This window comes from Leopardus geoffroyi, chromosome B1, assembly GCF_018350155.1.
Source record: "Leopardus geoffroyi isolate Oge1 chromosome B1, O.geoffroyi_Oge1_pat1.0, whole genome shotgun sequence".
Taxonomy (NCBI): Eukaryota; Metazoa; Chordata; class Mammalia; order Carnivora; family Felidae; genus Leopardus; species Leopardus geoffroyi.
In genome coordinates this window covers 25,726,750-25,798,838 of record NC_059327.1, presented here as the reverse complement: position 1 = coordinate 25,798,838, position 72,089 = coordinate 25,726,750, and positions in this window count along the sequence as shown.

Below are 72,089 nucleotides of genomic sequence, written 5' to 3'. Positions count from 1 at the left end.
TGAGTTAGGGTCTATTATGTTTTCATTTTATATCTGAATAAATGAAGCTCGGAGAGGTTAACTGAATCACCCAAATATGTTCTACAAAGCCACAGGTAAAAGTAAATAAACCAGTTCCTTCTTTTCCAAGTATCTCGGTGGCCTTCGTTATGTTCCTGCGTGCCCTGGTTCTCCACTGATATTGCCAGCTTCTGAAGGCAATCAAGACTCGTTTCCCTTGTCTAAAGTAGGCAATTGGTACTTTTTTTAGTACCTCTACCTCTGCATAGCACTAGGTACTCTAAAGTCATGGTAATTAAAATTAATCCGGAAGTTCCAGTTTCAATAAGGATAATGAGTCTGGTTTCATAGTTAAACTTAGGATGCTATTTGGACAATTAACTCTTCTCAGGTATAAAATAGCTACTATTTTAAAACACTAACTTCTACACAGTTGGTCTCATTTTCCCCAGGATAGGGTACCTACCGCCTACGGTTGGAGGGGGTTGGATGGAGCCTAATTTCTAGGAAGATAAGATGCATTGCCTTAGATTTCTAGAGATTGATTTTTCCCCTCTCAACTCATAGGTCAGTTGACATGGAAACAGATCAATTATAGTTTAACACCAAATTACCCTCATTATATTAAGAGAATAAAGCTATGGGATGAGCTCGTGTAGATGAAACAGCAAATGTTTTGTGAGTAAATGCTTATGGGCATGGTCTGGCCCCAGTGCTGCGAGGAAGGAGTAGATCACGTCTCCACTTGCGACCCACACGAATGCGGAAAGGAGTCTGGTCTTCACAGGAATGTGATAAATCAGGACCAAACCACATGAGTGAGCGCTAAACTTGGCTTCTCGCCTGGGAATAACAGCGTTGTGGTGATGAAGGCTGAGGAAATAATTAAACAATAGGAGCATATGTTATCAGGTATTTTCATAAAGATCCCAGGATTTCTGCCTTTAAGGCAATACGACCACGTTAGAGTGATTTTCACCCATGATCATTTTTGTTTGCTGCTTATTTTACTTAAGTGAATAAATCAATTTTAGTAAACAACTTAAGGAAATTCTCAGTTTCCTTAGGAAATTACTAGAAGCCTCATTTCCCCTAAAAAGCAGATCCAGAGATTCAGATTTTATATAAAAATTTATTTTTAAATGTAAGGGATTGGCTTATTACCTACCTACATTTTGAGCTGAGTCTAATATTGTCAGAGGAATGAGATTATGTATGGCTACTAATGATAAAGTCACTCAGAACCATACCACACGTTTCATTCACAATAAGGCAGGACAAGAGGACACTCATTTTTTTCCCTTCTTTTTTTTTCTGATAATATTCAATTAGCTGAGCAGTCCTATAAGTAGAGGAATGTGGCACCAATTTAGGAAAAACAATAGGGATGAACGTAGGAATCATAAGGGACAGGTGCCTGTCAGGGACACACTGGCAGTCGTGTGTGTCTTCTATCAAACATTCATGAAAGTCTTGGGATCCCAAGTACACATCTAACAGTAATCATCATACAGTTCAGGGGCAACGAGGAGATGTCCGGGAGAAATACTTGTCTACAAGAAATTGCCAACACCTAAGTATAAATTAAGTATAATCCTGACTAAGCACTCCCTGTCATTAATCATTGCACAACGTTGCACCCATGACCTCCGGGCTGCATTAAACTTCAGGAAACATTCCTGGCTCTGTTCTAAAGGCCTTGTGTCTGGGCCAGGAGTCTGTGGGAAAGAATCCGCTTCTGCTCAGAGGACAGGGGCAGGTCTGGTAGTCACCCCCTCAGCCCTTTGAAGCCCCAACAAGGGAGATGTTTACATGCGCTCTGGGTCTGAAGATGCCAAAGTCATTGGACTAGTTTGACATGTTTTGTCCCTGCTATCACTTTACAAGGAACCCACAAACACTTGGGAGAGAATTCCCTATGAAAATGAGACCCAGGCATGCTGCTTGAAGGACTAGAATCTGAAGAATCCCAAAATAATATGTAGAAATCATCACGCTGGCCGCTTCTAGGATAGTATTCCAACCACAGCTGCAGCTTACAAAGAGTGTTTGCAGGCCACAGTCAGGGACCTTCAAGCATCCATAATTACACATTGTGGCAAGATCATAAAATTTGCATCGGCCAAAATGGCGCTCGCACCCCAGCCCAAGAGTTTCTGAACTTAAGTGCACTGAGTGATTTCGTGTTTTCTTTTGTCACCCGCTGAGGGAAATAGGTCCTTAAAAAACAAAAAACAAAAACAAAGCAAAACAAAACAAAACAAAACAAAAACAAAAACAAAAAACAAGGTTATTTCCCAGTCAGAGGTGCTGCCTTGGGTTCCTACTTGTCTATGCTTCTGGCTCTGGGTTTTTACATAATAACGTTGTCTGCCAATATGAAATTGAATCAGTCATGGACTTAAATTCAGGACCTAAATTTCGGTTCTCATCTACATCTCAGGCTCTGACTGTCACTGCACTTGGCACCTGGCTACCTTGCTCTGATGCAGGGTGCAAAACAGTACTTTTGTGTGCTCTGTTCTCTTGGGCTGGCTTTGATGTTTGGCTACTGCCCCCACCTGATAGTAAACGAGGGCCTGTTTTCCCTGGGTTCTACTCCATAGCTGGTTTAGGAGAAGCACAAGATCGTCAAATATAGTTCAGAATGCTTAGCCCAGGTTTTAAACATTCCCCCCATGGGCTCCTGCAGATGCTGGTGCAGACTGCCTTATCATTTCCTCACCCACCACCCATGAGGGCTGGAGACTGGCCAGGAAAGTAGGTGGTCAGGGTTCCCGGACCAAGGGCTGGATCGGATGGTCCTCAGTGAAGGGAATGGGTTTTCAGAAATTCAAGAGTGAGCAAAGCAGGGAAACTTTGCAAATGTGCTAAATCCTAAGTAGCTGAGCATTTGAACGGGCATCTACCAAAGGTGGGTCAGAGATAGCGCCCGAGCAATGTTACAGAGCCAGCGAGGTAAGACCAGACAATGGCAAGAGCCAGTTTGAGAAGTAAAAATAGAAACACGTGTAAAGTGTTTCAGGAAAATTCTTTGTCTATTTGCACTCAATAAATAGCAGCAGTGAGATAAATGGTTAAAGTAATAAGAGTTTTAGATAGTTCCTCGACCTGCATCCCTGTGATCATGCTCTGATGAAAGCTTATATATAATTTCTGCCTATCTGTTTTCCTTAGGACATGAGCATCACAATTACTAACAAACATTGTAGGGTCAGATTGCCTGGATTTGAATTTCAGCCAAATTTCATTTGCCAGCTGCCTAGCCTTGGGCAAGGTAACCTGAGTCTCACTTTCCTGGGGTAATAGAACACACCTCATCAAGTTGTTGTGAAGTTTCAATGAGACACTTTGTGACAAGTCTTTATCACAGTGAAAGCTATTATTTTGGATATTTCTTATTATCTCTATTCTTGGATTTCTTTCTTGGATTCACCTTGGCAATCTTTCCTCTTTTATATTAGTGAAATAATATATGTGGAATTCTTGGCATGCTTCTACATAAATGTCAGCAGTATTTTATTATTATTATTATATAAGGATCATTACCTAGAATTACCTAGGATCACACACTGAGTTATTGAGAAAGCAGATTAGAAACCAGGTCTCTGAAATCTCAGTCTAAAGAAGTTTCCATTTAAAGACGGTATCAAGGGGCACCTGGGTGGCTCAGTTGGTTGAGCGTCTGACTCTTGATTTCGGCTCAGGTCATGATCCTGGGTCGTGGGATTGACACAGGTGTTGGGCTCTGCACTCAGCGTGGAGCCTACTTGGGATTCTCTCTCACTCTCTCTCTCTCTCTCCTGGCCCCAGCCCTTTCTCCCTCTGCCCCTCTCCCTGGCTCATGCTCTCTCTCTCTCTCAAATAAAAATAAAATGAAATAAAGATGGTATCAAAATGCCATTTACCTTTACTCCATGAAGGTAATTTCTCTTATATTAATTTTAGGTAGTATTTAAAAGAAATTCTCAAGGAAACCCTTGTGCACTGCTGGTGCACAGCCAGTGTAGAAAACAGTACAGAGGGTCTTCAAAAAATTAAAAATAGAAATACCATGCGATCTAGCAATTCTACTTCTGGGAACTGTATCTGAAGGAAACAAAATCACTATGTCACAGAGCCATCTGCACCCTCCATGTTCATAGCGGCATTATTTACAATAGCCAAGACACGGAAACACCCTAAATGTCCACTAGCGGATAAACGGATAAAGAAGTTGTGAGAATGAATATATTTATATTTATATTGAGATATTATTAATATATAATACATATAATGGGATATTATTCAACCACGAGAAAGAAGGAAATCCTGCCATTTATAACAACACAGACGGACCTTGAGGGCATTATGCTAAGTGAAATAAGCCAGACAGTTGAAAAAGACAAACACTGTATGATCTCACTTATATGTGGAATCTAAAACAAACAAACCCTTAGAAAAAGAGATCAGACTGTGGCTACCAGAGGCGGGTGTGGCTGGTTGGGGAATTGGATCAAGGTAGTCAAAATGTACCAGTTATAAAACAAATAGGTATTGGGGTTATAAAGAACAACGTGATCACTATAGTTAAAATGCTTATATAGTGTACATAAAAGTTGTTGGGAGAGTAAATCCTAAGAGTTCTCATCAAAAGGAAAACAGTGTTTTTCTTTTTTCTTTTGGGGGGCGGTATCTATGTGAGATAATGGATGTTAACTAAACTTACTGCAATCTTTCCACTGTGTATGTAAGTCAAATGATTATGCAGTACCCCTGAAACTTACATGGTGTATATGTCAATTATAGCTCAATAAAACTAGGGGCTGGAGGAAAGAAGCAATTCTCAAAGGCTTTGGCTTCACCTGAAGCACCAGAAGACCACAGTGACTCCCCAAGAGACGCTTTTGAGTCCAGTTCTGGAGTAGTCCCTCCCATATATAATATAATATAATATAATATAATATAATATAATATAATATAATATAATATACATGGTATACCCTCAAGTGTATATACAATATTCATATATGTAACTATGATTATTATATTTGTCAATGTATAGGGTGAGGCGCAATGGAGCTACAGAAAAGGAAAAGTACTAACTCTCTCTCGTGGCCCACATTTTGGATTTTTTCTGTGGGCCTAAACAACACGCAGATGGTGGCACTTGAAGAGCTGGGTCAGGGTAGGATTTCAAACTCTATGTATTTTAATATCTCCTCAGGTAAGATATTATTTAAGTTCCCAAATTTCTAGCCTACTCACTAATGTCAGGGAGGCCTCTGAACCCTGAGGCTGTGTGATAAGCCCACATTTACCTGGAGAAGTAGATTTCTGAAGCTCCAAATCAACAAAAGCCCAGTAGTTAATGTAAAACCAACAGAGGAATCTAGAAAAAATAACCATATAATTTGTTGTAAAAAATGGGACACTCTGGAGAGCGACAAGAGAAATCTTAGTAAATATGCTTGTGATTTAGCGTTTGAAAATCATCAGCCTAATTCACAGAAATAAACCATATGGTCATCTCAATAAATACAGAAGCATTTGACAAAATTCAGCAGCTATGTATGATTAAAACTCCCACAAATCAGGAATAGAAAGGAACTTCCTCCATCTTATAAAGGGTACAGTAAAGCATGCTAATAACATCATACTTACTGATGAAATATTGAATATTTTCTTGTTTTCAGATCAAAAACAAGACAAAGATGTTGCTATGACCATTTCTATTCAGTATTGTATTAGAGGTCCTAACTAATGCAATGAAGGAAGAAAAGAAATAAAATGCATAAAACTGGAAAGCAAATTGCAGATAATATAATTATGTGTGTATAAAATTCTCAGGAATCAATAAAACAACTACTTAGTGGATTTAGTCAGTGTGATGGTTAATATTAAATGTCAACTTGACTGAACCATGGGGAGCCCAGATATTTGGTTAAATGTTATTCCGGGTGTGTCTGTGAGGATGTTTCTAGATGAAATTATCATTTGAATTGGTAGACTGCATAAAGTAGATTGCCCTCCATAACCTGGGTGACCTCAAGGCCTGAGCAGAACAAAAAGGTGTAGTGAGACTGTCTCTGAGAAAGGACATCATTCTTTTTTTGCCTTTGGACTTGGACTCTGAAACTTATACCATTGGCTCTCTTGGTTTTTAGACTTTCAGACTCATACTGAAACTGTACTAGGTTTCCTGGTCTCCAGTTTTCTTATTGCAAATCCTGGGATTTCTCAGCCTCCATAACCACACGAAACAATTCCTTATAATAAATCTCTCTATATATACCATTTCTTCTGTTTCTTTGGAAAGCCCAGACTAATACAGTTAAGATTGAGGAATATAAGATGAATATACAAAGAATTGTTTGTATTTCTCAGTACTAATAGCAACAACTGGAAAATAACATAAAAACAATTCCATTTACAATAGTACCAAAACAAACAAAAATACTTAGGAATAAATTTAACAAAAGATATATTGCTACATTGAAAATTACAAGATACTGCTTAAAAGAATTAAACAAGGCCTAATAAATGAAGAAATATGTCACGTGATGGTCTGGAACATTGTTAGGATGCCAGTTCTTCCCAAACTGATCTAAGACGGATCTCAAGTTCAACCTAAATCCAACAAGATTTTTTTTGTGTAGAAATTGACAAGTTAATTTCAAAATGCATATGGAAATGAAAGGCACCTAAAAAGCCAAAGGTATCATGAAAATAAAGGACCAGTTAGAAGATTCATACTACCTTACTTCAATTCTTACTATAATAATACTTGTTTTATACAGATGCTGGTTTTATACAGTAATCAAGAGAATGCTATATTGGCATAAGGATAGATAAATAAATGAATGGAACAGAATAGATCCAGAAATATACCCACACTTTCAGGATGAAATGATTTTTTTAAACTTTTGTTAAATATATGTAACATAAAATTTCCCATTTTAACTGTTTTTAAGGGCACAGCTCTATAGCATTAAGTACATTCACATTAGGCACCCATCTCCACCATTCACCTCCAGAACTTTCTTAACTTCCAGACTGAAACCCTGTATCCATTAAATACCAACTCCCCACTACCCCCATTACATAACTCTTACATATTATATAAAAATCAACACAATACTGATCATAGATTTAAATGTAGAGCATGAAACTATAAGACTTTTAAAACAGAAGAGAATCATCAGGACCTAGAGCTACTCAAGAGTTCTTAGATGTGACACCAATAGCAAGATCCGTAAAAGAAAAAAAAATGATAAATTGACATTCATTGAGATTAAAAATGTGTGCATGGTGAAAGACACTGTTAAAGAGAACAAAAATACAAGCTCCAAGCTCCAAGAAAGATGCCTGCAAATCATGAAGGATATACAAATGGCAAATTAACAGATAAAAAGATGTTTAAGATCATTAGCCACCAGGTATATCTGGTCACCCTCCATCTATTAGAATAGCTAAAATAAAAAATAGTGACAATACCAAATGGTGAGGAAGTGAAGAGACTGGATCTCACACATTGCTAGTGGGAATGTAACACTGGTGCAATCACTCTGGATATCAATTTGGCTGTTTCTTTGAAAACTTAGCATACCACTTACTATTCAACCTAGCAATCACACTCTGGGCATTTATCCAGGAGCCATGAACACTTATGTCCACCCAAAAAGCTGTAGATGGGTGTTGATAGCAGCTCTATCTATCTGGCCAAAACCTGGAAACAACCCAAGTATCCTTCGATAGGTTAAACTGTGGTACATCCGTAGCATGGAATATTACAGAGGGTGACCTGTTGACACACGTAACAGCCTGGATAGATTTCAAGGATGTTATGCTGAGTGAAAAAATCCAATTTCAGAATGTCCTATACTGTATGATTTGATTGATACAGAGTTTCAACATGAGAAATTGATCAAATTGGAGAACAAATTGCTAAGGGTTAGGAATGGGGGCAGCGATGGACTGTAAAAGGGTAGCATGAGGGGGATCTTTGCAGTGATGCGATAGTTCTGCAGTGGCTACAGCAACTTGCACTTGTGCTAAAGTGACATAAAACACTACGTGCACACTGTGGCAATGTCAGTTTCCTGTTTTGACATCGCCCTATGGTTATGTAAGAAGCAACCATTGGGAGAAGCCGGCTGAAGAGAACAGGGGATCTCTCTGTACTGTGTTTGCACCTTCCTGTGAGTTTCTATTAAAAACAACAACAACAACAACAACAACAACAACAACAACAACAACAAAATCCTCTGCCTCTGGAAAGACAGTAAGAAAATAAAAACTCAAGTCACAGATTGGAAGACAGTATTTCCAATACATTAATATCTCACGAGGAAGTGGAATCAAGAATATGTAACAGACTTCTACATTACCATAATAAAGACAAACAATTCAATTACAAAAAGGGGCCAGAGCTTAAATACATATATTTTAAAGACGATGAGTGAAGGCTCAACAAGCGTATCATTGGTCGTTAGGAAAATGTAAGTTAAAGATGTAATGAGATGCTACCTCTCATTCACTAGGATGGTTAAAATTTAAAAACCGATAATGCTAAACATTGGCTGAGATGTGGGGCAACTATACCCCATATATTGCTGGTTAAGGGTATAAAATTAGACACTCCCTTTGGAAAACTGTCTGCCAACTTCCAAAAAAAAGTTAAACCTACACGTGCCCTGTGATCTAGTAATTCCAGTCTTAGGTGGATATCCAGGAGAAATAAAAGATACGCCTTCAGGAAGACTGTATAAGAATGTTTATGGCAGCTTTGTACATAATTTTCTCAAACTGGAAACAACACACATGTCCATCCACAAGAAAATACACTCGACGATAAAAAAGAATGAACACCAACAATATGGCTAAATCTCAGAAACATTATGTTGGGCAAAATAAGCCAAACACAAAAGAGTACAAGCTGCGTGATTCCATTTATATGAAGCTCATTTCTATTCCAAGATATGGAAAACGTGATCCGTGGTGACAGAGACCAGAACAGTCATTGCCTACGTGGTGACAGAGACCAGAACAGTCATTGCCTATGTATGTGTGTGGGGGAAGGTTTGGCTGGGCCAGGGTATGAGGGAACTTTCTGGGATCATAGAAATTTTCTGTATCTTGCCTCGGTTGCTCCTTCTACAGACGGATACATTTGTCAAAACCTACTGTTGTGGAACTTATGAGCTGCGTTCTTACGGTACGCAACTTTTAACTTACAAAAGATGTGGGATCAAATAAACCCCAAAAGATGTGGGATCAATGCCTAAACCTGGGTGGTCCTGGGGAAACTGAGACGTAAGGTCGGTCACTAAGTCCAGAGGCTTCCAGAAGAGATTGGCAAAGTGACAAGGAGTCCCCACCTTGTAGGAGAAGCAAGGAAAAAGTCAGCTCATCATTGAACAGAAACTAGCCTCCTTCCCAGATCCCCAGGGACCAAAGAGGGACAGTAATCAAAGGGCCACTCTGAAGCAGGAGATTCTCATGATACAGACTTGCACTGACTTTTGGGTCTGCCCTGGTTATTTTTTCTGGTGTTATCGCAAAAATGAGAGGTCTGTGAACGTCTGCCCATCTGGTACCCTGCTCATCACTGAGAGTGGGAAAGAGTGCTCGAAGGACAGTTGTTCTTTGTAATGCTGGCATTAGGGCTGATTTTCTGGATCAGAGACTTCAGAGAGGCAGATTGTCTCTAATCTGAAGCATCCTGTACGCTACCCTTTTCTCTGCTGGGACTCTTCCTTTGAAGATTCTATTTGCAAAGTTAGATCTTTGCCCAGAAAATTTGTTCTTGCAGGAGATTCTGAATCAATGACTTCTTTTAACACGCTTTGATTACCTAATCTCTAGGCTGCATCTCACTTGTCATCAATTAGGTGATCCTTGGAGCTGAGCTGAGAGAACTGAATCTCCTGAGAGTCTCAAACTTGGTTCATAAATGGAAAGAATGGGAACTACCGATGGCAAGTCCCCATTCCAGCTTCCCTCCCTATAAAAAAGGGACTAAAACCGGGAAGTCATGGTGTTTGAACACTGCACTGAGGGAAAAGACAAAGGCAGTAAAATCCACTGCCTCAGAACTCAGTTCCTTGTAAGAAGTCCTCCTCAGCTTGCTTCGCAGGGTTGTTTTTTTATACTTTCAATTTTTTTTTAAAGTTTATTTATTTTGAGAGAAAGAGAGAGAGAGAGAGAGAGAGAGAGAGCGCAAGCAGGGGAGGGACAGAGAGAGAGATGAGAGAGAATCCCAAGCAGGCTCCAAGCTGTCAGCACAGACAGAGCCTGATGTGGGGCTCAAATTCACGAACCATGAGATCATGACCTGAGCCGAAACCGAATTGGATGCTTAGCCGACTGAGCCACCCAGGCGCCCCTGTTTTTTTATACTTTCAGTAATCCAAAGAGGCGCTCCCTCCTGATTTCCATGTCAAGGCCACAGTACCCTCCCCGCCTCTCAGGCTGGGCAGCTCAGAATCATTTTGCCCCCTCACTCCACCTTGCCCTCCACGCAGGGTGATGGTTTCTAGGTCCTGCAGATGCCAGCTCTCCTGGGCTCTCACCCCCCGCCCCCCTCCATGGCCAAAAGCACCTCCCTTGTTCAGACCTTGATTTCTTCTCACCGGGACCACTGCAGTTCACCTGGCTTCCCTGCCTCTTGTCCCCGCCTCCGTGCAGTCTGGCCTACGTATTTATGTGTGGTTACTTTACCTAGTGTCCAGCTCGGATCACTCTGTCCCCATGCTCAAAAGTTTTTAGCAGTTTACGTTCGCTTACAGAGGGAAGTATAAACTCTTTACTCGGAATCTGCTTTCCAGCCTCTTGCCTGATTAATCACCCACATACCCAGTGGCCAGGCTACTGGCCCGCTTTTCAACTCTGGGCCTTGCTTCATAGTTTTCCTCCTTTTGGGAGAATCTTTCACTTCTGTTCACTTCATCCTTCCATACTCCTTCTTCCAAAAAGTCGCCTCCAACTGGACATGTCGTCTTTATCCCTTAAACTGCCCCAGCCCATAACAAAACAAAACAAAACAAAACAAAACAAAACAAAACAAAACAACCAAACTCTTGCAGTACTGACCCTCTGCTCTATGTTCCAGTGAAGCCAATATGTGTCTCATTCCCATGATTAGATTGTCAACTCCTTAATGGACAAATCCACATTTTACTTCTCTTTGTAGGCCTTTCTAGATTTAATCCATTACTGAGTACGCAGTGGTTATTAACATAAATGTTTGTTGACTTGAATTCAATGCCCACTATTTAAAACTATTTATACTATTTGAGGTTAGTATTTGCTACTACAGTTTGACCTGAACCAAGATTTTAAAAAGTGTCAACTGTCATCTTTCAAGAAGTTGAGTTCTGTCTTCAGCCTGTATAACATTTAAAATGAGGAGAAAGGCCAGGAGGCAAGACTGCTCTCCTTTAATGCTCCCCGAACTATTATGACTTGTCATGGCCTCAGTTAAAGAGACGCTGTACTTCCCTAGAGAACAGCATAGGGACACAAAAAGAACCACAGGCCTTAGGAATCATCAGAGAAGCGGAATGAGGAATGCCCAGCGAAGGCCGAAGGCTGCTGTGGGGGGCAAGCAGGAGCGAAGAAAGTTCTGTAAAATGGCCCCAAAGTCGGGCCTGCTATCTGTGGCTAGGACAGCTATCGTGGCCTCAGACCCACTCTGAAGTCATGACCTTTTTCTTTGTTTGTTTTCTGATGAACTTTTTGTAAAATGTTATTCTTGTTCTGCATTAACATTCGGTTAAGTTGTTCTTGCCAATGTCAAGCTGTCTAGGCTTTACTGAGGGAACCAAAGAATGGGCATTTTAATCCAAGTCTGCACCAGGCGTTTAAAGGAAGAATATGTGGGTTTTATAATAGTAGGAGTAACTGAAATCCTTTTTTTAATGTTTATTTATTTATTTTGAGAGAGAGAGAGAGAGCTTGAGCAGGGGAGGGGCAGAGAGAGAATCCTAAGCAGGCACCGTGCTGTGCTGTCAGCACAGAGCTCAATGCAGGGCCCTGATCTCACGATCTCATGAACTGAGCTAAAATCAAGAGTCTTTGGACGCTTAACTGACTGAGCCACCCAGGTGCCCCATAATTCTTAAGGGGAAGATAAACTTCTATAGGCTGGAAGATAGGGCAGAATGAGGCTGGTTTTACATCTCCCTCTGTTTACTTGGAGATTTCTTTCTGGAACTGTTCTCTGATGCAACTGTGGACCATTTCATTACTGTTTCAAACAAGAGAGCCAGTTCCTGTCCAAGATGCTCAGTAAATATTCACTGACTGATTGCTGATAAATGCCCTTGACTATTCCAAATGAATTAGCTCTGCTTGAAGTGAGGGCCATATGGAACTTCCATCCAAGATGACTACTGGCCCTTCTGCAACCCAGAAATGACCTGAAATCACATCAGTTCTTTTTGTTTTGATAAATCATGGACTTCCAACACCTTTGAAGCCTAAACCCTGGCCTCCGTGACTACACATCAGACACTCTGACATGAGAGGTCTCTAAATCTGAGGAGAAAGCCTGCGTTACTTTTCATGTTTCCATAGGTCTCCAAGGGACACATCCTTATCCTAGCCATAATCTTCAGGCAGTTTTCCTTCTCTGCTGGCTTCCTCTCCTTTCGTTGTGGAGAACAGCTTCTGAGGCAGGAGAGCCCTTAAACCAAGATGTTCACTGAAGATGCCGAGGAACCTGGAACTTTATTTAGCTCTCAGTGGGGAACTCAGTCCTAAGGAGAGAGGAGGAAGAGAAGAACTCAGGCTGGAGAGGTCACCTCTCCTCACTCTTTTTGGGCAGTGCTGGAAGCTGTAGGCTTTTGGCTTCAGGAATCAGGTCTGGGTTCTCTGGGCACAGTGGTGCTGGGGTAACTTGTTTATTTTTTTAATGTTTGTTTTATTTGGGGGTGGGGGAGGAGCAGATAGGGAGCTAGAGGATCCGAAGTGGGCCCTGTGCTGACAGCAGAGAGCCAGATGTGGGGCTTGAACCCATGAACCGTGAGATCATGACCAGAGCCGAAGTCAGACACTTAACCAACTGAGCCAGCCAGGTGGCCCTGGGTGCCCTTGTGTTTTTAACACAAGGTTATCCCTGCCCCCTTGGGGAAAAGCCAGCGAGGAGGCATCACCTTCAACTGGGTTTCTCTAGTCTCTGATTTCAGGTTGTAATGAACTATTTGAACTAAACAGAAACATGGTGAAAAGGTCAGAATATATGGATAAACATTAAAAAAAAAAAAACTTGAAATCCTGTCATGTAGAGATAGATGCTACTATATGGATATCATGTAAACCTGTCTTGATATTTTCCCCAAGCAAATACATACACAGATGTATTTGAAAAATAGATTTACATGAATTGCTCTGCCATTTGGGTTTTGTTTTGGTTTTCTCTTTTTTAACACTACCTTATGTCATTCTTCTCTGTCAATAAATACAGATACGTACAAACATCTGTAATGACTTCATGTATTTGATTTTAGGAATTTTTTTTAAATGTTTTTTTAAATTTATTCATTTTGGGAGAGAGACAGGGAGCCTGAGTGGAGGAGGAACAGAAGCGGGGTGGGGGGCGGGGAGAGAGAGAGACAGAATCTGAAGCAGGTCCCAGACTCTGAGATGTCAGCACAGAGTCTGACACGGGGCTCAAACCCATGAACAATGAGATCATGACCTGAGCCGAAGTCAGACACCCAATAGATTGAGCCACCCAGGCTTCCCTAGGGATGTTTTATACTACGTATGTGCCATTGTTTCAGTACTGGATTTGAACAAAGTTACAGTCATTAAGAATAATGATTTCATCTGATTTTATGCTTCAAGTAGGACTCAAATTTCCTTGGGTGTGCTATTTATTAATATTTATTGTTAATATTAACTATTGTTAATCATTCTATTAAATATAAATTTAAAAGAATAATGCATAATATGAACATACTAAATATTATAATTAACATTAATATTTGGGTCAAAGAGTTCTGGCTTTGGCCTAAAGTAGTTCTTCATTACATATCCCTTGGGGCCACCTTGCCACACATGAATTTAGGTAAAGTTGAACGTTAACTCTTCCTTTAGGGTCAGAGTAATTCACAGACCTCTGCACAACTTCTACATCTTGCTCTTACTTTCCTCTGCTTCTGTGTCTGAGCCCATGGAATATTCGGTGTGCCACCTTGAGATAAATGTGGACGTAAAGCCGAACGTAGTTTGCACTCTCTCTAGAATCCACAAGCATTATATTCCCTCTCCGTGTTTGGAGATGTTGAAGTGAAAATGTGAGGTGTTCCAGAGGATCCCCACCATGTACCACAGAGACTTCCCACAAGCCTCGCTGTCAACCCTTCCCAAGGCCCATATGCCAGAGGAACAACCCTCCCCACTTCATGTTGACCCTGCCATGGCTGCGGACATCTGCCTCCAACTCTCACACTTCTTCCAGCTGGGGAGCAGCTCCATGGGGTCAGTCTGGCCCAGGGAGCCCCAGGATTATGGTGGACAAAAATATCACAGACATAGAAATATATATACTGGGGCACCTGGGTGGCTCAGATGGTTAAGCATCCAACTCCAGCTCAGGTCACAATCTCACGGTTCATGAGTTTAAGCCCCGCATCGGGTTCTGTGCTGACAGCTCAGAGCCTGGAGCCTGCTTCAGATTCTGTTTCCCTCTCTCTCTGCCCTTCCCCCTCTCACGCTCTCTTTCTCTCTCTCAAAAATAAGTAAACATTAAAAAATAAAAAAAAATATATATATATCTATATATGCTCATTTTGGTTGATGTGAATGGAGTTGGCTACATTTTGACATGCCATTCAAATAGACTTATTCACCCAACACAGAGTTATAGACTTTGGGAGCAAGACAAGGAGCAAGACGCAGCTACAAAGGCAGTCAGCTTCCTCATTTTGAGTGTGAGAAACTGGGGCCTAAAAACGGCCAATAGTCCCAGCTATATTCAGCTCCTTAGGACCAGAACCCTTGCCAGAATTTCAGGTTTTTGGCTACTGATCTCATTGCTTCACACTGCTAGGAAAAAAAACAAAACAAAACAAAACAAAAAATAGGAGCCCCTTTTCCATTACAGAGAGAGCAGGAAGACACCTCCGTCCAATCTGTTTGGGCCAGAAGGGTCCAGGACCAGAAGACGCAGGTGGAAGAGAGACTTTAGGCTTTTTTTAAAGGCAGAGATGAAAGGAGATGCGTTTTAAATACCAGAGAGAAGGGCGAACTCTTAATGTTTTAAACCAAGAAGTCTAACATCATTGCTGTGACTTTTCTTCTGATGGCCTCATAACTCTGCCTGAGCCTTTGTGACCAGAAGGATGACCTCAGTTTGGGGAACGCTGGCCTGGGATCCAAGATTTTGAAGACTTGTTCCCGGAGTTGCCCTCTGACTTTGTTCAATTTTCGGGAATTCCCTTAACCTTCTTGTGGCCTGATCCCCTCTACAAAGGCAGATAATATTACTTGCCTTACAACAACATCTTTTTAAAAACCTATGAGATTCCCAGGTGGGAGTTGTGTCTTTGTCTAGAGGGTAAAATGACAGTTTGCCCCTTCAGCAACATCTAGATGATTATCTGGGATCAACCACATAATTAAGTTTATTTTTGTGTGTGTTTAGTACTTTTCAGTTGAGCAAAATGTAATTAGCCCAAGAATGTTTTACCTTTAACTTTGTTTTATCTTAGGACATTATAGATCAGGTCTCATAGGAAAGACTGCCCTTGGAGAAGGAGATTTGAAATTATAGACAAAGTTGGCCATCCCTTCGGCATACGGTTCTGACATGTACTTGGAACGTCTCTCTCCTCAGTGTGCATATAACAGAAGGTACAACGCGTCTTCCTGGCCCCTGCTGTGTAGTCCCTCGAGTGAGTCAGGATGACATTAGCTTATATACAAGTCAACATGCCGGTTCCGATGCTTCCAAATTCTACACCTCAGTTCTGGTCTCACCAGTGAGTGTTTTGCTTGTATTTTAACTACCTGATGGGTCTCCATTTGAGTATTCTGCAGCCAAGGGCATCTCAAAATGTCCTGAGCAGGACTCATTATGTTCCTCCCCTGCCCTCATACCAGGTGGCCCTCTGCCCCAGTTGTTCACCCAAGCTTAACATTCATTCTAGACCATTCCTTTTCTCTCACTTGGCATTTTCAATCAGTTGACAAGTCTGATCAATACATCTGAAGTCTTTCCCTTCTTCTTCCCACATCACTGTCTTTGCTCCTTCCCTAATCATCTCATATTTGAACTACTGCTAATTACTGGTTCAACAAATATTTGGTAAGGACATACTGTAGGCCATGCACTATTCTAGGAACTTGGGGTACAATTAGCAAACAAAATATACAAGGATCCCTGGCCCTGAAGAGTTTACACATTAGTGGGGGTGGGGGGAGGGAGAAGGCTGATAAATGGGTAAATTACATAGGAAATTTAAAAAACGGTAATTCCAATGGAAAAAGGGAGAAATGGAGTGTTGGGAAAGAGGGAGTGCGGGAGGCTGCACTTTGCCATTTTAAACAGGGGGAGTGGAGCAAGCCTCTTTGAGCAGAGACACAAAGGGGGCAAGCCACGTGGTGACCTGGGGGGAAGCATTCCAGGACAAGGGGAAGGAGCCTAACCTGGGAGAGTGGCTGGCGTGTTCAAGGGGCAGCCAGGAAGGTCAGCACAACTGGAGCTGAGGAAGACAGGGGATGCGGTCAGAAATTAGGTCAGCGTCTGTTACACCAACTTCAGGTTTTTCAGAGTGGGTGGGATCAGTAGTCCTTGCTAGGATTTGAGCAGAGGAACGATGGGATCGGATATATATTGTAAGAGGATCATTTTGGCTGCCACACTGGGAGCCAAACTTAGGGAACAGACTTGGGGATACATTGGGAACAGACTTAGGGATACCAGGAGAGGAAACAGAGACCAGGTGGGAGATGCTGGTGGCTGGGACAGGGCAGTAGCGGTGAAGGTGGTGAGAAAAGGCAGATGCTGGAAATATTTTGAAAGCAAAGCCAGTGGAATTTCTGGAAGGACTGGAAGGACTGCTTGGTTGTGAGGGAAGTAGTGGGGTCAGGGAGAGGGAGATAGGTGACCTAAGTGGTGGACCCACCCTGCTTCTCCCTGCCCAGCTCTCCTCCTGGAAATCCACCCTCTGGCCAGAGCAAAGCTTTCCAGACTGCAAACCTGATCCTGTCCCTCCTCCCTGGAAGCCTCTGGCAGCTCCCTTTACCTACAGCTCTCTTCATTTACTACAGGAGGACTTTTGTGACATGGCCCTGTCTTTATTCTCCAACTTCATTTCCTGTGGCCCTACCTTGTAACAATTGCAAACCGCCTGCAGGAGCCCGCACACCACACGCTACAGCGTGGCTCTGGGTCTTAGATAAGGTGTTTTATGTTTTCTTACTTTGCTCCTGAAACCCCCTTCTCCACTGATCTGCCTGATCGATTGGAACTCAATTTCCAGTCATACCTCAGACATCATCTCTTCTAGAAGGTGGGCTGAGTATACCCATGGTTTCCTGTGCCCGCCTTCCCATGACAATCATCATGTCATGCTGAACTGTCTCTTATAACTGGACATGAGCCCCTCTCTCCCCCTCCACAAATACTTAGCACATTACCAGGCACACGAAGCAAAACCGGTCCAGGGAGTGTTTGCTGCTCGGAGTGCAAAGCTCAGAGACCAGGTTAGCATAAATCTAAATAAAGTCAAATTTCTCCCCAGTCCCTCGGTCTCCACTGGAAACCAAGAGGTCAGATGAAGTATGTCACATAGCTCATGGCTCTGTGCCTCAGTTCAGATTCTCTCCACATCACCCTAGCCAACCTGGGCTCTAAGCAGTCCCGCCAGCACCCTGGATATTCTATAGTGAGTCCCTAACGTTTTACAGTATCCTCTCCTGAACATAAGAAAACAAAACCACCGAGGGCATTTTCTCTCAGCAGTACTGGAGACTGCCTTGTGCTGGGTATGCTGGGGACAGTCCCAGTCCAGGGGGTGGGGGGGTGGCAGCAAAGGGACACCTCATCATGGCTGACATAGGCCCAGGTTGCCTCTGCGGACAAAGCCTTGGCGAGGCAGATGGGGCCATTTTGTAAGCTTTCTATTCAAAGAAAATCGGGAACAGAATAAAAAGAGGTTTGGGACACAAATGCTAAACGGAACAGAGCAGATGTAGGAAGCATCAAGCTGGGCCTTTCGGGACGGGAGAAATGAAATGAGAACCCAAACAAGGCATTCCCCCCACGGTGAAATAAAGACGCCAACGCTGCACTACACTGTCTGTGCAGCTCTCACGACAGGGGTTCTGGGACTCCAGCCAGGTGCACAGGGCCACGGCCCGGGCAGCTGAACCGTGCCAAGCCCATTTGCCGAAAGACAATGGTGCCTCAGCCTGTTACCCAGACAGCCCGGCAAATGTGCCTGGGAGAGCTGAGCCTCCGAGTGGCTACATCAGTGGCAGCTTGGCAACCTCACGTTCTTCGGAAGGATAGAAGGGCCGGGGCGGGGGGCGGGGGGGCGCGAGGGGAGGTGTTGGCAAGGGCGGTGGGTTTGGGGCTTTAAAGAATCTCAAATGCCCCGTGACTCTCTAAGTCTTTGGTAAATTACCTTTTATTAGCTTTGTTAAGCCTCGGCGGCCTGGAATTGTCCCCTCAAAACTCAGCCATCTGTTCCCCTCCTGTCTGTAATTCTGACCACACACACAAAAAAAGAGTTTAATTTCAGCAAAAGATTATTCTTGCCTTTCAAAAAAAAAATGGGAAGGGAAATGGAGAGGGGGGAATGAATAAGGATTGGAAGCTTCAGATGGAGGGACATCAAAAGGTTGAGTATTTCTGAAACAGAACCCCACCACGTACACTATTAAGTTCTTGGTGACTGGAGTCCAGACTGTTAGCACCTTAGAGCACTGTTGAGGGCGCCTGGGTGGCTCAGCCGGCTAAAGGACTTCAGTTTAGATCATGATCTTGCAGTTTGTGAGTTTGAGCCCCACGTCGGGCTCTGTGCTAACAGCCTGGAGCCTTCTTCAGATTCTGTGTCCCCCTCTGTCTCTGTCCCTCCCCCACTCACACTCTCTCTCTCCAAAACAAATAAACAGTAACAAAAAAATGAAAAAAAAAAAAAAAAAACACCGTTGAATGATAAATGTGTATGAAGCTACATTTAAATGCAAGAGGCTGAGCTAGGTGCTGTGAAAGGGAAAAAAAGAGTCACAGCAGCCAAAAAAGAGGGCAAATTTAAATCACAACGAAAGGGAGAAATCAGCTCAGGGAATGTTGCAAGACATGGTATAGGCTAGAAGTTCCATACCTGCTGGGAAGAGGGTTCAGGCCCTGTGAGCTGGGAAGTTTCATCAAAGGGAAAGGAAACTGAGGGAGATGGAAAATTCCAACAGAAGCATCCAGTTTATCTTCCTTCCCAAACAGAAATCCTTTCCACAGCGTACAACTTCTTTTCAAATATTTTCCGAGACAAGTATCCATTACCTCACAGATCAACCCTTTGTATTGTCTTTATTTTTCTCAACAGTGAGTTGAGATCTGGCTTTCTTTAACTTCCTCTTTCTTTGTTTTCCTTTCTAGACAGAAGAAAGTTTTGTCCAGCTTTGAAGACAACCACCAGTAGCCCTGGGATCCTCTCCTCTGCAGACCAACCACCTTTCCCTCTTCCCCACACAGTCTGAGGGCTGCATGCTAGTCAGGGAATGTTCTCGCCCAAAGGCGGTGCCCAGTCCTCTGCCCAGCACTCCAGGTGCATTCCAGTCAAAGATCCTGTGACCTTACGTGATCATTTCCTGAACATGATTCACTATTCACACAGCCCAGTGTTGCCCCAGGTCTCAGCCACGACACTGCATCGTAAGAAAGTACCAAGGTGGGATCAACCAAAAAACCCTTGGTGTTTTCCTCTCACACATGCTGCTAGGCCAGCTGTCCCCTGTTGAATTGGATGTCAAGGACGGGTGACTTGGAGTGAAGGCGCGGGCATTCTGATGAAGGGAGGAGATCAGGCAATGAGGCTGTTCAGGGAACACTGAGTGAGTAGCTAGCTAACAGATAGCAAAATGCACTCTGATGCTATAGTAATTCAAACAGATTTATACCAGCACAAACAGAGCCAAGCAGAACTGAGAAACAGAGCCATGGAAATTAAGTATTTGTTAAAGATTTTCTTTCAATTTAGTGGGGCAGGTGTGAATTTTTCAATATGTGCTATTGGAAAACTGGGCTATCCATTTGTCTGAAATAATGATTCGATGCATTTCTGTCAATATACATCCACACTAATTTCAGATATATTAAATACCAAGATGTTATACTGTATAAATATAAATACCATATTATGTAAATATTACGTGCATACGAAAAAGACAGTTTTTAATGAAGGGAGAGAGCTTCCTTAAAAAAAGGCTTAAGACCCATAATATTATTTAAAATGTTCTATACTGGGGCGCCTGGGTGGCTTGGTCGGTTAAGCGTCCGACTTTGGCTCAGGTCATGATCTCACGGTCCGTGAGTTCGAGCCCCGCGTCGGGCTCTGTGCTGACAGCTCAGAGCCTGGAGCCTGTTTCAGATTCTGTGTCTCCCTCTCTCTCTGCTCCTCCCCGTTCATGCTCTGTCTCTCTGTCTCAAAAATAAATAAACATTAAAAATAAATAAATAAAATAAAATAAAATGTTCTATACAGAAGAAGGCATTAGTTTATCTAGCTGTTCAATGATCCAGCCTCCCTGGTACTCACCAAGGAGGATAATGGGGTCTAGGGATTGTGATGAGGTTGGGCTGCAAAAAGTCAGGATGACTTTCTTAGGAGATAAAACTAGGGAGCATGTTTCTAAATGTGCTAAGAATTATCTATACATGTATGTAAATATAAAGATATGATCTGCATATATGCATATATTAAATAATATATACATATGCTATATATATGACAGAAAAGTGTCAGAAACCTCCGAGGACCCTGTGCCGTATGACATTTACAAATAACACTTCCTCCAAACCCTATCCAAATGTTTCTTTTTCTTTTATTTTTTTATTGTTTATTTATTTTTGAGAGAGAGACAGAGCACGAGTGGGGGAGGGGTAGAAAGAGAGAGGGAGACACAGAATCCGAAGCAGGCTCCAGTCTCAGAGCTGTCAGCACAGAGCCCGAAGTGGGGCTCAAACTCGTGAAGTGTGAGATCATGACCTGAGCCAAAGTCAGATGCTTAACTGACTGAGCCACCCAGGAACCCCCAAATTCTTACAGGAAACCTTCCACCTGGCTCAGAGCAGCTGATTGACTTGGAGAAGTCTTGGAGACAGGTACACGAACTGGATGCAAAAGATGGGAAGCCCGTGCTCCTGAGGACTGGAAAGGAGGATTGTAGCGTGTGGTAGGAGTTCTGAGAAAGGTAACTGAATGAATAAATGATTGGATAAACTAATGAATGGACCTCGAATCAGGTAAGGACCCACCATCAGGCCTTGAGAAAACACGGACATCAGGGCCTCAATCCCACAGGCATGTGACAAGCAGACACTGAGCTCCATTTATTGTCTAGTTCACTTTTCTGTCAAGCTATCACCTATGGCAATACAGTCTATGCTAGCTGCAACTCACCTAGAGAGAAGTCAAAACCCTCGTACTTAAAATGATCCTAATTTCAAACACAGAGGCAATTGCTAGTGAAACCTGTAAACTGAACAAGAAAGACATCGTGGGATATAATTACATAAATAACTTTATGTTGGCTCTACTGTCCCATGATGACCCTGCCTCCGGAACAAAAACTTGACTACCCCACTGACTTGTTCTGTCAGAGAAAGACACTGGAAGACACACAGCGTAACAATAATTTAACATGTCTAGTCCTAGGTAATAAACATCAAATTTGAGTCAACATTGAACCTCGCCTCCCCAGCTAGGACCTACTGGGAGCTGGCTACCTGCTGGAGCACAACATGAACAGGTCTCCTCTTGTTTTCCTGTCTGGGGACGGTCTCCCCTGTGGCCCCATGCCCCAGCTTGCCAACCACGATCTGGGCAGGGAGAGGGCAAGGGACTCTGGAATGTTCTTGCTCAATTGATACTGGTCTTAGAGAGCTCACCCTCTCTGCACTTACAGATATCTGAAACTGACTCTGATCAGCCATTTTGCTCTCTAGCCATGGAGAACACATTTCACGCTCAAAACAACCCTATCGAAGCGACCATCGCTCATCTCCTTTAGATAGGATTCAGCAATAAATTACTCTCTCCAACACACCCGCCTTACATGTTCTTTCTAATGTCCCTCTTGACCTTTTCATACCCCTGACTGGAGGGAATAGCCCTTGGGTGAGAAGCTCAAGACTTGTATGACCAGTTGCCAGATACTTCCTTTATAAAACAGATGCTTCTCTGTCTCACAACTAATTTTGGTATTGGATACTTTTCTTGAGAGCCTTGACTAAATATTTCAATTGAACATATTTCTATATTAGTTGATCTAATGTAGCTTTTTGTCTCAAATTGATGGCTCTGATTCTATGGCTAACTGGAGACCCCCCCACTGGGAAAACTGGTTTATTAATCTTAATATAAACATATAAAAAAATCACAGGTCAAGAACTGGGAAAGAACCATCCGTTTAACTTGCTTTGTGTGGCAGCCATCCTCCAAGATGGCCCCCAGTGATCCCTGCTTCCTGGTTATCACACCTTTTGGCTAGTGCCACTGTATCCATGCTGTGTCAGGGTTGGTTGAATATAGAGAAGTAATGGAATGTCATATCTGAGGTTAGGTTATAAAATATTTTGGCTTCTGTCTTTCTTGTTTTCTTCCTCATGTAAATATCCCTCTGAGGGAAGCCATGTTGTGAATAGCCCCATAGGGTCTCACATAGGAAGGGAACTGAAGCCTCTTGCCAACAACTGTGGGAGTGAACTTGGAAGTGGATCTTCTAGGCCCCGTTAAGCCTCCAACAACTGCAGCTCTAGCATGTAGCTTGAGGGAAACTTAATGAGAGATCCCAACCAGCACCATCCAGCTAAGAATCTTGGCCCTCAGAATCTATGAATTACAATGTTTGTTGCTAAATATATATATATATATATATATATATATATCTTCTCCTTTCACCTCTCCTGAGTTGTTAAGCTGCTAGGTTTTAGGGTAATTTGTTAGCAAAAGATAACTAAATACTGCCTAAATAGTTGGACTGACTAGTTTTTTACATTTGCAAAATATTCTCACACAAATAATTTACCAACATAACTAGATTCCTCTTTATAGTGTAAGTCAATCATAAAAATAAAATGCAAAGTAGAGAATTCTTCATTTTGTCAAAATATTTACTTCAGGTCTTTTTTAAACATGTACGCTAATTAGGTATAACTAAAATATTTAATCTATAAAGTTCAATTTCTAATTTTTCAGAAACACTTGTATAAAAAAATCCATCGGTTAAATCAGAGCTGAAGGATTCAGATAGGACTCTGAAATGTTGTCTGAATTATCATTGTTCTGGATAGCTCTGCGCCATGAGAGTCCCATTATTGTTTAACAATCTCTAGAAAAGGAAATGGGGATGGGGTGAGGAGCTATGAGGAAAAGAAGCAACATTTTGCCATCTTTGCAGTAGTGAAGTCCTTCATAAGTAACTAAACTGTTCCACGTTCAAAATGCTCTTTGCTCTTCTCATTTTCACTATGTTCTCCTGTGGATAAGTGAAATGAACAGCATTTAACATTAGGAGAACTGAGACAGGGACCATAGAAAGGGGCTTTCCAGAGATGGTGTTACTAATATGGAAAGGAAGAAAGATGGCTGACTTAGGCCTCACCCAAAGGACTATGGTTGGTTTTGTTCGGAGCACAGGGGCCTGAGAACTGGATAATGTATTTGACTCTCCATAGTTGTAAACAAGTTTCATATTTTATCAATACTAAAGCAGCTGGAAATATTAGTCCTAAAAAATGTGTGATGGGGGAGCACCTGGGTCGCTCAGTTGGTTAGGCATCCCACTATGGCATAACCTCGTGTTCTGTGGGTTTGAGTCCCAATCTGGAGCCTGCTTCAGATTCTCTCTCTCTCTCTCTCTCTCTCTCTGTCTCTCTCCCCCCCTCCCCCGCTCTCTCCTGCTCTCTCTCTCAAAAATAGATATTTTTAAACATAAAAAAAAAAAATGTGTGAGGGGGTGGGGGCTGAATTTACAATATACTACTACTTCAGTAGCAAAGAGACAAATACTAGGTGCTATGTAGGAAATCTAACAGGGCTCATTAGACCAAAAGTATGTTCCAGAAGCAATTCTTGGAGTAGATAGAAGGAAATACACTAGAGTTCCCCTTCCACTTTCTACCTATGGGCCTCTGCTCATTCTGTTCCTTCTGCCTAGAACACTCTTCCATACCCCCTACTGCTTATCTGCTCTTCCGGTCTCAGTAAGAACACCCTTCCTCCAGGAAGTGTTCCACCCCTGCTCTAGACTGGGGTATATGCTTCTCCCATGTGCTCTGTTGTGCTGGGCACTTCCACTGTCAGGGAAATTATCACACTAAATTAGATGCTGATTATCTTTCTTTTTGCGGAACTCCAATTAACTAGGTCAGAGGCCAAGTCTGCTTTGCTCATGACTGCATAGCAGGGGCCTAAGCTAGTGCCTGGTACCTAGTGGGTCTTTAATAAATATTTGCTCAAAAGTAACTAGTTTCCAGTAAATACCATCAGGGAAATGATCCCTCTGATGTGGTATGGGTAATTATCTTGTTGCCTCTATAAATACTATCGGGCAAGCCGTTCCAGAATTCAATGGAACCGAAAGGCTCATGACCAAATTACAGTGCTAAATACACGGTTTATGGAATCAATTTAAAGTGCACAGTGAGATGCAAGGAGAAACAGAAGAGTTGCTTAACAGACAGGATAAAGCACAAGGCTGGACCATACTACCTGAACCCTGGGTCCCACAATATTTGAAGGTTCTCTCTCTCTCCCCCACCTCCCTCCTCCCTTCCTCTTCCCCTCTCCATTCCCCACCTCCTCTTTCTCAGCCATTGGAGTTCTCCCTGTTGACCAGAGGTGAGGTTTGAGCCAAAGGGACACAGAGGTAGAAGGTCCCTGGGGTCAACCCACCATTATTATATCAGACAGTGGCAGGACAATTACTCCTGGGCACAGCTGGAGCTCACCATTATCTGCTGAGCCGTCATGGCTTTTGCCTGCATGTGTTGGCTGGTAAATAAGTAGGTGGAAGCAGAAAGGGTGTCACCAATGACTGGATACATTAAGACTTCATGAGTACTGACTGCCTACTGTGCCTCATGTATCTGTAGAAGCTCTCGAATATTCTACGTGCATCGTCCGCACATGCTCAACTCTACGTATCTGACCTGTCTCACAGAAATCTATTCTCTCACATTTCTGAAGTCTGAAGTCAAGGTCTCAGCGGGGATGGTTCCTTCTGTGGGCTCTGAGGGAGAACCTGGTCCATGCCTATCTCCTAGCTTCTGGTGGTTGCTGGCAATCCCGGATGTCCCTTGGCTTATAGGCACATTAATCCCCGTCTGTCTTCACATGGCCTTTTTTTCTGTCTCCTGTGTTTCACATGGCCCTCTTACTAGGATAGAAGCCATTGGATTTAGGGCCCACCCTAATGTAGCAGGACCTTATCTTGACTCATTGTATCTGCAAATACCCTATTTCCAAAAAAGGTCACATTTACAAGGACCTGGTGAACATACATTTTGGGGGTGGGCACTATTCAACCCAGTAGAATACTTAACAGATCTTGTGAGTTTCATCTGTCTTCTGTGTGGGCTTACTTTCCATAGCAGAATTGAATGCCCTCGAATAATAAACAAATACACCCTGTACCTGGAAACGAAACAAATCTATTCTACCTGGTGGTTCTGCTTCATCACTTGAAGGCATCTCCTGGCTACAACAAACAGCTGCTGATTCCCAACAGCCGAGACATAAGCTCAGGGTTTTCTCGGCTTCCTCCTCGAGGGCCAGCTCTCAGGGACCGATGCTGATGGGAGGTGCAGGGCTCACTTCCACACGCGTAAGGGTGCTCTGTCCCCTGGAGCCACCCCTTGGCTGGGCCTGTGCCTGGAGGTGAGGGGCGGTGAGGGGCGCCAGCCTGCTGTGGGGAAGCCCCACTGTATCTCAGCTTCCCAGAGCTCACGGCATCTCAGGGACACCCCAGGGCTTGAGTTGCTCCTGGTCAAGACCTGAGCAGGGCTTCAGACCTCTCAAGGGGGGGCAGACAAAATTTTCTCAGTGTAGTATTCTGCCTGTGGAAAATAAATACTGCCCAACATTTGTCAAGAGTCTACTCTAATTAGAATAAAGAGCTTATTTCTGGATGTCTGAAAATAGGGCTATTTATAGAGAGAGGGGTAGATGAGAAATTACATAAGATAATCATAATTTTTAGAAGCTTCTCACAGGACATCACTCCTTCCTATGAGCAGGCCATACTGGGTGTATACCTCCAGGGTAGCATCTATTATGTTAAGTGCGTAGACTATGAACCCCTGGGGGTTGGGTGTACTTTTTACCTCTCTTTACTTGGCACACTGCCTGGTATTTGCAGGCTGTCGGTAGATGTTCGTTGAGTAACTGACCAACTGAATTAAGTAGTGAATTTTTCATACTTATAAATGAAACTATCTGATCATCCACATAATTTACCCAAATGAGGGACTTCTGTGCTCATTTACATTCAGTAATGTCAAGTGTTCGTTTTTGTATTCTCCCATCTAGTGATGGATGGAGTAGTAGTCTCGCTTCACTTACTTTCGACATAACCTCTGGGCGACCCTAAATGAGACCTTACCTATCTGGTACTTTATCTGCTCAAAATTCCTTGCATGGTTACCATTCCTATCTCTCTTGACTCACACTTGGGTCAACTGACAGAGTAGGTATTTAATCCCTGAAATCGATCTCTCCAGATTCTTTATCATTTGACCCTGCTGGGTCTGACTTCCTTCTAGTTCCAGGGACAAGGCTTTGTAACTGTACCTTGACCTCGGCAGCCCAGGGGAGAGTTTCACAGACCCCACTGTGAAGTACAGGAGTCTTCAGCTTTGATGAGAACCTGTATATATATTATGGACATGCTGTCCGTTACGTGGAGCCCAGCAGAGGAGAGCTGTAAGCTAACAGAGCCTCTGATTCTCCTCACTCTATGGTCACAGAGTCTTTTCATCAGTACACAGTGCCCATTCTTGCAGCCATGTCGAGAGATAATTATGGGAGGAAAGGCAAAGGCCATTAATTTCCATTTAACTGTCAGCATGTAATTTGAAGCCAGATCCAGCGTATCAGTGAGAGGGAAATACCTGAATGGCAGAAATGTCTCAGGAAAGGCAGGCCAACAATGGCATCATCCCCCGAGTGTGAAACGTAGGCCATCAGCTTAAAACACCCTGCACGCTGCCTGAGCACACGGGCAAATGGGGGCAGTTTCTTCCTCCGGTGAAATTTCTACCTGGCCAAAATTAGACCCTCTGGGAAGCAAATTTGCACTTTGGGATATTAAATACAACCTATACACCGCCCCCAAGGGTCAGTGGTGTCACTGCTGTCATTGGCACTGCCAGAGGTAAGGAAAGGAGGTGCGAAAGCCAGCAGTGCTCGGTTGTCTGGGTCAAGTTTATGACGAGTGTTCCCCAGGCATACATGCTTCGTGTGCCATTTCTCGCTCAGTACCTTCAATGATGCTATGATGCAGATTATTGTAATTTTTCCGATGAAGAAATTGAGACCTTAAGATCTTCTCAAGATCATACAGCTACTAAGCAGCAGAACGGAGATGTGAAGTCAGCCCTCCCTGGCAGCTCCTGAGAACCAGGAAGGTGACTGTAGGAGATGGTTCATCCCAGTTCCAGCCTACATGGCCTCAGGGACAGTGGCTTTATATGATCTAACTCTTCAACCTTACTCTTGGCTCTTCCAAGAGGGGAAATTGGGATCCTCATGTCCTTCTTTTGCTTCCTCACCGGTACTTATTATTGAACCTGTGAAAGTATGTTTTCAAAGAGTTAAAAGCACGACACGCTTAGAAATATAGAATGAACATATCAAAAATGTATTCAACAACTGAGAGAGCGAACAGGAACGTACAGTTAGTTCCAAGAGCATTTGGAGGAACTAGATATTTATAGGCATTTGGGGGGAAAAAAGGAATGAAGATTCCTAGATTAGATATAAAGCTGGTTAGTGTCCTATGGCACCATAAAATCATGACCCTGAGGTAATCTCCACCTGTCTGTAAAGTAGGTCTCTACCAGGATCTACTTTTCTGTGTATCATGGAACCTCACAGTAGCAGCTGATTCCAATCAAATAGTTAATGGCAAAGCCAAACACAGACCCATTTCATTAGATCAGTGGGTGCCCACACTTGGCTGCACATTAGAATCACTTGGGGAGATTCTGTAAATCTTGGTGCCCCAGGTGGGTCCTGCATTAGTTTCTTAAGGTACAGAATTACCACAAATACAGTGACTTAAAGCAACACAACTTTATTCTTTTCCAATTCCGGAGGTCGGAAGTCTCAAATGGGTTTACAGGGCTGTGCTCCTTCTGGAGGCTCTAGGGCGAATCCACGGTTTGCCTGTCCCAGCTTCTAGAGGCTGCTTGCATTGCTCGTCTTGTGGTCCTTCCTCCATCTTCAAAGCCAGCAGCACAGTATCTTCTTCTTCTCTCACCTCTGCTTCCATCTTCTCCAATCTGATCGTCCTGCCTCTGTTCTGCAAGGGCATTGTGATTACACTGAGCCCACCTGGATAATCCAGGCTGCTCTCCCCATCTCAAGGGCCTTAACTTGATCACACCGGCAAAATCTCTTAGACCATATAAGGTAACCTATTCACAGGTTCTGAGGACTGGGTCGTGGACATCTTTGGGTGGGGGCATTATTCAGCTCACCACAACACCCCGTATCATTAAATCAGAATGCCTGAGAGTAGGAGCCAGGGTAGTTTTGAAGACCCACAGGTATTTCTAGTGTCAAGCCAAGTTTAAAACCTATCGCCCTGCAAAGTTATGTAATCTAGGTAACTGTTAAACAATGTTCTGATCTGACATTGAGAGGACACGGTCTTGATGTTGCACTAAGCTTGCAGTAATCTTTCTTAGCAAACGAACAAACATACCAATTCTCAAATTAAAAAGCTCTACTCTGGAGGGGCCCCTGGGTGGCTCAGTTGGTCAAGTGTCTGACTACAGCTCAGGTCATGATCTCGTGGTTTCTGAGTTTGAGCCCCGCACGGGGCTGTCTGCTGTCAGCACACAGCCCGCTTTGGCTCCTCTGTTCCCCTGTCTCTGAACCTCTCCCCTGCTCACACACTCTCTTCCTCAAAAAATTAAAAATAAGCAATAGATTAAAAAGCTCTACTTTGATTAACATCTGCAGTCATTGCTCTGTGTTGTCCAACCTTGGACTGGATGCTGCTCTCACTGAATGTGTAAACTTGGCAAGCTGCGGTTGCCTCTCACCCTTCTGCAAAATGGCGCAAATGTAACTCATTTCTGTCAGAATGGTGGTGACGCTGGAGGAAGGTGTAAGCTCAGTGACTGAAGCGCCATCTGTAAATACGACTGCAGCACATGCCCGTGGTCGGCTGCTGGAGGACGAGCTGGTGTCAGGTTTCCACAGCCAAGAATCATGCTCTGCGACCACAAAAGACTGAGGCTTGTAAATGCTGTTCAAATAACTAAGATGAAAATAACATCCATGCTCTCACACCCACCTTCTCTCCTTCAATTATGTCTAATGGCTGAAAGCAAACAGAGGGGGCTGTGAAAGCAGTTAGTGGCCGCGTACCTGGGAACCTTGGTGGAGCTCCAAATACATCAAATGTCTTGCAGTAAACCTATCATCAGTGTGAGTTTACTGCGTTTCACCCGGTGTGGATTCCAGAGCCTCAGGGGAAACTTTTCACAAGAAGAAGAAACCGGTGCTCATTTTCAACCAAACACCTAAGTTCATTATAGTAGTTCTCGTCTTTTAATTGAAGCAGAAGGACATTCCTGAAGTTTGCAACCATCTGCAGCATATACCCAGAGACCCTGAAAGGGCCGAAGAATGCTTCTCAGACTGGCAGAAAGGGAAGGGAAAACTCTTCAGGTCTGCCATAAAGGAATTCCAAAATAAAATTCCTAGATTCGATACAAAACTGGTTAATGTCCTACAGACGATGAACTCATGACCTAAGAGGTCATCTTATCTACCAACTAGAAATCTATAGACTACTATGGAACATCCCCACCTAATGTAACATTCCCAGGTGACATTCCCACTTTGGAACTCGGTTCTGTTCATTGTGGGCAAACCTTGCTCTCCACCTGTCTGGGAAGCTTCACCAGTTCCCTGTCACTAGACCAGACTGATGATCACCACGTGAATGAGCCCATGGATCAGGTTTCCTAAGGCACTCACTGGTTTTAGACCTTCTTCAGAGGGTAGAATCAATTTTTCAAAGGAAATCATATGCCGTGTGACAAAATGGAAAAAACTGTTATGTTACCAGTTGGCACCACTGAGCTTCTTAGAAAAGGACATACAGTTGGTCCTAATTACCTGCCCATTCCGTATTTTTCAATTCACCTACTTGCTAAAATTTGTAACTACAAAATCAATGCTTGCGGTGCCTCTGCCGTCATTCACAGATATCTGCAGAGCAGTGAAAAAAGTTAAGTCACTGGACATTACTTGTTCCCAGCTGAGGCTGAACAACGTGACGCTCTGCCTTTTTCTTTGGGCTCTCAAACCATCAACAAGTTGTCCTTCTAGAGATCTATTTGGTGTCACAATTTTTGGTTCATTTTTGTGCTTCTGTTGGTGATTTTGCTTTACAATACCCCCCAAGCATAGTGCAGAAGTGCTTGTCTATGGTCCTGAGCCCAAGGAACCTGAGCTCTGACTCACAGAAAAAATGAGTTACATACATTTCATTCTGGCCTGCCTTATGGTGCTGTTGGCCATCGGTTCATTAGTTCATAAATCATTAATGAATCAACAAAATTTCTTAAATAAGGTGCCTTTAAAGAGAATGACACATAAAATAAAGTTCTACACTGACTGGCTGAAAATGTGACCTTGTAGGAACTTAACCCTGCGTTTCCCCCGGAAGGGGTGGCTCAACATGTCCTAATGCAGAGTGTACAGTGATTTTATAGAACATAACTAACAACTGTGGATAGCAGGAATCAACTGTGTCTTTGGAAAAATGTCTGGGCTATGACTTCAGTTAGGCAATGACACTCCGGGGGCCTAGGAACAAATGTGCTCGTTCTCATGAAGATGGAGTAGACCAAGGAAAGAAGAGAGGAAGAGAGAGGAGCAGTCAGTAGGAAGTGACATTTGTCAGTTCTGTTTCAGTAAAGGGCCAAGAGAGCAGAGCCTAGCAACAGGTAGCCTGAAACGAGGTTAGAGAACAACGGCATCGACTATAGACTTTTCAGATGTCTTGCCACGTTGGGTGCACTGTGGCTTTCTTCTTGGGACTCCAGCTCACTCTTTTCTTTTCCTTTCTTTTCTATCTTTTCTCTTCTTTTATCTTTTCTCTTACTTTATCTTATTTTATCTTTCTTTCTTTTCTTTTTTTTCCTTTGTTTCTTTCCTTTCTTTTTCTTTCTTAATAAAATGTTTATTCGTTTTTGAGAGAGCAAGAGAGAGAGAGAATGAGCAGGGGAGGGACAGAGAGAAAGAGGGGGACAGAGGATCCGAAACAGGCTCCATGCTGACAGCAGACAGTCTGATGCAGGGTTCGAACTCACAAACCATGAGATCACGACCTGAGCCAAAGTTGGATGCTCAACCGACTGAGCCACCAGATGCTCCCAGCTCTTTCTTAAAGTCTCCTGTGCTCACATGTGCTCCTCATGGCTGAAAGTTTTGGATTTTGTTTTATTCTTTTCCCCCCAAAGAAAACAAGTCGTTTTCTGTCTTCAGCAAAGTGATGTAAAACCTTGTAAGGAGGCAGGATGTCGTTCAACAGAGAGGACCATGACACTGTAAGTCCTCCAGGGGTCTGAAGGCATCTTGGGGAGGATGCTGCAGAGGTGAAGCCTCGGGAATTGAAAATCCCCAATGCTGGGCAATTTTAGCTGACTTGCAAAGGTCAGGGACGGTTCTGGGGACAGCCAGGGAGCTGCTCTGCTGGGGACAGGGCAGCGTGCAGAGCCTTGTCCAAATGCACTTTCTCCCTGCCACCCAGCTTGACCCTGCAGAACAGAGGATGCACAGGCTGGACCTGAAATCCAAGAGACAAACAAGCACAATTCTTTCTCGGACACGTGCCTGGTACGTTTCCTGACCATGCCCCCAGGAAAGATCGCTGAGAATTTAGCTCAACCATCTGCTCTTACTTGGCTTTTCACCAGGATCACAGGACTGTGCCCAGAGCGCAGCCTGGGGCTGGTAAGGTTCTGAGTTCCCTATGGACAAATGAGGCTGCGTTTGATAGCTCTAGAGCCTGAACCCTTCACTTGTCTTGTGCATCCCAGTGGAATTCCACTAGTAATCAGGCTCCCCGCTGACCTGGCTTCTTTCCTGGAGGATAAAGCTTTTAATCAAATGAAACCAGCCTCTTGAACATTCCGGCAAACTTGAGCAGGCAGTGATTTCCCCTGGCTCCATGCACGTGCCAGAAATGCTCTTGCCACATAAACCCTTGAATTTCTCAGCGGTGGGCTGAGGGGAGGAAGCCCTGATGAAGAGAACTTGCCCCAATAGACATAGGATTCCTCTGGATCCTCCACAGCCAGGAAGGGGGGAGAGAAACAGGAAACCTGTTTGTCCAAGAGCTAAGGATTTCCTGAGCAGACTTAGTCTTTCCTCCTGGCTCACCTGGTCTCTTTGCTTCTGCTCTGGGGTCTGGGATCCAATGACCTAGGACCTCCTCGTTCTGTTTCCTGAGCCTGGGGCATACGCTGGCCATATATGCCTGCATCAAAAGTGTCTTTGCAATCCCCTGATCTCATGTTTTTTTCCCTTACTGATTTTGTCAAGGCTGATACCTATTTTCCTTTTTTGGGCTTATGGACAAACAAATCAGAGATTAAAAAGCTCTGTGACAAGGGAAACTAGCTACACATAATTGTGTTGGATGGAGGCAGTAACAGAAAAGAAAAAAAGATTATCATTCAAAATGTGGTGGTAAGATGCCAGGGTCTGTGAGAAAGTCTTCCTACAGATTTTTAGGAAGGGAGAGTATCTTTATATTTTCATAATATGAACTGCACAGACAGTAGAGCCAATGATTAGGTCAGTCCTGTAAAATAGCCATCAGGCCACTTGTTTGACTCAGAAGACTGTTTAATTTAGGCAAAATCGTCTGACCAGTAGACCTGAATAAACGTGGACTGGAGGTGACCCAGATTCTTAAGATCAATATGTAATCTAGCTAAAAGATTTTATGGTAATTTTTTTTAATGTTTCTTTATTGAGAGGGGGGAAGTGGGGCAGAGAGAGAGACCCACACACAAAATCCAAAGCAGGCTCCAGACTCTGAGATGTCAGCACAGAGCCCGATGTGGGGCTCGAACTCATGAGCCGTGAGATCATGACCTGAGCCGAAGTCGGACACTTAACTGAGTCACCCAAGCGCTCCAGATTTTACAATAAAATGTGAACCTCTCTCATTGTCTCCTTTCCATCCCAGCCCCATCCAACGGTGTGAGTGTGTGGGGTGGAAGCAGGGTGAGGAAACTGGGCTTTAGGACATGTCCTGCAGCCTGGTGGCCCAGGGATGGGTGCAATCAGCTTCTCATCTGTAGGGAAATGGTGGATTGGGAGGCCAGGATCAGTGGCGCTCGGGGCAGAGACCCTCATCCCATCACCTTGCTGCAAAGGAGACTCAGTTTTCATGGATGTCATATCCTATCTGGTTGCGTAGGTACTGGACAAGGTAGATGAAGGCACCCGGGGGATTCTTCACTGTTTTCTGTCCAACACACTTAATTTTTAATCAGAACCTGCCATCTAACAAAGACTCATTAAGCACACACCGCTACGGAGCACTGTGTGGTCCAGAGTGGCCTGTCCGCTCCTGGATCAGGCTTGCTCGGCCGCCTGTGTGCACAGGGCCAGGTTCACTGAGCACAGCAGTGGCCTTTGCTATCTTAGTCTGAGGCAAAGTCATGTCTTCTGGGACTTGGTCGGGACACCGGAGCTGCTTCCTGACAGAAAAAAAGTCGCTTCTGCTCCTTCTCTGTCCATGCCTGTCAAGGATGCAGACCTCCCTTTGACATTAGGCCACTTTTCATCCCTTTTGCTTGAACGAATGCAATTTCTAGCCTCCCTGCTGCCCATTTCCAGTGCAGCCTACGCACCACTGTCAGATTCCTCTTCCTTAAATACGGCTGTGATCGTCACTCCTCCCCTGCTCAAAAAGCTCCAAATAGTTCCCCCTGCCTACAGAGGGAAGACCACACTGCTTACCCTGTCACTACAGTCCCTACAATATGGCCTGCCTTCCCCCCGCACCCCCCCCAACCAAATCCATCTCCTCCTTCTCTCCTAAATGCACCTTCCTCTTCAGTCCGTTCTCTGTAGGATGCCTCACACACCCTTTAGCCCGTGCCTTGGCTTATAAACGGTTCCTCTAATACTGGGATGCCTCCCACACTCCGCTCCATAAAAATCCTCCTCACTCGGCAAGAACCTGTTCTTTCTCCACGTAATTCTTAATTAGTTCAGCCCAGAGTGACATCTTTCATTGTTTTGAATTTACCAAGTCACTGATGTGCATTCCTTTGGTGTTCCTGGTTCCTTCCAAATTTATCCCACCAATAAGAGATTGGTGAGTGGGTGCCGGCGACGGCAATGAATATTCTCTGAACCGTTCCCTTTCTCCCTTTTAAAGGGCAGGTATGGTCTGGAGTAGGAAGCACAGGAGGAATAGAATAGTTCTATTCCTCAAGTAAAAGAATCCCTAGCATTTACCTGGAGATAGTGAAGGTTTCCTAAAGGGGCAAGGCTGTTACATTCAGCAATGGAATTTTTCACTGTTTTCTGTCAAATACACTTAAAAAACACACACACAAAAGTTTAATATCCTTCATCTGTAAAGCTGATGCCATGTCTTCATCTCAGTCCTCCTGGGAACATGCTTCTGCCCTGTGCTCTTGTCATGAACCTCACTGAGCCATTCACACATGCTTACCCAGGTGCCCCAACAAGGCCTCATTTCCACAGCATGGCCAGCCAACATCGGGACACCGTGCTGTGGAACATGAGCCAAACTGACTCACTCCTGACTCTGGCCTACAGCCTTGGCTTTGTCAATACATCAGCCTACATAAATGAGCCCTGTGGATTTTATATAGGATCAAGTCTTTGTAGGTCGTGAAGGGAGACTGTTCTTCCCAGCATCACGGCATTGGAAAGCCTCTTGAATTGAGTTCCTAGAAGCTTCCAGCTATGCTAAAAAGGTCCCTCGATACAAGTTCGAATGCCTGCTGTCTGATCCTTCATTAACTCTTGATACGACTGGGAAAACACTTTGTTCTTGGTGACAGTTTCCTCACCATTAAATGAAAGGTTTCCTCGTGTTGTTTGAATAGCCTCTTGGGTCTCCTTAAGCTCTAGAATTCTATGCACCTGAATCAACCTTGTGCCCAAGGCTGAACTGAATAACCTCTTAAGATAGCTTCCAACATTGTGACCCATGAGACTTGGCTCTAATTGCTGCTGCAGAAAGAACATGCATTTGTGGAAATCATTTTTCCAGTTTTTCTGTGCTTACTTAAAAGTTTTATGCTTGTCTGTTTGTTCAATCTGAAGTGGCATGAGATAGTTTTTCAAAATTGCCATCTCTGTTGGTATCAGTCAAGATCCTTGACTGTAAGCAGCCGAAATCAAGTCCAGTTGAACTTTCATAGGAAAAGGAATCCATTGGAAGATTCTTCGAGATCTCACAGATTCAGCTCTATCAACTAAGAACGAGGAAGACAAAAGGGGCATGGAATGAAGAAGATGACTCCATTTTTGAGGTTTGACCACTACCAGCTTTTAGGTGCCCACCTTTCTTCTCTACATCTGGGCAACCACATTAAGAAAACCTGTGACTATTCTGTGTTTTTGCTAGCAGCTGGGAATCTCAGTTAGGGCAGCCTCAACCCATGGCCCAGTGCATCGCCCCAACCCAGCTCCACCCCCTTTACACCATCAAAGCCCCAGGCCTCATCCTTGCCCCAGTCCTCCTGGTCACCTTCTCAGCAAACCCGGCCTAAGCTTTCCCTTCCTGGGAATCTCAGCTGCTTGTGAATACTACGTAATTTTGTTTGTAGTCACTGGTCAGTGTGTCCTGTCATCTCTCTCGACATACAAAGAAATTCTTGGGTGGGTGACTTTGCTCACCTGTGGGTAGAATGATTCAAACAGGGAAGCTGGACAGCTGGACCAGAATCCAGGTTAAGCCACAGGACTCCACAGGTGGCTGCCCCTGCCAACTCTTAAATGCTGCCACGGCTTCTGGGAATAATTTACAAACTGACCCTGAATCTTTGTGGTTGTTTTTAAATATTTATTTTTGAGAGACAGCATGCCTGTGTGCATGTGCGTGCAAGACGGGGAGGGGCAGAGAGAGGAGGACAGAGGATCCAAAGTGGGCTCTGAGCTGACAGCAGCGAGCCAGATGTGGGGCTCAAACTCACAAACCGCAAGATCATGACCTGTGTCGAAGTCATACTCTCAACCAATTGAGCCACCCATGTGCCCCAAACCGATCCTGAATCTTTGTGTCGTGCCCCTTAGGTTCAAAATTCTGGATGACACAATTATACTGTCTGAGCGTAGGCACATGCCATCCTGGAGGCCAGCAGCAGGAGGAAGTCTTTTGCTTTCCTAGCTATGAGCCAACAGATTTAAAGCTGCTAGGGGGGACACAGTGAGATGAAATGAAATAATTTCCCAATTCAAAACTCAAAGATGGAAATTCTTTGGTTTTGAGACTAATTCTTTTTTTTTTTTTTTTTTTTTCAACGTTTATTTATTTTTGGGACAGAGAGAGACAGAGCATGAACGGGGGAGGGGCAGAGAGAGAGGGAGACACAGAATCGGAAACAGGCTCCAGGCTCTGAGCCGTCAGCCCAGAGCCCGACGCGGGGCTCGAACTCACGGACCGCGAGATCGTGACCTGGCTGAAGTCGGACGCTTAACCGACTGCGCCACCCAGGCGCCCCGAGACTAATTCTTTATAAATAAATTTTTAAAAGTTGCAGTGTTCATGTTCTTACAAAACCTGTTTTTGAGATAAAAGTCAGCATTTTAACTATTTTAAAGCATGTAATTCCGTGTTTTTTAGTACATTCACAATGTTGTGCAACCATTGCCACTACCTCATTTCAGAACATTTTTATCATTTCAAAAAGAAATCTTTAACTCAAGAACCAGTCACTCCCTCTTACCCCTACTCCCATACCCTGGCAACCACTAATCTTCTTTCTTTCTGGGGGTTTGCCTATTCTGGATACTTCATATAAATGGGATCATATGTGGTTTTGTTTTGTGTCTGGCTTCTTTCACTTAGGACAGTATTTTTCAATGTTCATTCATGGTGCAGCATGTATCAGCACTCCATTCTTTTTCATGGCTGAATAATATTCCACGGTATGAATATGCCACACTTTGCCCATTCATCAGTTGATGGGCATTTGGGTTGTTTCCACATTTTGGCTGTTACAAATAATGAGGCTATGACTATTTCTGTACAAGTCTTTATGTGACCTATGTTTTCAGTTCTCTTGAGTATATACCTAGGAGTGGAATTTCTTGGGTTTTATGGTCACTTCATGTTTAACTTTTTGAGGAGCTATCAAACATATCCCTAGGGCTGCACCATAATACATTCCTGCCAACAATGCACATGGTTTCTGATTTCCCTACATCCTCACTGATACCTGCTATTGTCCTTAGTTTGATTACAGTCACTCTAGTGACGTATAAAGTGACGTCTCTTTGTGGCTTTGATTTGCATCTCCCTCATGACTAATGTTGTTAAGCGTCTTTTCATGTGCCCATTGGCCATTTGTGTACCTTCTTTGGAGAAATGACCATTCAAGTCCTTGCCCATTTTTTAATACTGTTGTTTTTTTGTTGTCGAGTGGTAATAATTCTTTACATGTTCTTATATATATCCTTGTCAGACAGACGACTTACAAGTATGTTCTCCCTTTGTGTAGATTGTCTCTTTACATTCGTGATATCCTTCGAAGCACAGCAGTTTTTACTTTTGATGAAGATCCATTTATCTATCGTTTCTTTTGCCATTTGTGCTCTCAGTGTCGTATCTAACAAACCATTGTCTAATCTCGATCATGAACATTTACTGCTATGTTTTCCTCAGAATGCAGATGCTAACAGGTTATAAGAAGCTACCCTAGCTGATCTGGGATGCAAAGAAAGAGGCGGTTGCCCTGTTCCTGTCCCACATCATCTACTATATTTTGAATAACTTCACATCGCTGAAGAGAACATTGTATGTTAGAGTACTTTATTAAAAGAAATTTCTTTTATGAAATAAAATGTTAAAATTCTTTTGGAAAATTTTATCCATAATCATGATTCAAACAAAATTATTTTAATTTCTTTAGGTTTTCTTGTAATTTTAGCCACAAGTATGTATATTTTTATATATTATAATCACTTCATAAGTATATTTTCTTTCTGTTTTCCAACTCATTGTTATGATAATTTTCTATGGTATTTGTATTTCAATGGCTACTCAATATTCTATGAAGTTACATGTCACAATGAACCAATCTGTTATTTTACATTTTGTTTTATTCCACATTTCTTTGCTATTAAAAATAGTAAAAGATTTGTGCCTATTTTCTTTATTTTTTAATTTTTCCCTTAGGATAAATTTGTCATAATTACTTAATCAAATGTTAAGAAGATTTTTATTCACAGCAAATTCTTCTCTAAAAGTTTTCTATCGACTTCTAAACTGTTAGAAGCAATGTCTGAAAGTGTCCTAAACAGCCTTGCAAAAATTGGGATTTAGTTTTCTTTAATTAAACTAGTTTAATGGTATAGTATCACTGTTTTAATTTGTACTTAAAAAATTTTTTTTATGTTTTACTTATTTTTGAGAGCAAGAGAGACAGAGCATGAGTGGGGGAGGGGCAGAGAGAAATGGGGAGACACAGAATCCAAAATAGGCTCCAGGCTCTGAGCTGTCACCACAGAGCCGGATGCGGGGCTCAAACTCACAGACTGCGAGCTCATTACTTGAGCCGAAGTCAGACGCTTAACCGACTGAGCCACCCAGGTGCCCCAATTTGTACTTTTTAATTGTTAGCTAGTTTAAACACTTTCCATGCTTAACACTTTCAGTTTTCTTATATGCTTTATTGAAAAGAGAGTATTTAAAAATGTTTTTCTAACTACTAAAGTAATATTTGTTGAAGGTAGAAAAGCATGAAAAAGAAAAGTCATCCATAATCCCACCAGTGAGATGGAACTAAGTTAACTATCTAAATTGGAGTCTTGTTCCAGATGTTGGAAATTCCAGAATTCCAACTCTGAATTCTTTTTTTTTTTCTTTTTCCTACAACATGCTTTGCCCTTATCTTAAATAAGGCATGGTAATTTCACAGTGGTTTTTAAACTTTATCTCTAAAATTACTATGACAAAATAAAAGTCGGGTGGGTACCCAAATCTAAGTGTCCAGCAAGGGCTGGGCCAGAGGGCACGGTCCACCCACAGCTTCTGAGTCGAGCTGTAAAGCTCTCTGGGTTGTGACAGGGGATGGACCTGGACATGGGAAAGCCCAAACTGCTGAGAACCTTGACAATGACATGCTTCCATGCTTTTCATACCTGTATTCCGAGCCTCTGAAGCCACAGCGAGAGTGCTGTCTGTAGTTTAGCAGAATGTCCAGTTTTTCTGTTGATCATTTACATTTTTTAACATCGACCTTATCCTTTCATCAGTTGCAATTGTTAAGATTAAAAGTAGGTTAACAAGTGACCTCATATTTGGAATGTGCCGTAAAGTATTTTTCGTTTGGTGACTAAATATTTCCAGAGCTAACAATCCCATTGAATTCAAAAGATGATTAATACATGGGGCGCCGAGGTGGCTTAGTCGGTTAAGCATCCAACTCTTGATTTTGGCTCAGGCCATGATCTCACAGTTTCGTGAGTTCGAGCCCTGCCTGCATTGGAATCCACGCTGACAGCACAGAGACTACTTGAGATTCTGTCTCCCTCTCTCTCTCTGTGCCTCCCTTACTCGTACTCTGTCTCTTTCAAAATAAATAAATACACTTAAAAAAAAAAGAGGATTAATACTTTAAAGACTTAATTAGTATTCACAGGGACTTGACTTAGAGCTGATGCATAGGATTGTGTTAAAATTTACAAACCTATCCCAGTTTTCATTTCAAAACTACTGAATCTAACTACCCTTTTTTCCCCCAAATAATTTACAAGGGTCAGAGTTGCCTTGACATTTGAGGAAGCATTTATCTTTTTTTTTTTTTTTTTTTTTTTTAATTTTAGAGGAGACTGTGAGACTATGAGATTGTGACCTGAGCTAAAATCAAGAGTTGGATGCTTAACCAATGGAGACACCCAGGTGCCCCAGAAGCATTTATCTTAAGGAACTGTCTATGAACATCTCCTCCATCTCTTGGGGGAAAGTGTTCCTCTTTCAGTGGTATAAACTCAAGATCTAAAGTCACGTTCTGTGAAATACTTCTTTAGCCTTCCAGGAAACCCTCACTATTTGTGGATGTCCATGTACTTTAGGGTTTCTTTCACAATTATACTCATGCTCCTTTTTCTATTGATCCACAGATTTGGGCTCCAAAGACAAAATTCACCTTGGAGTCAGCATTTCTCACATCTAGAGGTTAATGACTGTATGGTAGGTAGGTATCCATAATAGCCTTTTACAACCACAGGGCTAATATTTCTTAGGCAATGCCCTGAGAAACTGCACAGAGATTTCAAGTTGATTACTAGCTTCCCAGTCATCTCAAGCTTTGGAACAGTCAAAGATACTTACAAGCACCATGCCTTAAAAACTCCTACCATCTTCTGCAGCCCAGAGGGTCATTTTTAATCGGTGTCTTTACTAGCTATTTTTCTATTTTTCAAATCCCCAAATAATTTGGGCTGCTTCCATATCACCACTTAACACGGCCAATAATAGAGGAGTTCACCATTACATACCCACCGGCTTGGGCAAAGCTCCAGTCACTCCATACTAATGCTTAGCTTAGATAACCTTTGAATTCTCATGATCCCTGGGAAGCTATGAATCAGTGTTGACTTCTAGTAAGACTGTGGAAACTGCATGCCAATAACCTTTAGATATTATCTCAATCTTCATGATACTGACTCATAAATTTAATAACTGTTTTAATCTGTAAAAGCAAAAACACTGAAAAGATAATCGGGCGGACTCAGTGAAGCATCGCTGAGCCATCTCCAAAGCCCAGCTTCCTCATCAGAAAATAGAGGCACTACCTTACTGCAGTGGAATGAGAAGGCGTGTAAAGTTCTTGGGGAAGATTTGCGGTTTCCCTTTTTCCCTCCCTCTACCTGCAAGAGTTTATGTTGTAGGAAGAGGAATTGGTCACCAAAAGAATTAATTCACCTCTCTTTTGCCTAGCCGGACCTAACCTTGAGATACTCCTCTAGGGATTGACGACCCTACATTTTCCTGGCTCACCCAGAGCCACAGGAAGTGTGCAGACACTATTCCACTTAGGGTACATTCTGAACGTGTGGCAGGGGGCCAGCCAAACTGTCATACAATGAAAGGAACAAGCTAAATTATTCTCAGTTGGGTTCATAGCAAATATGGATGAAGTGGGAGTCTGCAAATAGAGACAGGAAATGGAAATGGAATGGAAAACACATTTGCATAAATCCTTGCCATTTTCCCAATCTCTATGCCAGTGAAGAAAATGCATTCTGTTGAGAAGATCCCTGGTACTGTCTAGAACCCCTGTTCCCCTTCCCCTGCTCTTGAACAAACAAAGAAATCTCATTATACCCTTGTCTCCAAAGGCCTGTGGAGAGATTGGTGCTTATAGTCACATGCCAGGAAGAGCCTGCCTGAGCTCGGAAACTCCCACGGTGCCAGTAGTGTAGGCCAAGGCCTTGGAAGGACTCTGGGGCCTTCTGAGAGAAGAGATGAGATTGCCAACACCTTTGCTTGGCATCGGCTCTCCTCCCTACGTTTCAGGTACGAAGACCATTTAGCCTTTGGCTTCATATGGGCAGCTCAGGCCTTAACTGCCTCTCACTTCCCACAAATTCAACCTGCTTGACCTGGTAAAGGGGTTCTGCCATAGCAGGCCCCTGATCTTAAACTCACCATGCTTGCTCTGCCCCGCATGCGACTGATTCTCTTCCCCAGAGATTGGCGCACTATGGCCCCTGGGCCAAATATCGCCAGCCGCCTGGTTTGAAAATAAAATTTTACTGGAACACTGTCACACCCAACCATATATGGCTGCTTTCACCCTATAGCAACAGAGTTGAGTACTGTAGGGCTCCAAAGCGTGAAATATTTACTATGGGGCCCTTTACAGAAAAAAATGTGCCTGCCCATGCTCTGCTCACACCGGCCTGCCTGCCTGCCTTTCCCTTTAGAGATGGAGCTTTTCCAGACTCCTCTTTCTAGGTCTCTTTAGGGGAGGTTTCTCTTCCTTCTTTTTTAAGGCTCACTGCAGGCATTAGTTGCCCCAGGAAGGTCTCCGTGAAACTTAGATTGAACTAAACGCTCTCAAGGGATAATGACGGCAAATAATTTACTTAATGCTCTCAGGGCCTCACACTGCCTGATGCAGAACAGGCACTAGATAATTTTTGCTGGATTTGTGCAACTGCATGTGCTCTGTTACATACACTGCCATCAAGAGCAGGAGAATAATTGCCAGTGGGGTAGGGGCAGTTTGCTGCAGATCTTAAGGGCAATTACACTGAGGCTTCACTATCCCATAACCATCCGTGAAGCAAAACTAAGTGCCAGGCCTGTCTCAGACTGCACCCAAGGGATTATAGTCATCTTTATCAAGGAAGCCATATCCTGAGCCTTTTTTTAATCATCACAACTTCCCAGTAAGATCCTCATGGGCTCCATGATAGAAAAGCTCCAGGGCTATTGACAGAAATGTACCATGTTCCCCCTTCATGAATGCCCAAGGCAAGTTCTCTCTTGGACTTCTCCAGAACAGCTCTGATTCTGAGATCCTATTAGATGCCACCTGCCTTAACCTCTGTCTTCATATTCTGCAAAGGAGCTTTCTATTTTGGGTTGGATTGCCAGGAATACCGCTAATGGGGAAAACTGATTTCACGAGACATTCACCAGGTAAATGTCTAGGTGGGTTTCTCAGTGTAACATGACTGAGCATTTGTATATAAATATGTATAAGCACAATTTCCCAGAGCACTAAATGGTTAGAAAAATTGCCCCTTAGCGGAACTGTACCTTATACTACAGTGTGCAATTGCAAAGGTGAGTTCATCTTTATTTTAAAACCTAATGTCTAGAAAGGGACAATAAAAGGGATGAATATTCATGGGTTAATATAGAAAATGATCTTGGAAGATGTTAGATATAGTGATTCACTTTGCGAATGACTTGTGATCCAATCCTGATTATACCTTGGAAAACTTGCATTATGACTAATTCCAACTTAGCTTTTAAAGGAACTGTATTATTTGATATGAAGTAAGATCTTGTCCTAGCAAGGAGGTGAATGCTGTCACTCCAGGTTAAAATGATTCCAGGGGTGCCTGGGTGGCTCATCTGACTTGGTTGGTTGGGCATCTGACTTCAGCTCAGGTCATTATCTCACGGTTTGTGAGTTCAAGCCTCGCATTGGGCTCTTGCTGACAGCTCGGAGCCTGGAGCCTGCTTTGGATTCTGTGTCTCCCTCTCTCTCTGCCCCTCCCTGTTTGCACTCTGTCTCTCTGTCGCAAAAATAAACAATAATAATAATTAAAAAAAGACTCCAGCAGGCAGGGTTTGGTTTCTCTGATGCTGCTAACTACCAACTATGCAGGCATTAAATATCTGTAACATGGCCTATCCAGCCCTTTTGTTCTCTTCTCCTGCTCTTTCTTTTTTATTCTTTTTCTTTCTTTCCTCCCTTCTTCTTCCTTCTTTCCTTTCTTTCCTTTTCTTTCCTCTTTTCTTTCCCATTTCAGACACAATGAATGGTAAAAGTAGAAGAAAATGTAGTTTGTCTAATCCAACGCTTTCATTTTACAGATGAAGGAAATAATATATCAAGGTAAAGTGACTTGTCAGAGGTCCCCAGTATGCTTTAGGGTTCAGACATGGACCCAAATGCCCTGACTCCCAAAATGGTGCCCTCTTTATGCCATCGTGGCCCTGCAAAAAGGTGGTTAGGAGAGCTTACAAAGATAAAAACTGTATCAATCAGAATTACTGATTTGAAGCAATGGGAAAATACATGATTGGCTAGGAGATAAATGAATTCATTGATAGTACCTCCTGATTACCTCAAAGATGAAAGAGGATTGGAAAAACTGTGCATTTCAATTATCCATGAAGACTAACTTATAGTGGGTTAGCACAGATGTGTCCCTTAACATTTGCTAATGCTGAGTAAGCAGCTGCCATCTCTGAAATGAAAGACATTCCTGAAAAAGCATGACCACTGATAATTAAGATAATGGAACATTTTGATGTACTTACTTTAAGTTCAAGGATTTCTGAACCATTTCAAAAATGAAACGAGCCCAGCATAATTTGCCCTATTGTATTTCTCAATATAGTACAGGATCAGAGCAATCCATTGACTTTCATCACTGCTCATGCCTTTTTTTTTTTTTAGTGGAATACTTAATTTAAAAAATTGTTAGCAATAAACATTCTCATTAGGATTTCACAGCAAGAAGCACTACTAACAGGATCTACCTCTGACATCTTGTATCTCTGCAAAATCGCATGTAATTTTCTAAAAACTCTGGCAGTCTCTACCCTGGTTCTTAATATGTCCTATTTGAACTTGACTAGTCATCGTCACTGGTGGGTAATCCATTGAACCCAGTGTAGCAGGAGGTAATGGTATATACTAGCAGGGATACCTGTGGTTTGGAGGATGAATTTTTATCCACTATTGAATAACCCTTTGGCACCAACAAAACTCTATGTATTCTACTGACAGGGTTTTCTTTTTCCTTCCTGAAGTGCTGTAGAGCATTCTCAGTGTAATTTACAACAAAGAGAGATGCAGATAATGGCTCACACGCGCTTTATAATGTTTAAATCATGGCAATAAAACTTGACAGACTGAAAGGTCAGAAGTTTGTCTTGACTATTACGGCAGCCATCTAGGTGCTTCTGCCCCAGAACAAAGCTCCCTTTATTAATATTCCTTTGGGTTTCAGCAGACTTAACATTTCAGAGTGCACCTGAGCCTGGGGCAAATCTTCTCCTCCTCATCTTTGTCCTCCTCATTCTTAATTATTACAGCGTTCTAATACCTTGTTTCAAAGTCACATCGGCTATTGGTCATTGACTGGCTGCAAGGGCCATGGCCTACAGACAGTCTTACATGAAACATCTGTACTAATTTCTAATTTGGTTCCTTATTTTATGATGTGTCTGATGTGGGGTAGGTCATTTTACCCCTCTGAGTCTCTTCGTTGGAAAGTGAGAGGGTTGGATTAGGTTATCTCTAATTTCCCAGCTAGTTGTCCCAATCTTGAAGAGTACTCACTAATGTGCTCTGTGTTTCTATTATAATTCTAAAATTTAGGTAAATTATTTTAAGAGTGTGTGTGTGTGTGTGTGTGTGTGTGTGTAGAGGGGAGATTCGGGGGGATTACAATTCATCGCATAAATCTAAAGCCAAATGAGTGACAAAATCTATGTTGGAGATCTGAACTTGGGAGGGAATAAGAATTTTCTGTGTGGGTCAGTGGTTGGAGGAGGTATTTGGAGATGCCCCAGGAAGGCTTCAAGCTGCCAACAGCACACAATGCAGGCAGCTGCCTTCTCAGCTGACAGCCTGTCTCAGACCCCACTTCCTCTTTCCCCTCTCCCTGTTTTTCTCCCAAGTTTGGACAGGTAAAAAGATGTAAGAGGAAGTAAAGGGGTGGTAAGTTGGGGGCCAGAGAGGCCATTGTGAAGCTGATGGGAGGTAACCCTCCCGCCCCCACGTGTATGCAACACAGAAAGGCAAAATACCATAGTGGAAAGGTCCTGGCCCTCAGAGCTATTTCAGGACATTGGCAGCTAACCCATAGGAAGGGTGGTCTGGTTTCCACAAATTCCACACAACAGACAATCTTGTATAAATATTCCATGTGGTTCCTGTCTGTGTAAGAGTCATTGCCTTGATGACAGAGTTGGGTGCTTTTCCCAATAGGGGCAGGTGAGGAAGAGAGAGTTTTAAGATTCTTTGTCCTTTATCACACGGAAGCTTTGCCTACTCCCTCTCACATTTCCACCTCAAACATCTAAACCAGCTCAACAAATCCATCCTCTCCCCCACACACCCTGCTCAAGCAACACAAAACAGGACACCCAAGACCTTGTCCGAGAAAAAAAACTGTCCCATGACACCTCTCTGTCCCCACTTTGGTAATTCAACACACTTTCACAGCAAGATGTGAGCGCTCTTTTCCCTTTCAGGGCCCACTGACTTCAAGTGGGATTCCTGGTAACATACTCATTTTATTTATTTTTATTTAGTTAGTTTTAAATATTTATTTATTTATTAGAGAGAGAGTGTGTGTGCAAGCAGGGGAGGGGCAGAGAGAGGGGGACGCAGAGAATCTCAAGCAGGCTCCGTGCTATCAGCACAGAGCCTGAGGTGGGGCTCGAACTCACGAACCCGTGAGATCATGACCTGAGCTGAATGCAAGAGTCAGATGCTCAACTGACTGAGCCACCCAGGTGCCCCACATACTCATTTTAATAAATGTCATTAAGTAAACAATCTAGATGTCCCATATATTTTTACCCGTCACCAGTTACAAAATGCAGGATGACACCCACCTTGGATCTATCTCTAGAAAGAAGAAAACTAGGAAAATCTGGCTTAATCTGTGGCAGAACGATTTTGATTAGACATGAAAAAGAACTGCCTGTATGAAAAATTAATTAGAAACTGAAATAGCTCACTGAAGCTTGTCAGTCCTTTTTCTTTCCCTGGAGATGATTAAGCAAAGAATCATCCACCCACTTCTTTGCCTGGAAACAAGTCCTTCTGCTGGAATCTATGGATTAGCAGCCACGTTGCTGTGCCCAGAGGCCCCCCTCCACCCCCCAGTAGGAGCTGTGGCTGACCACTGCACAACCACAAACTCCTCCCGAGAGGGTGTATGACCTAAGGACTCCAGGATGCTTTGGCCATTTGGTCTCTTCAGATTCTCCCTTGCAAAGAGGGCCCCATCTCTTTTAACGATCCCCTTTCTATGTAAGTCCTGTGAATGAACTGGACAGTAAGGCAGAACTGGTCTGCCAAAGCACCTCCACGGTCCGGGACAGGCCGCCTTAACAGGGAGTGTAGTGAGGGGTCTGTTGTGCTCTGTGGTGATTCTCTCTCTGCCTGGATCGTGCTAGCCTGCAGAAAGGAGAGCCCCAGAAGGTAACTTGTCTTTCTATAACTACAACCAATGGGGAAAGCTGAGGCAGCTCTCGTGATTTGGTTGCCTTGAGCAATGAACATCACATCATTAGTCAGCTTCGGTCTCTTTGTCTCTCTCTTCCTGTCGAGCAATTTTCAAGTGCAAGCTTAGGGGTAACCACCATGCATCTCTTTCTTCTCTTTTTCAGTACATTTACCGAAAGAGAAATGCAATTTGTGCCTTCCACATCACAGACATAAACAGCCTACAACTGATTTCATTTATGATCTGGGTTAAGTGGAATGTCTTACTATATTGTTTATTTAATAACCTTGCTGTACTTTGCAAACTCAGTCAACCACAGCTAATTCCTACCTAAGAGAACAGTTTCCCTAAAGTACCCATTGATATGCATACACTATACACATAATTTGTCTCTATTCAATTGAATATAATACATGCATACATTCATTTGTGCCAATCTAATCTCCATGTGGCTTTTAAAGTCTGACCTTGCCATTCACTCTTTGAGTTAAATTATAGTCCTATTTGTTCTATCGGGTGTTGGAGCTAAGGACTGTGACTTTTCTATTATGAGGCTGGAAGAAGGAAGTACTTGATAATAGAAAACAGAATCATACCCTTCAAGTTCACTGTGATAATGAAATCCAAAACAATACCCTAAAAGGTCAAAGCAATTTTTATTTTGCAGACTTAAAATAACAACCACTTAAGCTTCAGAAACACTTAGCTAATGTATAAAGGCAGCTTTAAAACAACATAAAAGTAGTTATGTAAAATTTCCATTATATTTTATATATTGTCTTCAACTTTAAATGAAGTTAAAGGGTATACACCTCTTTAATATTAGATATCTAGTAACAAAATGCCATTGTACTTACAAAATTTTTATTATAATTTGTTTATAAATGCATTGATGAGATTTTATTTGTTTTTTAATTTTTATTTTTGAGAGAGAGAGAGACAGAGAGACAGAGACAGAATGCAAGCAGGGGAGGGAGAGAGTGAGAGGGAGACACAGAATTCAAAGCAGGCTCCAGGCTCCAAGCTGTCAGCACAGAGCCCGATGCGGGGCTTGAACCCACAAACCGCGAGATCATGACCTGAGCCGAAGTTGGATGCTTAACCAACTGAGCCACCCAGGTGCCCCTGAGGAGGCATTTAAATTGTGTATCACATGATTCCTGGTTTCAGTAGCTTATTAAACACTTGCTTTGTGTACTCTAAGATGTGTCCTTTCTTGTAACTCACTAGAAATTTTCACAAGGGGTCACAAAGAATTTTATAATAATATCTGGTGGCAAACATGGCCCATGTCTAATCTTCCACTGGGAAGGTAAACTGGTCACATTTCCAAAGGTATTTGGAATGGCAGAGCTAGAAGGAGTCAGATTTTTCATTATACAGTTTAAGTACCTGGATGGATTGACTGATTTCAAAACAGATTTGTCTCTATTGTTCTTAGTACTATTTTTCATAATAAAAATTTTTTAAGGAACAAAGCCAAAGAGCCTCATTGCTGTTTTGTGTCATTCATTCAATTTCATTGCTATGTCTTATTCTGATACATGCTCAGCATGATGTGAAGAGAGAAAACAAGAAGCTTCTACTTTTCTCCACGTGTGGGTAGAGTAGCTTCGTTCGTCTCCAACAACTCATTCTATGTTCTTCCAGATATGTTACTTCACTTGTAAAGCTAAAACAGATTTTACAAGGAAGATCCTATCTTGCAATCAGAACTTATGATCTTTACACCATTGATGATGAATATTGCCAGATTCCAAGCGAGACTATGGTCATTTGGTGCCTATGGCCAACAGCAGCAGCAGCCTTTAACTGCAAATGTGTGTGAAGATACGAATCAAGATGGAGAAACAGTGACAACCGGCAATCTCCCTCACCTCTCACCCCCTCTTATGGTTCAGTTTGCTCAGAAAGAGTAGCTGAGGTGATGAAGGGGACTTCTGAGTGGGAGAAACTGGCCTTCTTAAATGTTTTATAATTTTCTTAAAATGGGTATAAACTGTTACTCCAACAATAGAATAGGATCGCACAAGACACTTCACAATACAACAGAGAGAATACTTTCATGTTAATTTTTAGTTCAAATTATGTAAAGAATTTACCCTTAATGACCCATAGGTTATGATACCAATTTACTGAATTACGCTAATAAATAGATGTAAATGTTTATGCGCTAAATAAAAAAATATTTTACTAAAAAATAAGGCTAAATGAGAGCAGTCCAATGTGAAGACAATTAGCATCTGAACTAAGGACCAAGCAGTAGAAAATTAAGGGACTGATGGTAGAGATGTCATAAAGGAATCTCCTGGATTTGGTAACTAAGAGGCCTTGGCAGAGAAGGAGGAAGAAGCGAGGGAGACTATATTGTGAGTACTGAGTTTTTAAGTCTGTGTGGCTCACTGCAAACAAACAAACAAACAAACAAACAACACCTCAGAATTCATGTAGTTTTGTGAGAAAAATCTACGAGTATGGTTTAGACAAACTGAGCTTGACATAATGGGATGAAAGGAAAACCCTGATAGGCAGGTAGATTGCATACGAAATTCGGCACCAGGTATTTACTAGATATGAAAAACTGATGGGTCATTTCTTGATGGAACTGAACTCTGAGGACATCAGGGCATGGAGTGTACCTACATCAAACCCTCAATGGAGGGCAGACACCACAAGACACCCTCCTCCACACACACACACACACACACACACACACACACACACACTCTGTTCCAAATACTAAAGAACTATTATACTCACTATGCTTGGTTCTGTCCCCATTCATGGTACAGTACTTGATGACATTCCTGGCAATTTAAGAATTCCTGATGGCTTTCATGGGGCCATTAGAAGTCATCCCACTGCCCTCTGTAACCTCTAGTTCCTTCCATCTTCTAGGAAGTCTTTGAAGCTTCCTCTGCCTGGTTTATTTTTATAAATCAATGCTGGTATGCACTGATGCCTGGACTTGGCCAAATTCAATTTTAAAAGGCCCTGCATTGTAGACATTGACCTGGTCATAGCGAGGAGTTGTGTGACTGTCTGCTTCAGGCCAGCCCCTCTGAATTTAGCACTGAGAAGGAATGCCTGGGGAAGGGGCTAAGGGGGAAGGGGTGGTGCTTGCAGCCCTTGATGGGGATTATACATCTACACTGGTAGCACTTAGAGCGATCTGCAATTAGCCTGACACATGCAAGAATGTCTGCCCCTGACCAGACTGTGTCTGTGAGATAATAGAGCTCTCTACTAAGGTCAGAGAGAGCCCAGGAAGCACATTCTAGCTGGTGCAGCCTTGTAAGGCAGAAGGCGATGCCAGACATCTGTGACCAGCGGATCTGAGGTGGAAAAGGGCTTTCAGAATAGCTCTGGGAACCCTTTAAAGCCCACAAAGAAGCTTTTTTAAAAAATGTAGCCAAATTGCAAAATTCCAAACGAATGAGTCTTCTTTTGTAACATCTCAACAGTCAAATGAATAGATCAGATATACTATCCTCAAGGTTGGAGGACATTTTTTTTAAATGCCATTTAGGCTGAACATTTCCTCTCCATTGCTGTTATTGGCACGTGGGAATTTAAAGTTTCTCTCTGTCCCTCATTTAACAAATGATACTGTTTATCAGTAGTAACAGAGATAAATGAGAAGTACAGAGTCTCCAAGAATAGCTTTAAGAACTCTTATTGTATTTATCAACAAAGAAGGACTGTTTCTTTATACCTTGATGTGGGTAGTACGTTTCCATTGGGGTCAGAAGAAACAGGGAAGTTTTTTAAATCTAAAATACAACCAGAGATATTTCTCTTCCCTTCTCCTTTCCTCCCATTTGAATAATTCAGTCACAAAGCCATTAAGTCAGGTGTCTACGCAGAGGGACAAGAGGGGCAGGTAGCTCAGAATGCTATGTCAAAGCTTGAATAGAGAAAGGGGTATTCCTGGTATGGTGGTAGAGACTAACAGGGTGGGAAGGGCAGTCAGGTGGCGATGGACAGCCCAGCACCAGAAGTTAAAAGCATAAGCAGGGTGAGAAGGGAGTCCCCAAGGGCAAGGGGAACCTGAAATAGTGTGCCAGAGCCCAAGTAGGGAAAGGAGGCGTCTGCAGTGATGGGAGAAGATTTGGCAGCAGCAACGTTAATTGTGTACCTACAAGGGGGTGGATCATACATATAAATATTAAGAATAATGGGAGCCCAGTTTCTCACTGCTAGAGAAGGGCATTGCAAAGACAGAAAGAATAACAAAATGAATCTTGTGGTGCTGGGATTTGAATGAGAGGCATCAGGATGAACTTATAGTTTTCAATATATAAGATAGATATAAAAATAAACATAGAGGTAATTGTACGTGTATGTGTATGTTCCCTAGTTCTGTCCACTTGAAGGACCTAAGAGCATGACACCCTTATAGCAATGAGCACCCCTAGTACCTAGATCTTGGCCTCTAGATACCATTTTTTGCTGAATCTAAGACTAAAACAGGGCAAATACAAATTAAGTCTGAAATATCTTGTGCCAGAAAGCAAGGAAATTCTCAAACAGTGACCAGGCATTAAAAGGACACAGAAGCCATCTTGAATAGGCTCCCACAGGCCACAACAGAGACAATGTGTGCATTAAAAGAAATAATGATATAATAGGTTACAACAAATTGAATAAAGTAAGAAACAATGAATTCATACTGACATAAGTAAACAGATGAATACTTTAAGAATTTGAGGAGGAAGAGAATGTTCACATCGTTTCAAAGCATTTCCCCCTCCCGATATTAATTACAAAGGGGAAGAGAATAACTTTACAGTGGAGAAATCTGGCAGACCCCTCAGAATGAATGCCATTAGTAGCAGGACATTTTCATCCTTCTGTAATATTCCTGCCAAAGATGCATAACTGGAATCTAATCTTGAGGAAACCTCAGACAAATGCAAATTGAAGTCGATTTTTCTAAATAACTGGCATGTTATCAAAATGTCAAGGTCATGAGAATCAAGGGAAGACTGAAGGAAACAAAGAAACAGGACAAGTGAGTGCCTCGTGTAATTCTGAACTGGATCCTTTTACTACAAAGGGAATAATTGGGACAACTGGAGAAACTTGGGTAGAGTTTGAAGATTAGATGGTAATTGTGTATCAAGGTTAATTTCCTGAATTTGGTTATTGTGTTTTAGTTACACAGGAGGATGTCTTCGTCTGCAGAAAACTATCTGGTGATGATTTAGCACTAAGTCAGCAATTTCCTCTCAAATGGTTCAGGAAAAAAAGGTCTTTGTACTGTATTTATAACTTTCACATAAATGAGTTTTTCAAACAGGAACAACAAGAAGAGAATGGAGAACTAACTCAGCCAGAGGAAGTTGTCTTATGCTTATTTGTATGATGCATACACATATACAAAAGGGGAGTGGGGAGGGAGGGAGACAGAGACAGAGAGAGGGAGAAAGAGAGATGCACTAATTAGAATCACTTTGATAGCTTTGCTACTGGGAACACTTAAAAGCTATTTAATTACAAAATTTAGCCTTGGATATTAAGGGAGCCAGTGATTTCTATGCACCTGCTTTGTTAGATGTCTTTAGAGAAATGAAAGTCCATGAGAACATCTTCATTTTTATTGCCTTTTTCTTTGACTCTAACTAATTGAAATAAAGAACTGAGAATATCTTACATAGTAAAAATTAATGACAAATGTCCAATAATAAGGGATTACTTAACTAAGTGGATGCATCGATACAATGAAATACTATGCAGCCATTAAAAATCATGTGTAGAACAAAATTTATTTCCATGAGAAACTGTACACCATACAATTAATGCAATGCAGCTGTTTAAGAATAGTATTTCAGTATGGTCCTCTACCTGAAGGGCACATACTAAAATATTTATAGTAGCTATCTGGGTTGGTGGATTCTGGGTGAGTTTTAATTCCTTCATTTTGCTTATGTGAGTTTTAAGAAACATGCATCAAAGTCAAAGTTATAATAAAGCATTTTGAAGGGTAACTTTTCATCAATAATCAGTTGGATAAAGTGTGTATGTTCAAAGAAGACATTTGTTAAACAAACGTTAAATGCCTATAGCAGATCAGAGTATATTAGATATGGAAAACACGGCTTTTTTTTTTTTTTTTTAATAAAACATGGCTTTTTGACTTGGGGATACAGTACACATTACTTGCTCAAAAATATTCAGTCTCCCACTACCTGAAGCAGGATGTTCAAACTCCTCTTAAAATTCATAATACTACTCTGTTACAGCAGTACTAATCGAATTACAATATGATCCACATACGTAATATTAAGCTTTTTAAGTCAAATTCAAAAAGTGAAATTAATTCTCTTAGCCCAGTATTTCCAAAGTATCATTTCAAAATTTAATGAACATAAAGGACATATATTATTTTTTTCACATGAAAGCTGCAAAATATGGTATATACTTTATAGATATTTTACACTTATAGTACAATATATACATATATATTTATGTTTATATTTATAGCACATTTCAGTTGTTCAGTGACCACACACAGCTAGTAGCTCCTGCACTGGGCAACTCATCTCTAGACCCAAACTCTGTCTCTACGTAACTCATAATCCACTTTTCCTCAAATATAACATTACATGTTTTGCCATTACTCACGCTGTTTACTCAAATTGAAATGCTTTCCTTTACTTACTTACTTCTGGAAATATCAGTCATCAGCTTTCCAAAGCAAAGCTCTCCTGTCAACTCCTACAGAAGACTTTCTCCTGGGGCTAATGTATCACCTCTATTTGATACATGTTTAATTCTGCCTGTGTTAGAGTTAATTGCTTATATATCTTCCTCTTCAACCAGATCAAAGATCGTGGTAGCAAGCACTATCTTATTCATATTTACTTATCACCTATTCGATTCATACTGTGCATTAACTAGTGCTCAATAAAAGTTTAGCAAACGGAACATGAGCTAAATCACCACCACCACCAAGCAAATTAGGAGAAGATGCTTATAATTGAAGAATCAATTATAATAAGCCACAGGGCTAAGGAGCTGGAGGTAAGGGAGCACTTGCTGGCCAGGAGGACTCACCTCAGGGAAGGATTCCTAGGACCTGAGCCCTAGGTTCAGCCAACTCCCTGAATATCTTAATCTTTTATAAGTTAACAGAGAGTCTTGTACCAGTGTTGTGTTGTTTTTTGTGTTTTTTTTTTCCATGTACCAACTTCTTCCCTTAGGGCAGAAGTTTAACACATTTGAACACTGTGTTTTTCTCTATTGTCTAACAGAACAATTGAGCCAAGTCTAATCCTAACAGAACGAATGTGCCAGATGGAGCAAACCTGACTCATAAACAAGCACTACCTATAAAGCATAATTTGTGAAACAGGTGATTTCCATGTCTCTCTGACTTTAGGGCTCCAGGAAGAACAATCCCAGATTACCCACTGATGCCTGAAACATCTTCAACAAGACCAAAGCCATTTTATCTACGGTTAAAATGCAACTACCAGGTGGGGAATATATTCATAAGGTGAAATTCACACTAAAATAGCTTCAAGGGAGAATCCATGTCACTGTTTAAAAAAGAATGCTGGGCTTGAAGTCTGAAGAGTTGTAAAAACGGTGTAAGAACATGTTTCCTCGTGGACAGTTCAACATACCATGTCAGAATCTTGAACGCAACCACCCCAACCATCCAGCAATAGGAGAATGGATAATATATCATGAGGCCAAGCCCCTAGGGTGAAGGTCCTGCAGCAGAAGGGAGCTGTTGAGCAAGCTGCCTAGGACAGGATCTGAAGGGTACAGGAGGAGCCATCCAAAAGAGAGCCCTTCCCACATCCAGGGGGTTGCAGAAGGAAGGACCCCGCGATGCAAGAAACCATCTTGAGAACTTTCGGGGCTAGTGAATGTGAACCTTCACACTTCTGACAGTCGAGTGTGAACTCGCTCCAGTCATCTCCCTCCTCCTGTTCCAGTCCCAAAGGAGTCACACATGTCAGTTAGCTAACTTAACAACCAGGGGATGGAGGATGAGGTTTTTGCTTTGAAATAAAGATTCAAATGTTAAATAACATATTCAACTAGACACTCTAATGTCTGAATCTTATTTAAATTGATTATAGGATTTTCTTTCGTTCTTCTCTCTCTCTCTCTCTTTCACTTAGTAGTGATCAGAAGAGTCACAGAACTGCCCATGTGTGCATACACAGTCAAGAGAGGAACCCAACAATAAATAAAACCTATGTTAATTTGTGAGGAAAAAACATAATAAAGCTGTTTTTATAATCACACTTTATGAGTCCTACTTGTTCAAGTATGGATTGACCATTAAAAAACAGAAGCAGTCAAAAACCCTGGCACATAGATGCTAATAATGCAAGTTTGAATAATTTAATGAATGAATCAATGATTTATGCTTCTTGACTCATTGAAACTCATTGAAAAATACATTACTGGGGACGGAAAATAAACTAAAAGAATTCAAGGATGAGCTATGAATGCATGAGAAAACTAGTTTATGAATCAGCGAAGGTTAAGCTGATTTTAAACTCTTTCCGGTAATTTTATACCCACGAGTCCTGTACTGGGTGAGTAATTTAGAGGAATATAGTTCTTGAAGGATAAAAAAAAAAGAGCTCAGGGAATTCTTGATGTTAAGCATTCCATTTTTGCAAGGCCAAGACTAGGGAGATGTAAGACAGAGTTGCAGGGAGTAAATTTTAAGGGGGCCTCATTCTCAAAGCAACCCTGCACTTGCACGACCCTGAGTGACAGAGAAATCAGAGTCCTGAACAAGGAGGCCCACTCTGGGAGGCTCAAGGGTTGAGATGGGATGAAGAGAGACTTATCCTAGGTCACACAAAAAGCAGAATCAGTAAAAACCAAAGCTCTGAAAGATACCAAAACAACGAAATGAAAAAACGGTTGAGGCAAAATGCAGAAGGTTCGGCCAAAGGAACCCGATCTGCTGTCACTTGTGAGAGGTAAGCAAGCATTTGGGGAATGCCAGACACAGCCAGAAGGAGAACAGTGTCGAAACAGAAGGCAGGCAAAAAGAGAAAAGCAAAGAGGGAGTGAGACCCTTGGGCCCAGGGATGTCCCATGAGCAGGACAGAGACACCAGGCACATCTCTTTATGAACAGTGGTTGCACTTGTGTGACAGCCACAAAGGGACCAGAGAGAAAAACAGACTCTTTGAGCCTCAATTTCCTCATCTGCAGTGGACAAATAGCTTCCCTCTATGGTTGTGAGAATTACAAAGGTTATTGTTTCCAGCTTTTCCCCTTTACAAGGATCCCATTGAGTGGGACAATGTGGGTCATGCAGAGGTGGGAGTCATTTCTGTTTAAAATTTGCATCTATCATAGTTGCAGGAAGTCCCAGATCCCAGACATAAGAATGAGCTGTGTATTTGTGTGTGTGTGTGTGTGTGTGTGTGTGTGTGTGTGTGTTGTGTGTGTGTCGCACACACACTTAGCCCATTTAAACTCATCTTCTCATGCTAGTTAAGGTTTGGAGTGTCTCTTCTGCCTCCAGAATGCCCTCTCTTCCTTGTCTCTCTCCTCTAAAACTGTGAGCTGCTTCAGCACAGGAACTGTCTCTGCTCCCAGCACCTACCACAGAGCATCCAGCTACGAAAATGCTTATTAAACACCTACGGGTCATGTGAAGAGAAGAAATCCAGTGTCTAGGAAGCAACCCTCTTCAAAGGCCTAATGGTCAAAAACTGAGGATTTCCCTTGAAACACACATGCTGGTGCCTTCTGAAGTTATTGTGCCTTTTCCCTCACTCTTTTTTTATTTGAAAAATTGTCATCTCATTTCCCTAAATAGCTTCAGAACCTGAAAGCTGGGTCACTGACTAGGAAAAGTTACTGTAGTGTCTGAGGCCCGTTACAGACCTGTGACAATCATGTGCCAGTGGAGAGAGCCAGGCTTTAGACCTTGAATCCGAGATCGTTTACTAACTATGGAACGTGGAGAGTCTCACTTAATCCAGCCACACCTCTATCTGTTCTTCTCTAAAATGGGAACAGTATTTGCCTCATCAGGTGGTTGAGTTGAAACTGTAGTCTGAGGTAGGCTTTTGTGATCACTCCATTTACAATATCAAAACTCTCCTCCATTCCAGTCCCCGACCCTATTTTATTTTTTTTACTGCACTTACCACCTTCTGATACACTGTATCATTTACTTACTCACATTGTTCATTGTACATCTCTCCCTGTTAGCATGTAAATTCCGTGAGGAAAGAAAAGGTTGTAATTTGACAGGAGGAGGTATGTTAGGACCCAGCCTGATACAAGGATTCTGCTTGTATCCTGACTTCGTGCTTCCAGTCTTCCCATGGATGACTGGGTCACACTGGACTGGGAGAGGAATCGGCCTTGACACACTCCGGGAGCTCATCCAGTTCTTCCAGAACAGGAGTTCTCAAAGTATAGTCCAGAGATCCCCTTGGAGTCCCCAGCACCATTTCAGTGGGCTCACCACATCTAATCTGTTTTAATAGTAATGCTCAGGCCCTATTTGCCTTTTTACAGTATTAGCATTTGCACTGATAGGGCAGAGGCAGTGGTGGGTAAAAAACTACTCATGCCTTCATATAAATTAAGACATCAGAACATACTGTATTTAGTAGTTATTTTCTTGAAAGCCATACATTCACAGTAAAAATTTAAAAATGAAGTAAAATAAAAGTGCATTATCACTGACAAATGTCCTTGATAAAGCCATAAAAATCATGAACTTTAGAGTTCCTGGCTCTGAAGTATATACATACATATTTTTTTTAAGTTTACTGATTTATTTTGAGAGAGAGAGAGAGGGAGCACGTGTGCACACGCATGAGGGAGGGGCAGAGAGAGAGGGAAGAGAAAGAGAATCCCAGCTCCAGCTGTCAGCACAGAACCCAGCGTCATGGGGCTCGAACTCACAAACCACGAAATCGTGACCTGAGCCCCCAAATCAAGGGTTGGATGCTTAACTGACTGAGCACCCCTGAAGTATATACATTTTTACTATTCTGTGTGACACAAAAGGAAGAACCCAGACGGCACTGCTGCAGCACACCTAAAGACGGCAGTTGTCCTGAGGGAAAGCCCTGTACGGTTGGGTTGTGAACTGAACTGGCCGCCTTTTTTGTGGAACAACGTTTCTTACTTGGAAAAAATGACTGACAGGCAAACTATGGTTATTCAGGTTTGGATATTTGGTGGCCACGTTCTCAGAAATGAAAGAGGTAAAACTGTCACTTCAAAAAAAACAAAAACAAAACAAAACAAAACAAAAAACAAAACAAAACAAAACAAAAAAAAAACTCATAGTGTTTGCTGCCAGTGATAAAAATTTGACCTTTCAAGCGAAAACTGAGTTTTGGGAAACTTGCCACCTTAAGCTTAACAGCATCCCAATTCTTGACAAATTTTCTGAATAAAGCAGAGTTGATATTAGTAATTGTGGCCTTTAGGTAGTAAAACACGCTACTATTAGAAATGCTACCCTTGGCGTAAGTTGGTAAACCAAGATTTTCAAATGACCAAAGCATTACAGAATCATACATAGGTAAGAGATCCATTCAAAGTGTAACAAAGACTTTTAAAAAGAGATTTAAAATAAATTTAAAAGAGATTAAAAAGAGGTTTTAACGCAACAGAGTATGGAATCTTCTCCGACATGGTTTCAGAGCCTATGCTGCAACCTTCTTCAAAGAAAAGGACACAAAATTATCTGAAGAGATGATTTAAATACTCCTTGCTTTTAAAACTATAGATCTGTGTGAGGCTGGATCTTCTTCATGTACATCAACTCAACAACATTCCAAAAGAGATTGACTGCAGAAGCAGATATGAAAATCCAGCTGTCTTAAACCGAACATAAAACCTTAAACATTAAACCAAACATAAAAAGACTTGAAGAAATGCATGAGGTTACTCTTCTGTATTTTTTTTGCTTAGAAAATATAGTCATTTTTCATGAGAATGTTTGTTAACACGATTATTTTAACTGAATAACTATTTTTATTTTTAATTTTGAAATGTTTATATATTTATTTTGAGAGAGAGAAAGAAAGCATGAGCAAGACAGAGGCAGAGAGAGAGAGAGAGAGAGGGAGAGAGAGAGAGAATCCCAAGCAGGCCTCCATGCTGTCAGTGCAGAGCCCGACCTGGGGCTCAAACTCACAAACTGTGAGATCATGACCTGAGCTGAAATCAAGAGTCAGACAACCAACTGAGCCATCTCAGTGCCTCCCTATTTTTTAAGTTCTCTGTTTTAATTTCTAACATGACAAATACTGATATATATATATAACCCTCACAAACAAAACCTTTTTTGGACCCTCAGTAATTTTTAAGAATGTGCCAGGGTTCTGAGACCATAATGTTTGCAAACCACTGTTCCAGAAGATGTGGCATTACAGTGGGGAAGAAAAGAGCATCATCTTGGGAACATACTAACATTTTTCAGTTCTGTATTTTCCATTTACTAGCTGTGGATTTAACCTTTCTAACCCTCCACTTCATCATGTGTTGAAGTGGGGATAATTATGCTTACTTTCCATTTTCTTGAGATAAGGATTTATAAGAAAATGCTTGAGAAGAAACAAAGCCTGACCTAAGTACAAAAAGTGTCAAGATCAAAGTCACTCAGTGAGTCCTTACTGCACATTGCAACAGACCTGGATCTTTAATAGTTGACTTCATTAAAAGTGGGTCAAAGGCAATGAAAACAAAAAACTTCATGGAGGAGCCCAAACCATGGAAGCACCTGTTCCCCAGAACACTCACTGATGGCCTCTGAAATCATTTTAGTAAATTGACCACCTGTCTTACCAGCCTCAGCCTGCCTTACTGCCCTCAAGTCCCTGTCCCATTTTGACCCAACCCCTGACTTGCCCCAACTTGCCTCCTGGAAATGATCTGATCACTCCAACCTGTGGCAGCTTTGTGCACGGTTCCCACACTATGCCTGACTTGTCAGTAATGAACATCCCATCCCTGCTGGAACCAGGGCTAGGCTACTCCAAACAGCACCCTCTGCTGATAGTCATCCAGGTTGAGAGCTCAACCCTCTCTCTTCCTGTCTTTTGTTTCAAAATTGTATTTTAGTGCTGAGGAAGCAGAGCTCCTGCTAGATCTTTGCAGCTGTTCATTCATAGGAACAAAAGCAAAAGCCTTTCAGGCAAGGCTTTAGTCTTCCATTCAGAAAATCCAACAAGATCCCACTAATGATGGGATCATGTGCATAATTGTGAGTGTATCTTACAAAAAACTTGATGATTCTGTGAAGATGTTTTGAATGCTCTTTGATTCCTGGGGGATGGGATTATTTCCATTTTCAAAGTCCAGAGAAATGCTCAGATGCATTAACTTTTAAACTATGGGTCAGGGTTTCCTGGAAATTATTTTCCATAGCTGCAAAGCTAATCCGGATTCCAGACATTTTACATCTGATCAAATGAAGTGAATAGCTGTCCTGGGAATATTTTAATGTCTGCTTATTCACCATGGAAGTAAATGAGCTTTGGATCTGCAAAATGCAGAGGGCGTGAGCATAGGAAGAGAAGCAGTGATGGAGAAGAACAGGGAGTTGTAGAAGAGAGAGGGAGAGGAAAGTCCAGAGGGATGTCTACCCAACAGGAGTCAGGAATATCGTCAAGAATGTATCAGGCCTTTAAAGTTTCACTCTGTTGGTTAATTTGGGGCTGTCTCGATAAACCGCTATATTAAAAGATCTTGGTAATACAAATATACGTGACCCTGGTAGCCCGCAATCTGACAACTGGCCAGGGCAAAGCTGTCTTAAAGGGTGTGTCTGAGAAGTGAACTTTCTAGCTACTTTCTAACCGTGCTCTGCCATCAGCCTCCATGGTCATTTGGCTTCTCATGCTTTGATTGTCCCTTCTATGAAATTGAAGTGACATTTAACCAGCCCTCTTCAGTCAACACTGATAGTCATGGTCATCAAAACTCGGCAGTCACCATCTGGGGAGTAAGAGCTTCCAGTGGGATGATTCAAAAAAACTCTGTCATTCAGTCCCAGCACAAGAAATTGTCAGGGCCAGACAGAATGCCAAGTCCTATCCCTGCCTCTTAACTAGCCTTTCTCTGTCTCCTGCTCTGGCTGGAAGCTTAGGTTAATAGCTGTCAAATCTCAGAGAATTTCCTCACTTTAAACAAAAAATGTATACATGCTTAACTCTTGGCAGCTGAAAAATCACCCCTGCATTTTCTCTTAACTAGAGCTGCCTCTGGAAACTGCTTCCCAAGGTTGCCCCACTTAATGGATGGCATCTTAATCCAATCCCTTTGCCATGTCAGAAACCTAGGCATCATTCTGGACTCACAGAACTCTCTCATCTCCCAGCACCTAGCATTGTGCCTAGCACCTAGCATGTGCCTAGCACATAGTATGCTCACTTGTTCCCCCCCCTACATACACACAATTTCTTTTTTTTTAATATGAAATTTATTGTCATATTGGTTTCATACAACACCCAGTGCTCATCCCAACAGGTGCCCTCCTCAATAAACATCACCCACCCACCCCTCCCTCCCACCCCCCATCAACCCTCAGCTTGTTCTCAGTTTTTAAGAGTCTCTTATGCTTTGGCTACCTCCCTCCCTAACTTTTTTTTTCCTATCCCTCCCCCATGGTCTTCTGTTAAGTCTCTCAGGATCCACATAAGCATGAAAACATATGGTATCTGTCTTCCTCTGTATGACTTATTTCACTTAGCATAACTCTCTCCAGTTCAATCCACATTGCTACAAAAGGCCATATTTCATTCTTTCTCATTGCCACGTAGTATTCCATTCACACAATTTAAATTCTATCTTCCTCAAGACTTTGGCCCAATCTTACTGTCTTCCTCCCCACTGTGTTTCATGTTTCCATTCTTTCTGTCCTGCTACATAAAACTGTATTTTCATATCCAATCCCACTTTTCTCTGAATGTGTTGTTCGTTTGTCCAGAGCCACCTGTCTCCTGAGTACTGGTCCTGGCTTCATGTGCACTCTCTGAAGATGTCTTACCCACAGAAAACAGACTCTTCTGCTTTTGAGCAAACTTAATTCTCAGAAACATGGTGTCCCTTTGGTATGATTTTTTTAAAAAAAATTCCTCATTAGCTTTTGGAATTTTGCTAATTCCATGAATTTTTATTTAACCTCCACCTAAGAAAATGCTTAATTCCCCATTTAAAAGAAGACAGTCATTTAAAATATCTGTTCATTGATTACTCTGATTATACCCTTTTCATCGGGATTTACTGAAGTTTCACAGAGAATCCTAAACCAGGAGGTGTCTTTCCTGGGGGAAGCAGAAGGCACATCTGATCATCTAACACTAGCAGTAGAGACCGTAGTGGATCATCTTTTCTATATCTGCCCAGGATATTTCTATCCTTTCAGTCCAGTATAAGAAACTGGCTTATCTCAGGTTCTCACTATTTAAAGCTCATGGACAGGTGCCTTTGACAATCTGGATAAACCTCAGGAACCCTAAAAACCCACTTGTGCTGGCTTCTCCCTTGTTGATTCCAGATGTAGCTAACGTGAGCTTGCTCTTAACAGAGTGGGAGTAAATTCCCTAAACAGCACATTGATCCCTGCCTACTAGCTGAGAAATACGGAAATAGGAAGAGAGAACTGGGGTGTTATTTCAAATAATGCAGATTAAAAATCTGGTTCTGATACTTGCTTTGTGACTTTGGGCAAAGGCTTAATTTCTGTGTCTCAGTTTTTCCATATGTATAGTGGCATAAGAATACCTTTATCATAGAAAAAGTAGCATATAATAAGTACACAACAAATCATGCCTCTTAGTGTTACTATCAGTAGTAATAACAGTAATAATAGCAGCAACACCTTGAAGTAGCTAATGTAATTGTATATTAGCACACTTAAACCTGCCTTAGGTTAGAATAAAATCTACACCAAAATCAAGAGACTCTGCTAATGCAGCGTCTCTCTCTCCATATAGTACCAAGTCCAAGGAACATGTCCTCCTCGTGCCTTTATCATTGGAGGCTCTCTAGCAAAACTGCAAGCCACCTCCAGCCCTGAGGACCACATACCCAGACATTATCAAGCATGCCACATGGCAGGGTTTGCAATTACTGTGCCCATACTCAATCAGGATTAGATTATTGAGGGAGAAAATGCAGGACACAGTCAACCAAATATCTGTACTTTATTCCCGGCTATGGTTTTTGTCCCCAGATCTTGCCAGTTTTCCCAAACTGCTGAGTTGGGCTGGACATGAAGAAACTTCAGGGTCCTTTCCCCCCTCTTCCCCTGTGGTCTAGGCCCAAACCCCAGGAGGAAACTTGTTTCCTCAACTAGAGCTGGAGTTTAATAAGAGCCTGTGGCTAGAGAGTTTCTTTCCCCTCTCCATTTTGATGACTGTAAATGTATTTTCTTTTTTGCAGTCCGCAGGGTATATCGGAATACCATGTAAATTTAAACAAGTCGTAAATAGCATTTATTTAAAAAAAAAGTGTTGCAAAAACAAAACAAAACAAAACAAAACAATAAATCCAGACGTGGAACTTACACCTACCAGTCACAAAAATTAACTTGAAATGGATCATAGATCAAAATGTAAAACATGAAACTCTAAAACTCCTAGAAGATAACACAGGAGAAAATCTAGGAGACCTTGAGTTTTGCAATGAATTTTTAGATATGACACCTAAGGCACAATTTGTGAAAGAAATAACTGACAAATGGAACTTTATTAAAATTAAAAACCTGCTCAGTGAAAGATAATGCCAGGAGAATGGAAGACAAGCCACTAACTGGAGGAAAAAACTGCAAAAGACACATCTGCTTTTGGACTGCTATCCAAAGTAAATAAAGGAACTCTTGAAATTCAACAATATGAAAACAAGCTGATTAAAAAATGGCCAAAGACCTTAATGGACACCTCATCAAAGAAGATATACAGATGGAAATAAGCATATGGAAAGCTACTCTACATCATATGTCATCAAGGAAATGCAAATGAAAACAACAGAGACAGACTGTTAGAATGGCCAAAACCCAAATCATTCACTAGAACACTGACGCCATCAAATGATGGTGAGAAGCAACAGGAACTTTCATTCACTGATGGTGGGAATGCAAACTGGTACTGCCACATTGGAAGACAGTTTGACAATTTCTTACCAAACTAAGCATATTCTTAACCATACAATCCTGCAATGACACTCTGGTTTCTACCCCCAGGAGTTGAAATATATGTTCACACAAACATCTGCACATGGACGTTTATAACAACTTTATCCATAACCTCCAAAACTTGGAAGCAACCAAAATGTCCTTCAGTAGGTAAATGGATAAACTGTGGTACAACCAGAGAATGGCATTTTATTCAGCACTAAAAAAGAAATGAGCTATCAAGTCATGAAAAACATGGAGGAGGCTTAAAAGCAATTTACTAAGTTAAAGAAGCCAATCTGAAAAGACTACACACTGTGTGATTCCAACCTTATAAGATCCTGGAAAAGGCAATAAAAAGATCAATGGTTGCCAAGGGGGGAGCAGGGGGTGAGAGATGAGTAGGCAGAGCACAGAGGACTTTTAGGGCAGTGCAATACTCTGTATGATATCATAATGGTGGATGCACATCATCATATATTTGTTCAAACCCACAGAATACACAATACCAAGGATGAACCATAATGTAAACTACAGACCCGTCAATGTGGATTCATCAACTGTAACAAATGTGCCCCTCTGACAGGAATGCTCATAATCAGAGAGGCTGTGCAAATGCAGGGCAGGGGCTATATGGGAAATATCTGTCCCTTCCTCTCAATTCTGCTGTGAATCTTAAACTGCTCTAAAAAAAAAAAAAAAATCTTAATTTAAAAAAACCAAAAAAATCAGATTAATAAGGAATAAATAAGCCAAATAGCTGTGTGAACTTATTTTCCCATTATAGGAATTCTAAATTTTCATTGTTAAACTTTTTCAAATATTTCAGTATAAAAAACAGTAAAAATGCTTGAAATCTTACAGATATGAACACTATCAATTCATGTTTTTTTTTATTACTGATTTTTTTAAGATTATTTATTTTTGAGAGAGACAGAGCAGAGGAGGGACAGAGAGAGAAGGGGGACACCGAATCCTACGTGGGCTCTGCGCTGACAGCAGAGAGCTGGACACAGGGCTCGAACTCATGAACCACGAGATCTTGACCTAAGCCAAAGTTGGACACATAACCAACTGAGACACCCAGGCGCCCCTCAATTCATGTTTTTTTATTTAAAATGCATAAAGGCAGGGGCGCCTGGGTGGCGCAGTCGGTTAAGCGTCCGACTTCAGCCAGGTCACGATCTCGCGGTCTGTGAGTTCGAGCCCTGCGTCAGGCTCTGGGCTGATGGCTCGGAGCCTGGAGCCTGTTTCCGATTCTGTGTCTCCCTCTCTCTCTGCACCTCCCCCATTCATGCTCTGTCTCTCTCTGTCCCAAAAATAAATAAACATTGAAAAAAAAAAAAGTTTAAAATGCATAAAGGCAGCTGAGTTGACAAGTCAGTCTTCTTTTCCAAGCTTAGCTTCTGAATGTCATAGAATTGGGGGAGAGGGAGAGAAGCTTGTAACATGCAATCAAAATGATTTGATGTCCAGTTATTCCAGAATAGTCTAAAAGAGTACACATTAACCTTGTTCAATGGCAGTTTAATTCAGTTATAGTTTTCCATAGTAGGAAACTTTGGGTTTTTGTTTGTTTGTTTGTTTTGTTTGTTGGGAAGGAAAAGTTAGTATCTCATTCACTCAAGAGGAAAAAAGGTGGGGTGGGGGGAAGAACACTATTATATTTATCTATCAATCTGAATAAAAACCAGGGCAATGTATAGAAATCATAGTTATGAGGACAAGAATAAACAATTGGCATCTTAAAGGTCCAACCTCAAAAATCTCCTGAAATGCTCAGAAAATTTCAGCACAAGTAAGGTACTGACATCAGTACCTCAGAATTGGCAAATATTTAAATAGTTACTGAAGAGCCTCAAATTTCTTCCTAACCTGTAACACAAACAAAAGTGAGGACTAGTTCAAGGAAAATATAGATTTTGATTATTATCAGATTACACTGCCCTGGGTAAATTAACCTATTTAATTTCATGGTCTCTACATGAGTAGAAACAAAGACTTACTGTGACCAGGAGACAGAATGGCATTTGATGGGATAAAAAGGGGCATATACTAGCAGTATATTGACTTAAAACACCCTCCTTTTACAATTTGATCACTGATCACTTTGCCTATAAAATGAGCCCACTATGCTTTGCAATTTCCACTAAAGCAAAATGGAGGATGAGATTTTTTGCTATTCCCTTCTCTTCATTCTTTGCCTACTTCACTCCTCTTGACCCAAGGGGTTAGTCCTTTCTTGATGATAACAGAATATTTATATATAATATAATATAATATAATATAATATAATATAATATAATATAATATAACATAATATATATATTCCCCCTACTTTAGTAAGAATTATCAGAAAAAAATCACCTGAACTTGAAAATAGATAAAAGAGAAGAGTGGATAGGGTTTTGGTGTTTTTGTTTTTCTAGTGTAATGATAGGCTTGCTTTCTGTTTACTAATCTAATATCTTTGTAGGGACAGAGATCAAGTTGTAAATTTTTGTTTAGCAAAGATGTAAATAATTTCTCTCTGGTAGAACAGATAACCCCAAAGTTTACATTTTAAACTGAACTGGACATGAGCCAGCTTTATACCCAAGTTAGCAATGTAGTAAATTGCCTGTGTACATGCAGCTTTCCAAATGCCCTTTGGACCAGTTTTAACATCTTACCCATTGCCTCATTAGTTAATAAGTTGAGTAAAATCTTTGGCACGTCTTCATTTTGTAGTATGTCTTTAACCTTTTGAAAACTATACTTTGACAGGATGGTTGTATTCTCCAAACAAAAGTTTGGCAATTCTTTACCTTCTCTTCCCCCCTCAATGACCATTCAAAGGTATTCAAAGGGTTCTAAAAATACACCATAAGTTGACATTTGGTCTCTTACACGTTAGTATGTCACATTCAGACTGGCATCCAGGGGACAGTAATAATTCCTAGGTAGTCTACTAGTAACTGTAGTCTTTTTACCTAGTTATGCTACCCTTCACATATACATATAGGATAACAATATTTGTTATTACGATCATTGCAATAGTATGGTACAGTGATTAAGAACAAAGGTTCCACAGGCTACTCCAGCTATACCATTTATTGGCCATTGCCATAAACAAAAATTACTTGACTTTTCTGGACTTCATTTACTCCATCAATAAAATGTAGCCAGTGATAGTACAATCTCATAGGGTTATTTTGAATAATAGGGGAGGTCATCATGTAAGATGCCAAGAACAATGCTTCACATGTAACAAGCACTCAATAAATGTTAGCTATTATTATTATTATTACGCCCGCTAGTAGAGCTGTCTTGAAGCTAGCTTCTAGACACTAGAAATTATTTTGATTTACAACGGGCTCTGAAGGAGAACTCAAGTCACCACCCAGAAAGAAGACGCTTATTGTTCACACTGCCTGGAGAGAGAGCCCCCACAGTCACAGACTCTGGCCAGAAACAGGCCTCCTGTCTGTTTCATGGGTTGGCTTTGAATCACTGCCAAGACTTTCAGGAAAACGGAAAACAGATTTGTAGCATTTATGAAGCTAAGGCCTTATCTGAGCTCCCAGGGCTGGTTTGTTGCATGGAAATGAGCTGTTCCATTGCTTTATTCCCCTCGATTCAGCCTCCGAGGATCTGGTTCAGTGCATCGCTGTTTCCACAGGTTAACACTTGGTGAGGATTCTCTGGTGCCTTTGTTTTCTTTGTAACTTGGGACAACACACTTGTTTTTGTCAGCCTTTCCAAGCACTGCACTGTCTGCCACCTGAGTGCAAAGAAGACTGACTTAGCAAAATATTTTGAAAGCTGAACTCTGTTGGTCAGGTAAATGGTGGTTTCTCTGTTTTGTTGTTGTTGTTGTTTGTTTTTGTTGTTGTTTTGCTGTTGTTTCATTGTTTTGTTTTGTCTTTTAGGCTAGTTTTGTTTGCTTTGGTAACCAGATAAGTTCTAAGATGGGAACAAAGAACCAGAAAAGCTCTATATTTATTAGGATTGTGGGATTCAAGAGTGAGAATAAAAAGCAACTTGCCCAAAGAAGTATTTCTGTGATTCATACTGTGACCAGAGAAGAGAAATCACACTGAACCTCCATGTTTACTGCTCTTGAAGTTGACGTTCATTACTCTTCCTGTCATGGCTCCTCCAGAAGTGTCTCTAAGGAAGGGATGCGACATCTCGAGCTCCTCCTCAGGAACACATGGGGTCTGTACACATGGGATCGTCAGACTGTAGAAAACACAGAAAAAGGCACCCTCCTCCCTGCCTCCTATCTGAAGTATCACTCTGAGGAAGGAACAAGTTCACCAAGTGAGTTGACAGCCCCCTGTGTGAAAGTCTGATTTCTCCTGTGATTACAAGGTCTCCAGCAATGACGAGCACCCCTCCCCCACCCCCACTGAAGCTCCAAAAACTAAGCCAGAAGATTTTAGCTTATGCTGTTGCAAACGCTGGTTCCACAGCCTCTTCATTACAGAGTCTACCCTTGGTTTCCAGTCACCCCACACAAGCAGCATCAGTAGCTTCTTTTGGGGGCAGAATGATCAACATACTTTCCATTCGGACTACTAGCAAAAGCTTTGTAATTTTTTCACCCTATTTTCACTACAAAGCACTATCTAAGGTTACCCAGTTCTTATCAGACCTGAAATATTCATTTCAATATTTGAATATAGAATATTATTCTATCCCAGTTGAAATATATGACCATCTACCTTGTGACAATTCAGTAGGGCATCTAAGCAGAAAGGAGAGACAGTTTTTACTAGGTTTGTGTTACAAAGGACACGTGTATAACTAAAACCCACGGCACTTTCTCTGAATACAGTATAGAATGGAAGTCAACAAAACCGGTGCCAGAGTAGTGGGTCAACCGCCAAATTGTGAAACAATGCCTTTTTTTTAAACGGTGGTAAAGTATTTTGAAATATTAACTGGCTTTTGCTCCTGGGCATTTCCTTCTTCCTCTTGGCCTGTCTCTGTCCAGTGGGCTTGGCATTTCTGCATGCAATGCCTCAGGGCAGGTGTGACATAGCAGAGAGGAGCTGACTGAGGGCTTCTGAATCACTGAGGCCAAGGCCTTCGGGGAGCCAGAAGGGACAGATGTGCACAAGCCATGAATTTAGAAGAATACTTGCTGATGGAGCTCCTCAGCATGGAAACTTGGCAGGTGCTCCTGAGGAATGCAGCAGGGGGGAGAGGGGGGTGGATGCGAAGAGAGCTTAGGTGCTGCTGGCATCTACACCCTTGTGCCTGCCTCTGTGAAATGAGGTCTCCCCTAGGTAGGAGATCGGGGGTGGGGATGAAAACCCCAGATAGGTTTGGGATGATACTGAAATTAGAGAAGACCTGTGTCCCTAGCTGGGTAGAATCACAGAAAGGAGACAAGCGAAAGAGAATGTGGTATACCTAGACCAATGGGGCCAGAGCATCTCACCAAGTTCCCAGCACAGAGGTAGAGTCAACCGGAAGGACCTGGAGGGGTGACTTAGAATTGATCTGCACGTCCCTAGGACCAAGCCCAGATGAGAAGACAGAGGACTTTGAAGACCCACTGTCACCAGTACCCTGACTCTACACAAATGCCATGGAATGCATGCCAAATTCTGGGAAATGGACAGACCGAAACTGATTGTGATTTTTTTTTTCTGGTACCTCAGCAGAATGAAATCTTCAAAAAGTTAAACAGAGTTCTAGAAAAATAAATATATTTCTTAACATTGAGACTGTAGACAGAGCTCCGTAATTGGCCCCATCATATTTTCAAGGTTTCCTTTTTGCATACCCCCTTCCCCCAATCAGCTCCCTTCCTGCCCTCAAGTACCAAATACCCTCATAGTCTCTCCTGTTATTAAAACTGATGCCAGAAAAGGAATGATAGATCCTTATGCCAAGATAGAAGTGGATGATAAAATTGAAATCATTACCTCACTCAGAGATATTCGCACTTTGGCAAGGATTCAAAATTTAAGTCACAAGAGAAAATCCCTAATTGTGGGATGCTGGGTTTCCATTAACCAATGCAGTGACGGTTTCCCGGGAAGACCCATCTCTTCCTGGGGTTCCGTGGTCACTCAGAAGCCTGCCTCCCACTGGAGAAACTGCATGTCTAATACCAGTTAAACTCTTCTCAGAGATCAAGAGCAGTGTCTCTCAACCTTTTATTTCATTATCACTCCCTTAAGGAGACTTCTTAGATATTTACTTCCTACTTTATTCCCCCATGAATTTTAATACCATGGAAACATTATTAAGAACTATTCTTAATATACTATATGCGCTTTACAAGGCTAAGAATGTTTTGCTCCTCCAGATCAATTTTTGCTTTCTTGCGGGACAGATTGGCTTCATTGAAAATTCATGTCGAGTCAATGCAAGATGGGTCCACAGAAGCATGAGAAATGAGAAGAACCTGTTTCCCCAGCCCGCACCCCCATATGCCCCCACCTCCACCCCCACTCCCCAGCTTCAAATGACTCAGGCTGCCTGTAAGGAGAGTATTTTCATGCCATGAGTGTTCACGGCTTCAGGAGGTACAATGAATATTTTCCTGGGAAGTTTAGGAGCCCTGTTTTATTCTTTGAACCTATTAAAAATTAATGGATGTTCGAGGCTGGGCCAATGGAATTTGAAGCTCCTGACTCACACTGAAGTGTTCCTATAAACAGCGAGCCAACCTCAATCCTTTAAGAATGGCATCCGCTGGCCTTGCTGAACCCTTCTAACCGTTGCCTTTGTTGCAGCTGTGTGACGGGGAACTCCGTTTGATGGGTGCTCATGATGAACTGTTGCATACACATACTGTAATTATAAGAAACGTAATAATATCCCACATTTAAATTGCTCACTTTCATCTTAGTGAATCCCAAGGCATTTTACACATTATATCATTAATAATAAAATAGATAGATATGTTAATTAAAGCATTCTTCCTTTTAAATGCATGCACTACATAATAGGCTACAGAAGTCTACTGCCCTGCAAAATGTAAGCATGCTAGTCAGCACCTGCAGAAAGTTGAGCTTTCTCATGGTCCATATTGTACCGCACTGGAGCTATCTGACTTGCTTTCGACAAGACCACACCTTCATCTGTCTGCATGTGGTGGCGGCCAAGCCCAGCAGTGCAGCAGTGAGTGCATTGATTCACTTATTCATTCATTCATTCATCCGTCCATCCACCAAACATGTGGCACAGGTCTGCTTCTATCACGTACCAACAACTATGGAAAGTGCTGGCTGTCCTTGGCAAGTACAGAGGCAGCGAGTAGGGGATGATCTTGAGGCAAAGAAGCCAGGGGGCATGGAAAATGTGAAGTTTTCTTCCTGGCATTCACTTTTGGGTGT